Here is a 72,089-nt window from a genome sequence, read left to right as displayed (position 1 = left end):
TTGCTGCTTTTAATATGTTTTCTTTGTATTTAATTTTTGATAGTTTGATCGATATGTGTCTTGGCATGTTTCTCCTTGGATTTTTCCTGTATGGGACTCTCTGTGCTTCCTGGACTTGATTAACTATTTCCTTTCCCATAAAAGGGAAGTTTTCAACTATAATCTCTTCAAATATTTTCTCAGTCCCTTTCTTTTACTCTTCCTTTTCTGGAACCCCTATAATTCGAATTTTGGGGTGTTTAATGTTGTCCCAGAGGTCTGTGACACTGTCCTCATTCTTTTCATTCTTTTTTTTAAGTTTTGCTCTGCAGTAGTTATTTCCACTATTTTATCTTCCAGGTCACTTATCCGTTTTTCTGCCTCAGTTATTCTGCTATTGATCCCTTCTAGAGAATTTTTCATTTCATTTATTGTGTTGTTCATCACTGTTTGTTTGCTCTTTAGTTCTTCTAGGCCCCTGTTAAACGTGTCTTGTATTTTCTCCATTCTATTTCCAAGATTTTGGATCATCTTTACTATCATTATTCTGAATTCTTTTTCAGGGAGACTGCCTATTTCCTCTTCATTTGTTACATCTGGTGGGTTTTTACCTTGCTCCTTCATCTGTGTGTTTCTCTGTCATCTCATTTTGCTTAACTTGCTGTGTTTGGGGTCTCCTTTTCGCAGGCTGCAGGTTTGTAGTTCCTGTTGTTTTTGGTGTCTGTCCCCAGTGGCTAAGGTTTGTTCAGTGGGTTGTGTAGGTTTCCTGGTGGAGGGGACTAGTGCCTGTGTTCTGGTGGATGAGGCTGGATCTTGTCTTTCTCGTGGGGAGGTCCATGTCTGGTGGTGTGTTTTAGGGTGTTTGTGGCCTTATTATGATTTTAGGCAGCCTCTCTGCTAATGGGTGGTGTTGTGTTCCTGTCATGATAGTTGTTTGGCATAGGGTGTCCAGCACTGTAGCTTACTGATTGTTGAGTGGAGCTGTGTCTTGGCGTTGAGATGGAGATCTCAGGGAGATTTTCACCATTTGATATGATGTGGAGCTGGGAGGTCTCTTGTGGACCAGTGTCCTGAACTTGGCTCTCGCACCTCAGAGGCACAGCCCTGATGCCTGGCTGGACCACCAAGAGCCTGTCATCCACACGGCTCAGAATAAAAGGGAGAAAAAAAAGAAAGAAAGAAAGAAGAAGATAAAATAAAGTAAAAATAAAGTTATTAAAATAAAAAATAATTTTTAAAAAGAATTTTTAAGTAATAAGGAAAGTAGAGAGCAACCAAACCAAAAAAACAAAAATCCACCAATGATAACAAGTGCTAAAAACTATACTAAAAAAAAGAAACAAAAAAACGGACAGATAGAACCCTAGGACAAATGGTAAAAGCAAAGCTATACAGACAAAATCACACAAAGAAGCATACACATACACACTCACAAAAAGAGAAAAAGGGAAAAAAAAAAAAATATATATATATATATATATATATATATCGTTGCTCCCAAAGTTCACCTCCTCAATGTGGGATGATTTGTTGTCTATTCAGGTATTCCACAAATGCGGGTACATCAAGTTGATTGTGGAGCTTTAATCCGCTGCTCCTGAGGCTGCTGGGAGAGATTTCCCTTTCTCTTCTTTGTTCGCACAGCTCCCGGGGTTCAGCTTTGGATTTGGCACCGCCTCTGCGTGTAGGTTGCCTGAGGGCGTCTATTCTTCGCTCAAACAGGACAGGGTTAAAGGAGCAGCTGATTCGGGGGCTCTGGCTCTCTCAGGCCGGGGGGAGGGAGGGGTACCGATGCGGGGCGAGCCTGTGGCGGCAGAGGCCAGCAGGACGTTGCAGCAGTCTTAGGCGCGCCTTGCGTTCTCCCGGGGAAGTTGTCCCTGGATCACGGGACCCTGGCCGTGGCGGGCTGCACAGGCTTCCGGGAGGGGAGGTGTGGGTAGTGACATGTGCTCGCACACAGGCTTCTTGGTGGCGGCAGCAGCAGCCTTAGCGTCTCATGCCCGTCTCTGGGGTCCGTGCTTTTAGCCACGGCTCGCGCCAGTCTCTGGAGCTCCTTTAAGCGGCGCTCTTAATCCCCTCTCCTCGCGCACCAGGAAACAAAGGGGCAAGAAAAAGTCTCTTGCCTCTTCGGCAACTCCAATCTTTTTCCCCGGACTCTCTCTCGGCTGGCCGTGGCGCACTAGCCCCCTTCAGGCTGTGTTCACGCCGCCAACCCCAGTCCTCTCCCGGCGCTCTGACCGAAGCCCGAGCCTCAGCTCCCAGCCCCCTCCCGCCCCGGCGGTGAGCAGACAAGCCTCTCGGACTGGTGAGTGCCGGTCGGCCCCAATCCTCTGTGCGGGAATCTCTCCGCTTTGCCCTCGGCACCCCTGTTGCTGCGCTCTCCTCCGCGGCGCCGAAGCTTCCCCCTTCCGCCACCCACAGTCTCCGCCTGCGAAGGGGCTTCTAAGTGTGTGGAAATCTTTCCTCCTTCCCAGCTCCCTCCCACTGGTGCAGGTCCCGTCCCTATTCTTTTGTCTCTATTTATTCTTTTTTCTTTTGCCCTACCCAGGTATGTGGGGAGTTTCTTACCTTTTGGGAGGTCTGAGGTCTTCTGCCAGCGTTCAGTAGGTGTTCTGTAGGAGTTGTTCCACGTGTAGATGTATTTCTGATGTATTTGTGGGGAGGAAGGTGATCTCCACGTCTTACTCGTCTGCCATCTTGAAGCTCCTTCTCTCTTTCCTTTTGGCAGTTCTTTATTTTGATCCTATTACTTGTCCTTTAATGTTTTTAATTTTTTCTTTATTTTGTGAAATGATCGTGAGACCATAAAGCCACTGTTTCTTCCAGTTCCATACTTTGAAAAAATAAGTGTGTGGTTTGCCAAAACTTGTGTTTTTTTTTTAATGCTGATGGTCCCTGCGAGTCACTGGTTTGAGGCAGGAAGAGGCAGGAAGAGAAGACTTCTTAGGGGAAGGAGGAGCTTGCTAATGAAGAGGGGGTGTGATGGGAACAGGTGGATGATACATTGAGACGGTTAGGTAAAGCCAGGTAAGGATCTTGGATTTCACATAGGAAGGAATACGGAGCCATTCATTGTCTTGAACTAGAAAGTGACATAGTGAAAACTGTATTTAGGAAGGTGAGTTTGTCATCGTAAGATGTATTAGAGGAGTGTGAAGTTAGCCATTTATTTTTAAGAAAAATCACTTAGAGCAATTCCACCCAGAGTTACCAAAGAAAGTTTCAAATGCAAGATTCAAGTAAGAGGAGAAAAATCAAGGAGTGCAGTACCTAAGATAAATCCACAGATTTCCAGACTTCTCCTGCTTGTAGAGTCAGGACGTGAGAGTTGGAATCTTTCTTTTCTTAGGCTACTACTGCACCATACTGGGCAGCAGAGCAAAGTGGGCAAAAGGGCAGGCTCTTGTCTGAGTGTTCATCTTGGCCTCATCTCTTAGCAATTGTGCAAACTTGAGAAATTTAAGCTTCATTTTTCTCCTAGGAAATATGTTAAACATGCTGTTACCTACGTCATAAGGCCACTGCGAAGATTAAAAGGGATAATCTAAGTGATGTGCTTCTCAGAGCGTATGGCCCAGAGCAGGCTCTGAATAAGCAAAGTTACTATTTTCATCTGTGTCTTCTTTGGCAAGATACTTTGTCTCTCTGAGACTCAGTCCACTCAGATGTGCAAGGGGGTGAATCAGAACTACCTTGAACAGTTATTGCGAGAATTAGAAGCGATGGATGTGAAAGCACTTTGAAAACTATAATTTGCTCTATGGAAGCTCAATTTTATGATGATGGTTGTTCATAATAGCTGGTATCATGTAAAAGCCATGTGTCTAGAACCTGAGCTGAAATAGCTTTTTGTACCTTTAAATGGTCTATTGGATTTACCAGGGATGGGATCACCTGTGCAATGTTCTCAGGTTGAGGGCCTGGCCCTGGGCAGTAAGTGCTGAGTTGGCCGAGGGGAGGTGACAGGTTGATGTTAGTTGGACCCCCAGACCATGTCATGAAGGCTTTTCAGGTTAGCTGGGTGTCCAGATTCCCAGGCTGCTCTAGTGCAACCTGAAGAGGCCTGTCCTGAGCCCAATGTAGGGGTTCGATAATCCTTGTCTTCTGATGAATAATTCAGGTCATGTTCATTCCGTCAATCTGCAAACAATTCTCAAGCATTTACCACGTGCCATACCCGGTGCGAGGTGCTGTGAGTACGGAGAGGAATCATTCAGAGATGCTACTTGGAGGTGCTTATACTCATGGATTTCACTCAGCCTTCCTCAAACTTCAGGAAGATGTTTATGTGGTTAGCCGCCTCTGGGGCCCAGAGTAGCCAAGGCAAGGCGTAAACCTCCCAAACCAGATGTCTCTCTATCCCTCTGTCTGCAAACATTTTCTAATTCAGAGTTTTACAACAGACAACAAAGGGATTCAATGTGATTAAATCCTCATCCTGGATTGAGAACTATATGGCTAATTCACAGTTGACTTGGGCATACTTATATATAAGATATACCGTAAGTAACATAGTGAGTTCTGGTGTCAACTCCCAATTTTCTTTCTCCGAGTAACAAGTGAAAATATGAAGCCAGTGTAGCTAGCGTAAGTTTACTCGTGTTTGTGTATTCATTCACTCATTCATTTACTTAACATTTTAGCAACCCTTGTGTGCCAGGCATTGTGCTAAAGTCACTAGGGTGGCTTCAAGAAACTCAGGATCTATCGTGGGAAAGGTCAGAGGGGAAAGCACTTATACCTACAATATTCCAGGCATTAGGCCCTGCGGATACAGCAGTGACAAGACAGATAAGGTCCTTGCTCACATAGATCTTAACGAAAATTAAATAGGGAAACATACAAATGTGATTAGAAATATGATCATTTCAGAGAATGGTGTTATATAGACAAAAATGATAGTTGAATAGAGGCTGAATGGAGTAGAGGGTTGAGGTATTTTAGAAAGAGTAGTTAGGACAGGGATACAATGATGAGAAGGAAAATTATGCCAGAAAGAAGGAACACAAATGCGAAGGCAGTTGAGGTAGGAAGGTATGGGAAGAGGGGGAAAGGAACAGAGAGAAGGCTAGTGTGGTTAGAGCTTAGCAAATGTGGAAACTAGTGCAGGGAAATGAGGTCAAGGACAGAGGAAGGGTCCAGACCACTGGGGCTGTACAGGTCATGATTAAGGAGTTTTTATTCTAAGTACAATTAGAAGCTATTGGAGGGTTTTATGCAAGGGTTTTTTTTTTTTTTTTGCGGTACATGGGCCTCTCACTGTTGTGGCCTCTCCCGTTGCGGAGCAGCAGGCTCAGCGGCCATGGCTTATGGGCGCAGCCGCTCCACGGCATGTGGGATCTTCCTGGACCGGGGCACGAACCCGTGTCCCCTGCATCGGCAGGCGGACTCTCAACCACTGCGCCACCAGGGAAGCCCTATGCAAGGGTTTTATACAACCTAATGTATGATTTAATTTAACTTTATGCAAGGCAGAGAATGGACAGCAGGGGCCAAGACGGAAACAAGGAGACAGGTAGGAGGCCATTGCAGATAAGAGAAGATGGCGACCAGGACTGGTATGTAGCAGTGGAGATAATGCGTAGTGGTCAGATTTAAGATAAATTTGGAGAGAAGAGTAAGAGAAGTGGAGTGTCCAATGACAGCCGCTAGGTTTGGGGCTGAGCCATTAACCTAGACAGGCAAGACTGGAGAAGGAGGTTATGAATCAAGAGTGCTTTTAGGAACTTGTTAAGTTTGAGATGGCAATATCCAGGTGTGAAGCTCAGGGGAGAGGTCGACACAGGAGATGTAGATGTAAGAGGCAGTAAATGTACTTGGTATCTAAATGTTGTGAATGATATTGCTCAAAAATAGCTTTAGATATAGAAGAGAAGAGGGCTGAAGATTGAGCTCTGAGGCATTCCAGCATGCATACTGGAGGCCGTAAGGAGCGACTTACAAAAGAAACTGAGCAGCATAAGTCAAGGGAAAAACAAAACACTGATGTTGCAAAAGCCAAGAGAAGAATGTATCTCAAAAAAAGGAAAAATGGGGGCTTTCCTGGTGGCGCAGTGGTTGAGAGTCTGCCTGCCGATGCAGGGGACACGGGTTCGTGCCCTGGTCCGGGAAGATCCCACATGCCGTGGAGCGGCTGGGCCCGTGAGCCATGGCCGCTGAGCCTGCGCATCCGGAGCCTGTGCTCCGCAACGGGAGAGGCCACAACAGTGAGAGGCCCGTGTACCGCAAAAAAAAAAAAAAAAAAAAAAAAAGGAAAAATGGTCATTTTCTTTCAAAGGCTGCAGAGTTTAATGAACATGATAATGAGTAATTGATTGCTGGATTTGGCAAAATAGAGTTGTCTTGACCATGGCCATTTTAGTGGAGGTATGTGTAGGATATATGAAAACACAACAGATAAATCATTTTGGAAATTCATTCTGAGGGAAGTAATATAGAATTTGGAATTAAAAGTTTGAAAGTAAGTTAGGCAAAGACGAGTTCTGGGGAAGAGCATTTCAGCAGAGAGCTCAGTACAATTAAAGAATCAAAGTTAGAAATATAACACTGTGTAGGGGGTGCTATAAGCAATTTGGTGGTGTTGAATCAAAAGTAGTAAGCTGGAAATGGGGGAAAATTCTCTTCGAGGGCTAGATCAGGGAGGATACCTGTAGGAACCACTGAAGGGTTTAATCACGGAAATGGCATTATCCCATCTGCATTCTCAGCAAGGTTACTCTGCAGTATGGACTGTAGCAGGCAAGATTGGAGACAAAGAAACCAAAGATGGGTTGTTGAAGTTGTATAGGTGAAAGACAATGAGGATACAAATTTGAATAGCTATTTGAGGTAGAAAAGAGAGCATATCATGGAAATATTGAGGATGGCAAATTGGCGTCTTGATTGTGGGTTAGTCAAAGCGCCCCCTAGGTTTTAGTCTTCAGTGACTGTGAATGGCAGTGCCGGCATCTGTGATGGACAAAGCTGAAGGAGGATGTGGCTCAAACAGAGAACTGATAAGTTCACTTTTGCACCTGTTGACATTGAGGTGCTTGTGGGACATGCTGAAGGACTTTTCCAGTACTGAATATTAATTTGGAGTTTTGTGAAGAGGTGTGGATAGGAGATACACACACACATATTCTGGAATTATTGAGAAATATACAAGGTATTTAACAATTGAAAGATATTGATAACTAGCTCTTGCTAGTTTTAGTAGCATCGTGGCAGTGTCTTGAAGAGTGAGTGGAAAGTGAGGAAGTAGAAGTTGGGTCTTTTTTTTTTTTTTTTTTTTTGAGGCGTTTCAGCGGTTTGGATTTAGAAGAGGAGGAGCCAGATTGGACAGTCATTAAAAGGATCTGTAAGATTGAAGAGGTAATCTCACTTTTTTTGGATGGGAAAAACTTGAAAATGTTTATTGGCTGGGGAGAAGGAATGAAAGTAATTCAGGAGGGAAGTGGGACTACTGAAAAAGTCAAGTGCAAGTTGAACTAGAGGAGGATGTACTCAGGACTCAGATGAGTGGTTGGCTGTGATCAAGAGGAAGGACAACTCAATCTTTTACATGGCAGGAGAGCAGTTGGTGTGAGTGTAGATAAGGTAGGTAGAGGGATTGAGAAGACTCTGTTTTCTAGAACTCTTGAAAGGCACAAGACCATTGCTAAGAATGAAGAAGGTGGGTGTTGGGTGGGGCACTTGAGATGAGTGGAGGTTTAAAAGAGCATCAGTGAGAAACAGAAAGGCGAGATGACCAAGAGCTGATGAGACTGATGAACCACTCTTGGGTCAATTTGGAGAGCATGAATTTGTAGAGTTCTCAGTCTGCATCGTTGCCTGCTTCTTCTAGAAGCACTAAACAATTAAAGTATAGAAGTGGAGAAAAAAATGAAAAAATACTAAATTTAAAAATACTAAATAGAAAAGAACTGAGAAAGTAGTTGATGGTCCATTATGGGACCTGGGTTGGGTAGAAAAAGATGAGAGATTAGAACACAATTGATAGAATGGGAAGATATGAATGATTTAAGGTACCAAATAGGTTGAAGGACATTTGAGATCAGAATAAGATATTGAGGGAGCTGGAAGATGATTTATGTGAGAAATTGAAGCTTTATATTTCTTTATATTTCACGAGGAGGCGCATTCCACGTGATGGCAAGGTCTGAGGAATGGTCACAAAGGTGAATGACTAGGTTGAAGTGAGATGGAGTGGAGTTGAAGGCCACAGGGCTAATGGTATGAGATGCTTGATGGCTCATCCACATGGAAATTAAAGGCACTCTCATGACATAGAAATTTATGTGGGTCCAGAATCCACAATGAATGAAGGGGAGGGCCCATGAAGCCAAAAGAAGACAGTGATGGGTGAGGACAGAGGTTGTAGGGATAGGAGTTTTTACAATAGGTGAACAAAAATCTGGAAGTAGCATTGAGAAGCAAAGAAGACATCAAACCTACCTCCTGACACCAAACAAGGTGAAATGTGGAAGAATGAGCAGCTCTCATTTCCGAGGGCTAACAAGGAAAACCGTATTTTCAGCGGGGAAGGTGGAAGGATTAATAGATTATAAGCTGAATATGGGAGAATTTGTTTATAATGGAGGATTCCAGAGGTCTTACTGGGAACGTTTGAAAGACAGGAGCAGTAAGACTGAAACCAGGAGAAAATCAGAGCAGGAAGGGGATGCAAATATGAGGAAGCAGAGATAACTATGGGGCTTTATATTTTTGACAGTAAGAACTGAAGGGAAGCTGATAGAATGTGCTGGCTACAAAGATTTACAGAGAACATTGGCATAAGGGAGTAGTCTTTGAGATCCGGCAATGCTGGCATTTTGGCAGTCTGCTCTAGTGACTGATGCAGGAACCACCCTTCAAGGTCAGAGACTGGGCTATGGGCCAGATGAAGCCTCCCACTGACACAGAGACATAGGCTTTATCTGTGGGCACTGAGTTCTCTTCCCCTGGTACGGTCAGCTTTCTTCTCCTTTTCTTCCATGTGTCCCTTCCTGTTCTTCTCCCTTGCCATTCAACCACGAATTCAATCATCTCTTTATCGATCTTTGCTTAAGCCCTTGTTCAGTGCTCACTTTGGTTATAGACTTTATCAGTTGATTTCTATGTATGCATGTTACCTACGATGTATGTATTCAGATGTCTCCTCTTCACTCTTTAGCAGGTTTACCTTGTGTCTCTCTTTGAGGGGTTTTGATGCTTTCAGTAGGAAGAATAATTCCTCATTGGCACTCAGAATGAAAAACTGACACCTTCTTCATTCCCCTCATTGGCAACAACTGAAATCTGGACACTTCCTGTGTAATTCCATTTAATTTCCTCCCATGCTGTCCCACGTCCAAAGTGTTCTTGTTTTACCACTTCACACTCTCATTTGGGCTGTGCAATAATTGTTGATAACACACAAAAGGGTACATGCTCTGCTCTGTGTCTGTCTTCTCAGGTATAATTTCCACAGCCTTGGCATCATCTAGGATGCTCTGTGTAAGTATGAATACTGTAAGAACCACCCAGAAGACCTGATAACTCTATACCTTTCTTAATAAAAGGCAAAGTGCAATTTAGAAATTCTGACTGCAGACACATTCCCCAGAACCTTGTCCTTACCATGCAGATCTGGGAGCATAACAGAGGGCAGAGGGCAAAGAGTGAACAGCCTTTGCTCTAGGATCAGAGGTTACTTTTGTATGACTTGCTCTCAAACATCATTATCTCTGATGCCCTGACCTGTCCAAATGCTGGAATTTCCATGCCCAGACCTACCACTGGGACCTACCTGGCTCAAACCACCTCTGCTTACTATTTAAGCTTAACCGGAACAGCATTCCTCCAGTCTTGCTGGTTGCTCTGGGCTCAACCTATTGCCCTGCATTTCTAAACATGGAGAAATTGGACTTTGGTGAGAGACCAAACTGGTCAAAAGGGCTTGAAACTGAATCTAGAGGGAAAGTGAGAACAAAAACAGCATGACAGATATCCCCACCTTTTGTTCTGTCCCTGCCAAACCATTACCCATTATCACAGATCTGGTCGTATCATCACCCTATTCCAAAGTCTTCTAGGGTTTCCTAATAACCATGGGAACAAAATTCAAAATCCTCAGCAGGACCTTCAGGGTAGTTTATTACCAAGTTTTAATCTATCACTTCAGTCCCATTTCTTGCCACTTTTCATCTTGCTCTATGTTTCAGCCACAGTGTAGTGACTTTTCCCTGAACAAAGAGGTTTTATCCACACTCTTTCTTCTGTCTTGCACACGTACGTACTTAGTTGCAAATTGCCTTTCTACCATCTTCTGCCGAAGAGCATCTCTACAACCTTCAAATCCCTTTAAATCTCAATGTAACCTTTCCTGGACACTTTCCTCAACACCTACAGCCAAAGATAAGGGCTCCCTTCCATATGTTCTTTATACATATGTCTATTTAATGTTAATATATTTCTAGGGTAGGCTGGCTGGCTAGAAAATCTTGAGCAGGGGATGAACCTGCAGTCCACAGGTGGGATTTCTTTTTCTTTAGTGAAACTTCAGTTTTACTCTTAATGCTTTCGGCCAATTAATGAGTCCCACCAAAATTATTGAAGATAATTTACATCAGTTAAATTCACCTAATTGTAGATGTTAGCCATATCTACAAAATATCTTTACAGCATCACCTAGATTAGTGTTTAACTGAATAACTGAGTATTATATCCTAGCCAAGTTGACACACAAAACTAGTGAACACAGAAAAATACATTTATTGGTATCCCATTAGAAGCAAGTTTTCAGATATTTGGCTTTTTTGTTTGTTTACAAACTTCATTGAAGTATAGTTGCTGTACAATATTATATGTCACAGGTATACAATGTAGTGATTCACAGTTTTTAAAGGTTATACTCCATTTATAGTTATTATAAAATATTGGCTCTATATTACACATGTTGTACAATATATCCTTATAGTTTCTTTTATACCTAATAGTTTGTACTTTTTACCCCCCCTACCCCTATATATATCCCTTCCCTCTCCCCACTGGTAACCACTAGTTTGTTCTCTACATCTGTGAGTCTGCTTCTTTTTCATTATATTCACTAGTTTGTTGTATTTTTTTAATTCCACATATAAGTGATATCATACAATCTTTCTCTGTCTTATTGAACTTAGCATAATGCCCACCAAGTCCATCCATGTTGCTGCAAATGGCAAAATTTTCATTATTTTTTGTGGCTGAGTAGTATTCCAGTGTGTGTGTGTGTGTGTGTGTATTTTACATCTTCCTTATACATTCATCTGTTGTTGGACACTTAGGTTGCTTTCATACCTTGGCAATTGTAAATAATGCTGCTATGAACACTGGGATGCATGTATTTTTTCAAATTAGTGTTTTTGTTTTTTTCAGTATATACCCAGGAGTGGAATTGCTGGGTCATATGGTAGTTCTATTTTCAGTGTTTTGAGAAACGTCCATACTCTTTTCCAGAGTGGCTGCACCAGTTTACTTCCCACCAACACTGTATGAGCGTTCCCTTTTCTCCACATTCTCGCCAACATTTGTTATTTGTGTTTTTTTTGATGATACCCATTCTAACAGGTGTGAGTGCTGTCTTGTGGTTTTGATTTGCATTTCCCTGATAATTAGTGATGTTCAGTATCTTTTCATATGCCTGTTGGCTATCTGCATGTTCTCTTTGGAAAAATTTCTATTCAGTTCTTCTTTCCATTTTTTAGTCAAGTTGTTTGTTTTTTTGATGTTGTATGAACTGTTTACATATGTTGGATATTAATCCCTTATTGGTCACGTTGTTTGCAAATGTTTTCTCCCATTCAGTTGGTTTTTTATTTTTTCAGTGGTTTCCTTTGTTGTGCAAAAGCTTTCAAATATAATTAGGTCCCATTTGCTTATTTTTGGTTTTATTTCCTTTACATTAGGAGATGGATAAAAAAAAATATTGCTGTGATTTATGCAAAAGGGTGTTCTGCCTGTGTTTTCCTCTAGGAGTTTTATAGGATCTGGTCTTACAGTTAGGTCTTTAATCCATTTTGAGTTTTTTTGTGGTGTTAGAGAATGGTTTAATTTCATTCTTTTACATATAGCTGTCCACTTTGCCCAGCAGCACTTATTGAAGAGACTGTCTTTTCTCCATTGCATATTTTTGCCTCCTTTGTCATAGGTTGACCATAAGTGTATGGGTTTATCTCTGGGCTTTCTATCCTGGTCCATTGATCTATATTTCTGTTTTTGTGCCAGTACCATACTGTCTTGATTACTGTAGCTTTGTAGTATAGTCTTAAGATGGGTGCATGATTTCTCCAGCTCTGTTCTTTCACAAGATTCTTTTGGCTATTCAGGGTCTTTTGTGTTTCCATACAATTTTTAAAATTATTTGTTCTAGTTCTGTGAAAAATGCCACTGGTATATTGACAGAGATAGATTGCATTGAATCTCTAGATTGCCTTAGGCAGAATGGTGATTTTAACAGTACTAATGCTTCCAATCCAAGAACACAGTCTATCTATCTTTCCATCTGTTCGTGTTGTCTTCAGTTTCTTTCATCAGTGTCTTATGGTTTTCCGAGTACACATCTTTTGCCTCCTTAAGTAGCTTCTATTTGATGCAATGGTAAATGGGATTGTCTCCTTAATTTCTCTTTCTGATAGTTCTGACTGCTCTGGGATGACTATGTGAGCAGTCAGTCTGGTAGGCTTGGTCGGCCCCTGGCCCAGTTGGTTGCAAGGCACTGCCTTGTGGAGATGCTGCTGGCTGGGGTCTAGTCATGAGGTGGCTGGCTGCAGAACTCTAGGGGACCCCAGGGCTATGGTGGCTCACTGGTGGGCAGACTCAGGGTCCAGAAGACCCCAGGGCTGTTGCCCACCCCCTGGCAGGTGAAGGCAGGTCCTGTGGTTAGTGCTGGACTACCAACAGGCAGAGCCAGGTCCTAGAGTCTGGCTGCAGGGCCCAGGGATCCCGGAGCTGGTGTCAGATCACTGGTGGGTTGGCGGGGGGCTGATTGCTGACACAGTTGGGTATGGAGTCCAGGGTGTCCCAAAGCTTGTGTTGGCCTGCTAGTAGGCAGGTCCCAGCTGGTTCCAGGGTAGGGTCTGGCCTACTGTGGGTGGGATGGGTCTACATTCTGAGGGACTGTAGTTTTCTCGTGTCTGGTGTCTGCCTCGTAGTGGGTGAGGCTGATCTAGAAGCTAGTTCAGGCTTCCTGGAGAGCAGGGCTGGTGCCTGCCCACTGGTGAGTAGAGCTCAGTCTTGGTCATCTGGTGGGCAAGGCTGTGTCTAGAGGCAGCCTGTCTGTTGACACATGGGCTCTGTCCCCACCCAGTTAGTTGTTTGGCCTGAGGTGTCCCCAGTACTAGTGTCTACAGGCTTTTGGGTGGGAACAGCTCTTGGTGCTAATGAGCTAGAAGGAGGATCTCACAATGCCAACAACAGTGTCCACAACACAACACTCCCAAATATGACTGCCACACCAGAGTCTATGTCCCCAGGGTGAGCCACAGCTGCTGTGCGCCCCCCCCCCCCCCCTGCCAATCTCTCCCACAGATCAGCAGTTAGGTCTGGCCCAGGTTCCTATCAAATTACGCCTTTTGCCCTGGGTCCCAGTGCATGTGAGATTTTGTGTGCACTTCACCCTAGTGAAGTTTCTATTTCTCCCAGTCCTACAGGGCTGTCAAAAAGTAAGCCCCACTTGTCTTCAAACCGCATGCTCTGGGGGCTCATCTTCCCAGTCCAGGACCCCTGGGCTGAGGAGCTTGATTTGGGGCTCATAACTCTCACTCTTATGGGAGGTACCTCTGCAATATAATTATTCTCCAGTCTGTGGTCGCCAACCCAGGGTTATAGGATTTGATGATAGCGCAAGTCTGCCCCTCCTACACATTTCATTGTGGTTCCTTCTTTATGTCTTTAGTTGTAGAAGATCTTTTCTGGTAGGCTCCAGTCTTTTTCACGGATGGCTCTTCTGCAGATCGTTGTGATTTTGATGTGCTCATGAGAGGAGGTGAGCTCAGGGTCTTTTTACTCTGCCATCTTGGACAATCTTCTCAGACGTTTGGAAGCAGCTGTAGCAGAAGGATCTAACTGTGGGATATGGAGCCAGTCATTAAATTTCTTTCCTTATTATTCACATATATAGTAGCTATTAAATATCTAGAAATAATTTTAGGGATATATTCATTGCTTTTTATACTACAAGCCTTTAGGCATTTGCTTTCAAAACTAAATAGATGAAATTTCTGTTTTGTTGGAGAGTGAACAAAAACAGCTGCAAAAACTTGAAAGTAGGATTTTATGACTAAAATAAATGAGGTAAAGAAAAGTATGCTTGTAACAAATGAAAAGATTGGAAATGTCAGTGGAGAAAGAGAGATACTATTAATTATGAAGAACCGACAGGAAATTCTAATGTAATACTAGACATAAAAGTATATATTTATTCACCAAAGAAATATACAGATGGCAAATAAACATGAAAAGATACTCCACTGTATACATCATCAGGGAAATGCAAATTAAAACAACAGTGAGATAGTACTACACATCTATTAAAATAGCCAAAATCTAGAACACTGACAACACCAGATGCTGGCAAGGATGTGGAGAACAAGAACTCTCACTCATTGTTGTTGATAGGAATGCAAAATAGCATGGAAAATAATATGGAAACTTAGGAGAAAGTTTGGCAATTTCTTACAAACCTAAACATACTCTTAACCTTATGATTCAGCAGTCATGATCCTTAATATTAACCCAGATGAACTGAAGACTTACGTCCACAAAAAACATGAACATGAATATTTATAGCAGTTTTATTCAAATGGCCAAAACTTGGAAGTAACCAAAATGTCCTTCAGTGGGTGACGGGATAAATAATCTATCTAGGCAATGGAATAGTATTCTTTGCTAAAAAGAAATGAATGAGCTCTCAAGCTATGGAAAGACATGGAGGAACCTAAATGCATATTACTAAGCAAAAGAGGCCCATCTGAAAAGGCTACATACTGTATGATTCCAACTATATGATATTTTGAAAAAGGTAAAACTATGGGGAGAGTAAAAAGATCAGTAGTTGCCAGGGTTTGGTGGGAGAGATGGATAAGCAGAGCTCAGATGATTTTTAGGGCACAGTGAAAATATTCTGTATAATACTGGAGGACATTATGCTGAGTAAAGTAAGCCAGACACAGAAAGATACTTGTTGTACTATCTCACTTACATATGGAATCTAAGGGAAAAAAAAAAAGCTGAACTCACAGTAACAGAAGAATGATGGTTACCAAAGGCTTAGGGGTGGGGGAAAAGGAGAGATGATACTTATCAAAGGGCACAAGTTTTCAGTTATTAGATGAATAAGTTCTAGAGATCTAATGCATAACACGATGACTAACGTTAATAATAATGTGTTGTAAACTTGAATTTTATAAAGAGGTAGATCTCAAGTATCCTCACCACACAGAGATATACAAACACGGGAACTATGTGCAACGATGGATATGTTAATTAGCTTGATTGTGGTAATAATTTCACAATGTATATGAATAGCAAACATATACTTTAAACATATATAATTGTCAATCATACTTCAATAAATCTGGAAAAAATAGAATTCTGTATCCAGAAAAAATAATCTTCAAAGTAAAAGTAAATATATTTTTAGAGAAAATGAAATTGAGTTCATCAGCTTCAGACTTGCACTACAAGGAGTGCAAAAGGAAGTTCTTCAGCTGATAGAAAATGATGCAAGATGATACTTGGCTCCCCGAAAAGAAGTGAAAATTATTGAGAATGATAACTATGGGGGTAAATATAAAAGTTCTTTCTCTTTCCTCTTTAAAATATATATGAATAGTTAAAGGAAAACATATTGTTTTGCAGGTTGTATAATGTGTGTAGATGTAATGTTTACGAAAACTATAGGCTTAGGAATCAAAGGGACTAAATGCACTTTTACAGTTGCAAATTTTCTAAAGTAGACTTTGAAAAACAATGAGTATTGACAACCATAAAGCAATGACCAAAAAAATGACTTACAGCTAAGACCCAGCAATCCCAGTCCTAGTTATTTACCCAAAATAAATTAAAAGAAACATAACAGCACAGTCTGGAGAGCCCAGGTGTCAATCCATAGGAGAATGGATAAGCAAATTGATATTCGCACAATAGCATACCACTCAACAATAAAGTGGAAAGACTTACTGCTTGTGCATGCATGACTTGGCTAATCCACAACACTATGCTAAGTGAAAGAGTCTTATACAAAGGATACATACTGCATGATTCTGTTTAGAACAAGCAAATCTAATTTTTGTCAGAAAAAAATATCAGAACAAAGTTTATCTCCAGAGTAGTAGGGATAGTGATTGACTGGAAAGGGGGAAAAAGATAACTATCTGGGGTTATGGTAATATTCTATATCTTGATAGGAGCTTGGGTTACAACAGATGTATGCATTATCAAAACTCAACAAAAGTAAAGATTTGTGTATTTCATTGTATGTAAATTTTACATCCAAAGAAAATAACTATCAAACAACTATTGAACTCTATTAATGATGTGCATGGTGAAGTATTTAGAGGGAAATAATAAGGGTCTGCAATTTGCTTTAAAATGCCTTAAAAATAGATAGGATGATATATGTAGTAGAGAGGGATGGATAGCTAGGTACGTAATGAATGCAAGTCTAGTAAAGGTTAATGATAGAATTTAGGTGATTTGTATACAGATGTTGATTGTATGGTTCTTTCAGTTTGCTGCCTGACTGAAAATTTTTATAATAAATGGGGGGGGAAATAAATGGATGAGCAAGCAATCAAATTTTTAGGGTTTGATTATTTGGCTATAGTTTCAGAAATGTAAGTGCTCTATTATTTATTTTTAAATATGGTACTGGACCAAAGCAATCCTGAGAAAGACAAATGGAGCTGGAGGAATAGACTCCCTGACTTCAGACTATGTTTCAAAGCTACGGTAACGTATGGTACTGGCACAAAAACAGAAATATAGATCAATGGAACAAGATAGAAAGCCCACAAATAACCTATGCACCTCTGATCAATTTAATCTACGACAAAGGAGGCAAGACTACACAATGGAGAAAAGATAGTTTCTTCAATAAGTGGTCCTGGGAAAACTGGACAGCTACATGTAAAAGAATGAAATCAGAACATTCTCTAACGCCATACACAAAAATAAACTCAAAATGGATTAAAGACTTAAATGTAAGGCCAAATACTATAAAACTCTTAGAGGAAAACACAGGCCGAACACTCTCTGACATAAATAGCAGAAAGATCTTTTTGGACCCACCTCCTAGAGTAATAAAAATAAAAACAAAAATAAACAAATGGAATCTAACTAAACTTAAAAGCTTCTGCACAGCAAAGGAAACCATAAATAAAATGAAAAACCCCACAGGATGGGAGAAAATATTTGCAAATGAAGCAACCAACAAGGGATTAATCTCCAAAATATACAAACAGCTCATGCAGCTCTATATCAAAACAAACAACCCAATCAAAAAATGGGCAGAAGACCTAAACAGACATTTCTCCAAGGAAGACATACAGATGGCCAAAAAGCAAATGAAAAGATACTGAACATCACTAATTATTAGAGAAATGCAAATCAAAACTACAATGAGGCATCACCTCACACCAGTTAGCATGGCCATCAGTAGATCAGTAGAGAATTACATTTTTATATTGTCTTCCTTTTAATATGATACATCTCTGTATTTACTTAAATATTCTTTAATGATTGTAATAAGGTTTTTTTCCATAGAAGTTTTATATAGCTTCTGTCAGAGTTACTCCTTAGGACTTTATCTCCACTATTATAATGGTATCTTTAAGAATTATGTTTTCTAACTATTGATATACAGAAATAAAACTGATTTCTATAAAAAAAAAAAGTCAACAAACAATAAATGCTGGAGAAAGGGTGGAGAAAAGGGAACCCTCCTACACTGTTGGTGGGAACGTAAATTGATGCAGCCACTATGGAGAACAGTGTGGAGGTTCCTTAAAAAACTAAAAATATAGCTACCATATGATCCTGTAATCCCACTCCTGGGCATATATCTGGAGAAAACCATAATTCTAAAAGATACACACAGCACTCATGTTCATTGCAGCACTATTTACAATAGCCAAGACATGGAAGCAACCTAAATGTCCATCGACAGAGGAATGGATAAAGAAGATGTGGCACATATTTACAATGGAATATTTTTCAGCCACAAAAAAGAATGAAATAATGCCATTTGCAGCAACATGGATGGGCCTAGAGATTATTATGCTACATGAAGTCAGACAGAAAGACAAATATCATATTATCACTTATATGTGGAATCTAAAAAAAATGATACAAATGAACTTACAAAACAGAAACAGACTCACAGACTTCGAAAACAAATGTATGGTTACCAAGGGGAAACGTGTGGGGAGGGATAAATTAGGAGTTTGTGATTAACATATACACGCTACTATGTATAAAATAGATCATGAACAAGGACTTACTGTATAGCACAGGGAACTCTACTCAATATTCCGTAATAACCTATATGGGAAAAGAATCTGAAAAAGAATGGAGATATATATGTGTATAACCGAATTGCTTTGCTGTACACCTGAAACTAATACAGCATTGTAAATCAACTGTACCCCAAAATAAAAATTAAATATGGTAGTAGGTACCATATTTTTCTACCAATAGTCATCCTACAATGAAGAGATAAAGAAATCCAGAAGTGTTTTCGGACATACCTGAAGAATCAGCTTCTGCTTGGATGAAAGAACTCCTAAAGTCTGGCTTTGAGAACCAAATGTTTCTTTTAGTATGGAAGTAGATTAGGTTAACTTCTCTTTTTTTCAAAACCCCAGGGCTTGGAGCAGGTGGAGTGTGACTTTCAGTCTGAAACGGAGATGTGCCTTCTTTATTCACCAGCCGTATCTGGAAGAATCAGTAACTTGATTGACGGAGCCCTTAATGACCTGGTGCTTTACGTTGCATAATAGTGCTGCAGGTGTCTTTCAAAAGGATGTTTCAGATAGGACAGTGAGCCCCCTTCCTTGGTAAATCATACTTCACCATACACAAATAAGTTCTTTGTTTGGCCTGGGGAGTGTGTTTAAAAATCTACCAACTCCACTTGGACTTACAGCTGTCTCAGACAGTTCTATTTTTCTTTCTGATGACAGACACATTTATACCTGTTCTTCACCCAAAATCTTTCTTTTGCCTGAAATAAGGTAGTAGTTCTGTAGTTCAAGAATTTCACTTTATTCTAAGAGATAAAGCTTATTTTCTAGCTTCTGTCCTGTTGATTTGAAAATTAGGCAATGGTGTTTCACAAGTCCTGGATTTGATTTGGCTTGGAGAAAGGTTGTGGTCTCCTGGAAATAGTGGTGATTGTCTGGGAGGTATCTGAACTGAGCCCCTGTCTCTGTAGAATAAGAACAGAATATTCATGAACAGACTCATATGGTGGACAGGAACCAATAGAAGAACATTGATGGGCCGAGGTGAATATACTGTACTGATGGTAATAATTTTAGACCCTTACTTGGGAACGAAAATTGAAAAAAGTTTGAAATGGATATTATAACTCCTAGGAAGAAGGTAATTTCCTCCTTCACATCTACCTTCTCCTCCCTTTCTTACCTCGTTTCTTCCTTCTTTTCTTCCATCCCTTTCTCCTAGTGCCAATAAACTATAGGATATGGATTGCTATATATAATATGTATTATACATAATATTTATATTACATCTTTTTATAGGTAGGCAGATGTCAATCTTGCTGATTTTCAAATAATGAATCATGAACACAGGAGGCTGGAACCATCACCATGAACACTGCTTGGGTACAGAATTAAAGAGGAATGTTGCAGAAAGATGAATGAGAGTTTTCACCCCAGAGGCAATACAGTTATGGACAAATTCTTTTTTGAAAATAGTATTGGCTTGTTTGTTTAGGTCCTATCTTCTTCCCCCAAATTGGATGTATCTTAAAATATACGTATACCATAATATTCTCAAAATAAGAATAGATAAAAATCATGGAGAGAGAAGTAAATATAAAAATACTAGTAAAATATACTTATTATAATAAAATATTACAGTTAATTGTGCATTTCTATAAGCTAATGTAAAAAAATCATGAGTCATATAGTCCTTTTTAACAGGATAAAGCAAAATAGTTCTTTAGTTAAGAAAACCTTTGCCTGTGCTAAATTTTAAAGAAATTTAATCATTCATACTATGCATGAATATTTATGGTACTCTTTAGTTTAAAAAGCTCTTTTTTTTCCCACTAATACAAGTTTATAAGTATTTTTGTCTCATTTTACAGAAGAATAGATTGAAGCTCAGAGAAATATGGTTTGGTAACCAGTAAATTACAGAGTGGGAGTTCCAGCCTATATCTTTTAACTCCAAATCTTGTGCTCTTTTCACATCACCATGTCAGAGACATTGGCCACAATAATGGATGCTGTTTTCAACAGTACATTTATTGAAGATGCAGGAATGGAGATAGCATATGACCATTTCCTGTATTGACCCTTGGTTAAAAGCTGAGGGCATAGAGGTTAAAGCAAAATTCATTGAGTGACTTGCTGTTTTAGATAATTTACTGAAGTCTAGGTATTCTGCTTTTCAATTCAAATTTATGTGAGTTTAGGACTTCAGAATAACTGAAGGAATTGAGGCAAGATGTGCTCCTCAGACTAACAATCTCATTATGATTTTCTTGATTGGAAATTGTATCAATCAGGATCCCTGCTGGAAAGAGATGGTACCACTCAAACTGGGTAACTGGAGTTGAATAAAAGGACTCTTTACAAAGAAGTGGGCAGAATTTAGGGAAACCAACATGGACCAGTGCAGGACTTCCAGAGAGGAACCAGTCAAGGAATAGCACCCCTACAGGAAGGGAGCTAGAGGAACAAATTCTTTGATCAATTCGCCAATCTCCTGCTGGGACTCCCATTGAACGACCTCAACAGAAAGCTAGAGGACATGGGAGCCCTTTGATACAGTCCATATAGGTCAGTGTTCAGAGGCAAAGAGCAGGGTGGAGAACAGTGGTGGGTGAATCTGGAGGTGCACACAAGCACGAAAATGGGTGGACGTTGGTATAGGAATGAGTTCTCTGGAAGAAGCAAACAGAACAGAAATTTGGTAAATGCTGATCAGAGAAAGACCTATCTGCTCTCAATCACAGCTGGGATGGCTTTCATATAGATTAAGTTAAAGAAGGGAAAAAAGAAAAACTTTTCTTGAACACCAGTATATTCCAGGTACTGTGTACTTTCTATAGGTCTGCTTATTTACTTCTTGCAATAATAACTGGATATAATCATCACCATTACATATGTGGGAAAGTAAGGCTCAGAGAGGCTAAGAAATTTATACTATAAAACAGCCAGTAAATAACAAATCTGAGATTCCAATGCAGCATTTTCTAACATCGAATCTTGGACTTCCTTCAGTTTTGCAATTTTCCTGCCCACTTTATATGTCACCACAGGAAAGCCGTAACACTTCTGCACTGAAGCAGAAGCTTAATGTTTCTGAAGAAGCAGTTTTAGATTACTTATATATACAAACCAGGGTTCAATCAAGACCAAAATTACCACTCAAGACTATGGTAGAGCGTATTTAAATTTGGAAACTTCAAAGACAATAATGAGTCATATGCCTTCCCCATAATGATAGCTGCCATTTACTGAATATTTAAAATATAGACTATTCACTTTCTATGCATTGAATTAATTCATCCTCATATCAATCATATAAAGAGAAAATTTGAAAGTGAAGGATAGAAGGAGAATGAACAAAGTAAAAGGGTTAGGGACAGAAGCTAGACTTCTCTGAATAAACCTTGTCCCTACAATTATAAAGCAAAATAAAATAATGAAAAAAACATTTAAATTCCCCCAAAACAGAAGAAAAAAACTTTTAATTTGATATAAATTTGTGGGCACAGCCCAACAGAGAGGAACATTTTCAAGTGATTTAAAACAGAGTAGTTTATCTGTACATCTTTAGAGAGATGTACCCCAAGGACAAAACCGCGCAAAACTGTAAAAAGAAATTCTGAAACTGGTGTAATAAAATTATGAGTAATAATATTGATATTGTTATTCTGAAACTATTATACAATGTATTTTGTATACATAATTAATATGATATAATATAGTAAAGTAATATCACTTTAACATAATCACTGTCATTAGGACCTAAGATTTTTAGTATAGTAGAAAAAGAAATATACAGGGGGACCTTGAAGATGGCAGAAGAATAAGATGCAGAGATCGCCTTCCTCCCCACAGATACACCAGAAATACATCTGCACATGGAACAACTCCTACAGAACACCTACTGAACGCTGGCAGAAGACCTCAGACCTCCCAAAAGGCAAGAAACTCCCCACGTACCTGGGTAGGGCAAAAGAAAAAACAGAGACAAAAGAATAGGGACGGCACCTGCACGAGTGGGAGGGAGCTGGGAAGGAGGAAAAGTTTCCACACACTAGGAAGCCCCTTCATGGGCGGAGACTGTGGGAGGCGGAGCAGGGAGCTTCGAAGCCGCGGAGGAGTGCACAGCAACCGGGGTGCGGAGGGCAAAGCGGGGAGATTCCCGCACAGAGGATCGGTGCTGACTGGCACTCATCAGCCTGAGAGGCTTGTCTGCTCACCCACCGGGGCGGGCGGGGCTGCGACCTGAGGCTCGGGTTTCAGTCGGAGCGCAGGGAGAGGACTGGGGTGGGCGGCTTGAACATACCCTGAAGGGGTTAGTGCACCACAGCTAGCCGGGAGGGTGTCCGGGGAAAAGTCTGCACCTGCCGAAGAGGCAAGAGACGACTTCTTCCCTCTTTGTTTCGTGGTGCGCGAGGAGAGGGGTTTAAGAGCGCTGCTTAAAGGAACTCCAGAGACGGACGCGAGCCGTGGCTAAAAGCACGAACCCCAGAGACAGGCACGAGCTGCAGCTAAAAGCGCGGACCCCAGAGACGGGCGCGAGCCACGGCTAAAAGCACGGACCCCAGGGACGGGCATGAGACGCTAAGGCTGCTGCTGCCGCCACCAAGGGGCCTGTGTGCGAGCACAGGTCACTATCCACACCCCTCTTCCGGGGAGCCTGTGCAGCCCGCCACTGCCAGGTTCCCGGGATCCAGGGACAAATTACCCAGGAGAACGCACGGCAGGCCTAAGGCTGGTGCAACGTCACGCCAGCCTCTGCCGCTGCAGGCCCGCCCCGCACGCAGTGCGCCTCCCTCCCCCCGGCCTGAGTGCGCCAGAGCCCCTGAATCAGCGGCTCCTTTAACCCCGTCCTGTCTGAGCAAAAAACAGATGCCCTCCAGCGACCTACACGCAGAGGCAGGGCCAAATCCAAAGCTGAGCCCCTGGGAGCTGTGAGAACAGAGAAAGGGAAATCTCTCCCAGCAGCCTCAGGAGCAGCAGATTAAAGCTCCACAATCAACTTGATGTACCTGCATCTGTGGAATACATGAATAGACAACGAATCATCCCAAATTGAGGAGGTGGGCATCGAGAGCAGGATGTATGATTTTTTCCCCTTTTCCTCTTTTTGTGAGTGTGTATGTGTATGCTCCTGTGTGAGATCTTCTCTGTATAGCTTTGCTTCCACCATTTGTACTAGGGTTCTATCCGTCGATGGTTTTTAAAAAATTTTTTTTCTTAATAATTAATTTTAATAACTTTATTATACTTTACCTTCTTTCTTTCTTTCCTTCCTTCCTTCCTTCCTTCCCTCCTTTAGACAACGAATCATCCCAAATTGAGGAGGTGGTCTCTGAGAGCAAGATTTAGATTTTTTCCCCTTTACCTCATTTTGTGAGGGTGTATGTGTATGCTTCTGTGTAAGATTTTGTCTGTATAGCTTTGCTTCCAACATTTGTCCTAAGGTTCTATCCGTCCCTTTTTTTTCTAAATAATTATTTTTTAATTCAATAGCTTTATTATACTTTATTTTATTTTACTGTATCTTCTTTCTTTCTTTCTTCCTTCCTTCCCTCCTTTCTTTCTTTCTTTCTTCATACTTCCACTAATTCTACTTTTTCTCCCTTTATTCTGAGCCGTGTGGATGAAAGGCTCTTGGTGCTCCAGCCAGAAGTCAGGGCTCTGCCTCTGAGGTAGGAGAGCCAACTTCAGGACACTGGACCACAAGAGACCTCCCAGCTCCACATATCATCAAACGGTGAAAATCTCCCAGAGACCTCCATCTCAACACCAGCACCCAGCTTCACTCAACGACCAGCAAGCTACAGTGCTGGACACCCTATGCCAAACAACTAGCAAAACAGGAACACAACCCCACCCATTAGCAGAGAGTTTGCCTAAAATATAATAACTCCACAGACACCCCAAAACACACCACCCGACGTGAACCTGCCCACTAGAGAGACAAGATCCAGCCTCATCCACCACAACACAGGCACTAGTCCCCTCCACCAGGAAGCCTAAACAACACGCTGAACCAACCTTAGCCACTGGAGACATCAAAAACAGCAGGAACTACGAACCTACAGCCTGCAAAAAGGTGACACCTAACACAGTAAGATAAGCAAAATGAGAAGACAGGAAAACACACAGCAGATAAAGGAGCAAGATAAAAACGCACCAGACCTAACAAATGAAGAGGACATAGGCAGTCTACCTGAAAAAGAATTCAGAATAATGATAGTAAGGATGATCCAAAATCTTAAAAATAGAATGGACAAAATGCAAGAAACAGTTAACAAGGACCTAGAAGAAATAAAGATGAAACAAGCAACGATGAATAACACAATAAATGAAATTAAAAGTACTCTAGATGGGATCAATAGCAGAATAACTGAGGCAGAAGAACGGATAAGTGACCTGGAAGATAAAACAGTGGAAATAACTACTGCACAGCAGAATAAAAAAAAAAGAAACCAAAGAACTGAGGACAGTCTCAGAGACCTCTGGGACAACATTAAACGCACCAACATTCGAATTATAGGGGTTCCAGAAGAAGAAGAGAAAAAGAAAGGCACTGAGAAAATATTTGAAGAGACTATAGTTGAAAACTTCCCTAATATGGGAAAGGAAATAGTTAATCAAGTCCAGGAAGCACAGAGAGTCCCATACAGGATAAATCCAAGGAGAAACATGCCAAGACACATATTAATCAAACTGTCAAAAATTAAATACAAAGAAAGCATATTAAAAGCAGCAAGGGAAAAACAACACATAACACACAAGGGAATCCCCATAAGGTTAACAGCTGATCTCTCAGCAGAAACCCTGCAAGCCAGAAGGGAGTGGCAGGACATACTGAAAGTTTTGAAGGAGAAAAACCTGCAACCATGACTACTCTACCCAGCAAGGATCTCATTCAGATTTGATGGAGAAATTAAAACCTTTACAGACAAGCAAAAGCTGAGGAAGTTCAGCACCACCAAACCAGCTTTACAACAAATGCTAAAGGAACTTCTCTAGGCAAGAAACACAAGGCAAGGAAAAAACCTATAATAACGAACCCAAAACAATTTAGAAAATGGGAATAGGAACATACATATCGATAATTACCTTAAATGTAAATGGATTAAATGCTCCCACCAAAAGACACAGATTGGCTGAATGGATACAAAAACAAGACCCATATACATGCTGTCTACAAGAGACCCACTTCAGACCTAGAGACACATACAGACTGAAAGTAAGGGGATGGAAAAAGATATTCCATGCAAATGGAAACCAAAAGAAAGCTGGAGTAGCAATTCTCATATCAGACAAAATAGACTTTAAATTAAAGACTATTAGAAGAGACAAAGAAGGACACTATATAATGAGCAAGGGATCGATCCAAGAAGAAAATATAACAATTTTAAATTTATGCACCCAACATTGGAGCACCTCAATACATAAGGCAAATACTAACAGCCATAAAAGGGGAGATCGACAGTAACACATTCATAGTAGGGGACTTTTACACCCCACTTTCACCCATGGACAGATCATCCAAAATGAAAATAAATAAGGAAACACAAGCTTTAAATGACATATTAAACAAGATGGACTTAATTGATATTTATAGGACACTCCATCCAAAACAACAGAATACACATTTTTCTCAAGTGCTCATGGAACACTCTCCAGGATAGATCATATCTTGGGTCACAAATCAAGCCTTGGTAAATTTAAGAAAATTGAAATTGTATCAAGTATCTTTTCCGACCACAATGCCATGAGACTAGATATCAATTACAGGAAAAGATCTGTAAAAAATACAAACACATAGAGGCTAAACAATACACTACTTAATAATGAAGTGATCACTGAAGAAATCAAAGAGGAAATCAAGAAATACCTAGAAACAAATGACAATGGAGACACGATGACTCAAAATCTATGGGATGCAGCAAAAGCAGTTCTAAGGGAGAAGTTTATAGCAATACAAGCCCACCTTAAGAAGCAGGAAACATCTCGAATAAACAACCTAACCTTGCACCTCAAGCAATTAGAGAAAGAAGAACAAAAAACCCCCAAAGTTAGCAGAAGGAAAGAAATCATAAAAATCAGATCAGAAATAAATGAAAAAGAAATGAAGGAAACAATAGCAAAGAACAATAAAACTAAAAGCTGGTTCTTTGAGAAGATAAACAAAATAGATAAACCACTAGCCAGACTCATCAAGAAAAAACGGGAGAAGACTCAAATCAATAGAATTAGAAATGAAAAAGGAGAAGTAACAACTGACACTGCAGAAATACAAAAGATCATGAGAGAAGACTACAAGTAACTCTATGCCAATAAAATGGACAATCTGGAAGAAATGGACAAATTCTTAGAAATGCACAACCTGCCAAGACTGAATCAGGAAGAAATAGAAAATATGAACAGACCAATCACAAGCACTGAAATTGAAACTGTGATTAAAATTCTTCCAACAAACAAAAGCCCAGGACAAGATGGCTTCACAGGTGAACTCTATCAAACATTTAGAGAAGAGCTGACACCTATCCTTCTCAAACTCTTCCAAAATATAGCAGAGTGAGGAACACTCCCCAATTCCTTCTACAAGGCCACCATCACCTTGATACCAAACCAGACAAGGATGTCACAAAGAAAGAAAACTACAAGCCAATATCACTGATGAACATAGATGCAAAAATCCTCAAAAAAATACTAGCAAACAGAATCCAACAGCACATTAAAAGGATCATACACCATGATCAAGTGGGGTTTATTCCAGGAATGCAAGGATTCTTCAATATACGCAAATCTATCAATGTGATAAACCATATTAACAAATTGAAGGACAAAAACCATATGATCATCTCAATAGATGCAGAGAAAGCTTTCGACAAAATTCAACGCCCATTTCTGATAAAAACTCTCTGGAAAGTAGGCATAGAGGGAACTTACCTCCACATAATAAAGGCCATGTATGACAAACCCACAGCCAACATCGTTCTCAATGGTGAGAGAGTGAAAGCATTTCCTCTAAGATCAGGAACTAGATAGGGTTGCCCATTCTCACCACTCTTATTCAACATAGTTTTGGAAGTTTTAGCCACAGCAATCAGAGAAGAAAAGGAAATAAAAGGAATCCAAATCGGACAAGAAAAAGTAAAGCTGTCACTGTTTGCAGATGACATGATACTATACATAGAGAATCCTAAAGATTCTACCAGAAAACTACTAGAGCTAATCAATGAATTTGGTAAAGTACCAGGATACAAAATTAATGCACAGAAATCTCTGGCATTCCTATATACTAATGATGAAAAATCTGAAAGTGAAATCAAGAAAACACTCCCATTTACCACTGCAACAAAAAGAATAAAATATCTAGGCATAAACCTACCTAAGGAGACAAAAGACCTGTATGCAGAAAATTATAAGACACTGATGAAACAAATTAAAGATGATACAAATAGATGTAGAGATATACCATATTCTTGGATTGGAAAAATCAACATTGTGAAAATGACTCTACTACCCAAAGCAATCTACAGATTCAATGCAATCCCTATCAAACTACCACTGGCATTTTTCACAGAACTAGAACAAAAAATTTCGCAATTTGTATGGAAACACAAAGGACCCCGAATAGCCAAAGCAATCTTGAGAACGAAAAACGGAGCTGGAGGAATCAGGCTCCCTGACTTCAGACTATACTACAAAGCTACAGTAATCAAGACAGTATGGTACTGGCACAAAACCAGAAAGATCAATGGAACAGGATAGAAAGCCCAGAGATAAACCCACGCACATATGGTCACCTTGTGTTTGATAAAGGAGTCAGGAATGTACAGTGGAGAAAGGACAGCCTCTTCAATAAGTGGTGCTGGGAAAACTGGGCAGATACATGTAAAAGTATGAGATTAGATCACTCCCTAACACCATACACAAAAATAAGCTCAAAATGGATTAAAGACCTAAATGTAAGGCCAGAAACAATCAAACTCTTAGAGGAAATCATAGGCAGAACACTCTGTGACATAAATCACAGCAAGATCCTTTCTGACCCACCTCCTAGAGAAATGGAAATAAAAACAAAAATAAACAAATGGGACCTAGTGAAACTTCAAAGCTTTTGCACAGCCAAGGAAACCATAAACAAGACCAAAAGACAGCCCTCAGAATGGGAGAAAATATTTTCAAATGAAGCAACTGACAAAGGATTAATCTCCAAAATTTACAAGCAGCTCATGCAGCTCAATAACAAAAAAACAAACAACCGAATCAAAAAATGGGCAGAAGACCTAAACAGACATTTCTCCAAAGAAGATATACAGACTGCCAACAAACACATGAAAGAATGCTCAACATCGTTAATCATTAGAGAAATGCAAATCAAAACTACAATGAGATATCATCTCACACCAGTCAGAATGGCCATCATCAAAAAATCTAGAAACAATAAATGCTGGAGAGGGTGTGGAGAAAAGGGAACACTCTTGCCCTGCTGGTGGGAATGTGAATTGGTACAGCCACTATGGAGAACAGTATGGAGGTTCCTTAAAAACTACAAATAGAATTACCATATGACCCAGCAATCCTACTACTGGGCATATACCCTGAGAAAACCATAATTCAAAGAGTCATGTACCAAAATGTTCATTGCAGCTCTATTTACAATAGCTAGGAGATGGAAACTACATAAGTGTCCATCATCGGATGAATGCATAAAGAAGATGTGGCACATATATACAATGGAATATTACTCTGCCATAGAAAGAAACAAAATTGAGCTATTTGTAATGAGCTGGATAGACCTAGAGTCTGTCATACAGAATGAAGTAAGTCAGAAAGAAAAAGACAAATACCGTATGCTAACACATATATATGGAATTTAAGAAAAAAAAAATGTCATGAAGAACCTAGGGGTAAGACAGGAATAATGACACAGACGTACTGGAGATTGGACCTGAGGATATGGGGAGGGAGAAGGGTGAACTGTGACAGGGCGAGAGAGAGTCATGGACATACATACACTAACAAACGTAAGGTAGATAGCTAGTGGGAAGCAGCCGCATGGCACAGGGATATTGGCTCGATGGTTTCTTACCGCGTGGAGGGGTCAGATCGGGAGGGTGGGAGGGAGGGAGACGCAAGAGGGAAGAGATACGGGAACGTACGTATATGTATAACTGATTCACTTTGTTATAAAGCAGAAACTAACACACCATTGTAAACAATTACACCCCAATAAAGATGTTAAAAAATATATACATATAAAATCAAAGAATTTAAATAAAACCTCTATATTATCACTGGAAATGGAAATATCAGTACATATTTATAACATATAGCATTGTACACTTAAAAGACTTAAAAATAATATAACAGACTTGGTACCAAGAAACACCACCAGCATACAAAATTGTTATCTGAATATCTTTTCCTACTAGAGGAGACAGATTGGAGAAATGACAGATTCTATCTATGACAGAAAATGTACAAGATGAGCTTAAAACACTTTATTATACCAGAAAATAAAGAAGCTATCAGAAACTTTGGAGCCATGCCAAAAGGATTCAGGAGGCAATGTAAAGAGACTCCCACTGGACCAAGATGAAGCATTTTATGCATCTAAAAGCATAATGAAATTTATGGGTTAAAACATCAAAAATGTGAAAAATCAATGATAACATGTGCCATTTAAAAAGAAAAAAAACACAAATGGGACCTAATTAAATTTAAAAGCAAAGGAAATGATGGACAAAGCAAAAAAGACAATCTACAGAATGAAAGAAAATATCTGCAAATGATATGACGATAAGAGGTTAATAGCCAAAATATGTAAATAGCTCCTACAACTCACTATCCAAAAAAAGAAAAAAAAAACCCAATTAAAAAATGGGCAGAAGACCTGAATAGACAGTTTTCCAAAGAAGACGTACAATGACCAACAGGCACACGAAAAGATGCTCAACACTGCTAATCATCAGAGAAAGGCAAATCAAAACCACAATGAGATATCACCTCACACCTGTCAAGAGTGGCAATCATCAAAAAGACCACAATTAACAAATGTTGATGAGAATGTAGAGAAAAGGTAACCCTCATATTATGTTGGTGGGTATGTAAACTGGTGGAATCACTATGGAAAACAGTATGAAGTTTCCCCAAAAGCCTAAAAATAAAACTACCATATGATTCAGCAATTCCACTCCTGGGTATATATCAGAAGAAAATGAAAACACTAATTCGAAAAGTTACATGCATCCCAATGTTCATAGCGGCATTATTTATAACAGCCAAGATAGGGAAGCAACCTAAGTGTCCATCAACAGATAAATGGGTAAAGAAGATGTGAGATATATATATTTACACACACACACACACACACACACACACACACACACACACACACACCCTGGAATATTACTCAGCCATAAAAAAGAATGAAGCACTGCCATTTGCAACAACATGGTTGGACCTAGAGAGCATTACGCTTAGTGAAATAAGTCAGACAGAGAAAGACAAATACTTTGTTATCACTTATACATGGAATCTAAAAAAATAAATACAAATGTATATAACAAAATAGAAACAGACTCACAAATACAGGAACAAACTAGTGGTTGCCAGTAGGAAGAAGGAAGGGGGAGTATGGGATTAAGAGGTACAAACTACTGTGTATAAAATAAACAACAATGATATATTGTACAGCACAGGGAAATACAGCGATTATTTTGTAATAACTTTAAATGGAGTATAATGTATAAAAGCATTGAACCGGTATGTTGTACACCTAAAACTAATATAATATTTAAAACCAACTATACTTCAATTTAAAAAAGAGGGGGAAAAGTCAGTGACAAACTTGAAGTATGCTAAAGAACGAATTCTCAATTTTTTTCTGAAAGCTGATAATTAGAGAAAGAATCAAGTGTCATACCTGCTTTTCCTATACAACCTCAGGATAACCAAATACCTGAGGTTTATTTTTATAAAAGTATCCCAGCTAACAAATAACAGAGAAAGAATTAGAAGATTACCATTTTGCAAACCTCGAATAAAATAGTGGATCTAGGTAACTATAATCAATGGCTACTAACATCACACAAAGAGAGAAAAGCGGACACCATGTGCCTCCTTTTGGAATTATGAAATATATTCTAGGAAGTATTTTTTTGCCAAACCATTGACATAAGTCATATCAAGCTCTGGATATAACTATCAGTTTATGGGAAATACAGTGGTAGAAGAACATGTTAAATATTACCATAGAGTTGGTAATCAACAAAATCCAGAATATGAGAAATACTACAAAACATCACTAATAACTAGATTTCTTCACAAATAAATTGTAAGGAAAGCAAAAGAGGGAGGAGAAGCTATAGTTTAAAAAAGATCTGAGAAATCCATAAAAATGTAATGTGTGAAGATTGTTTGGATCTTGATTCAAAAAATAAGCAACCTTTAAAAACAAATTTATGAGATAATTAGGAATATTTGACACTGGATTTTTGATACTAAGAAATTACTACAAATATTTATGTAGATTAATGATATAGTTATGTTCTTCAAAAGAATTCCTACTTTTAGGGATACTTACTTAACTAAAGAAATGAGATGTCTGTGATTTGGTTCAAAATACTAAAGGGGTTTGGGGATTGGAGTTATGTGGGAGGGTTGACAGAACAGAAGTTACTCTTTTTTTTTTTTTTTACATCTTTATTGGGGTTTAATTGCTTTACAATGGTGTGTTAGTTTCTGCTTTATAACTAAGTGAATCAGTTATACATATACATATGTTCCCATATCTCTTCTCTCTTGCGTCTCCCTCCCTCCCGCCCTCCCTATCCCACCCATCCAGGTGGTCACAAAGCACTGAGCTGATCTCCATGTACTATGCAGCTGCTTCCCACTAGTTATCTATTTTACGCTTGGTAGTGTATATATGTCCATGCCACTCTCTCACTTTCTCACAGCTAACCCTTCCCCCTCCCCATATCCTCAAGTCCATTCTCTAGTAGGTCTGTGTCTTTATTCCCGTCTTACCCCTAGGTTCTTCATGATATATATTTTTTTATATTCCATATATGTATGTTAACATACAGTATTTGTCTTTCTCTTTCTGACTTACTTCACTCTGTATGACAGACTCTAGGTCCATCCACGTCACTACAAATAACTCAATTTCGTTTCTTTTTATGGCTGAGTAATATTCCATTGTATATATGTGCCACATCTTCTTTATCCATTCATCCGATGATGGACACTTAGGTTGTTTCCATGTCTTGGCTATTGTAAATAGAGCTGCAATGAACATTTTGGTACATGACTCTTTTTGAATTATGGTTTTCTCAGGGTATATACCCAATAGTGGGATTGCTGGGTCAATGGTAGTTCTATTTGTAATTTTTAAAGGAACCTCCATACTGTTCTCCATAGTGGCTGTACCAATTCACATTCCCACCAGCAGTGCAAGAGTGTTCCTTTTTCTCCACACCCTCTCCAGCATTTATTGTTTCTAGATTTTTTGATGATGGCCATTCTGACCAGTGTGAGATAATGTCTCATTGTATTTTTGATTTGCATTTCTTTAATGATTAATGATGTTGAGAATTCTTTCATGTGTTTGTTGGCAATCTGTATATCTTCTTTAGAGAAATGTCTGTTTAGGTCTTCTGCCCATTTTTTGATTCGGTTGTTTGTTCTTTTGTTATTGAGCTGCATAAGCTGCTCATAAATTTTGGAGATTAATCCTTTGTCAGTTGGTTCATTTGAAAATATTTTCTCCCATTCTGAGGGCTGTCTTTTGGTCTTGTTTATGGTTTCCTTGGCTGTGCAAAAGCTTTTACGTTTCATTAGGTCCTATTTATTTTTATTTCAATTTCTCTAGGAGGTCGGTCAAAAAGGATCTTGCTGTGATTTATGTCACAGAGTGTTCTGCCTATGTTTTCCTCTAATAGTCTGATAGTTTCTGGCCTTACATTTAGGTCTTTAATCCATTTTGAGTTTATTTTTGGGTATGGTGTTAGGGAGTGATCTAATCTCATGCTTTTACATGTACCTGTCCAGTTTTCCCAGCACCACTTACTGAAGAGGGTGTCCTTTCTCCACTATACATTCCTGACTCCTTTATCAAATATAAGGTGACCATATGTGCGTGGGTTTATCTCTGGGCTTTCTATCCTGTTCCATTGATCTATCTTTCTGTTTTTCTGCCCGTACCATACTGTCTTGATTACTGTAGCTTTGTAGTATAGTCTGAAGTCAGGGAGCCTGATTCCTCCAGCTCCGTTTTTCGTTCTGAAGATTGCTTTGGCTATTCGGGGTCTTTTGTGTTTCCATACAAATTGTGAAATTTTTTGTTCTAGTTCTGTGAAAAATGCCAGTGATAGTTTGATAGGGATTGCATTGAATCTGTAGATTGCTTTGGGTAGTAGAGTCATTTTCACAATGTTGACTCTTCAAATCCAAGAACATGGTATATCTCTCCATCTATTTGTATCATCTTTAATTTCATTCATCAGTGTCATAATTTTCTGCATAAAGGTCTTTTACCTCCTTAGGTAGGTTTATTCCTAGGTATTTTATTCTTTTTGTTGCAATAGTAAATGGGAGTGTTTCTTGATTTCACTTTCAGATTTTTCATCATTAGTATATAGGAATGCCAGAGATTTCTGTGCATTAATTTTGTATCCTGGTACTTTACCAAATTCATTGATTAGTTCTAGTAGTTTTCTGGTAGCATCTTTAGCATTTCCTATGTATAGTATCATGTCATCTGCAAACAGTGACAGCTTTACTTTTTCTTGTCCGATTTGGATTCCTTTTATTTCCTTTTATTCTCTGATTGCTATGGCTAAAACTTCCAAAACTATGTTGAATAAGACTGGTGAGAGTGGACAACCTTGTCTTGTTCCTGATCTTAGTGGAAATGGTTTCAGTTTTTCACCACTGAGGATGATATTGGCTGTGGGTTTGTCATATATGGCCTTTATTATGTTGAGGAAAGTTCCCTCTATGCCTCCTTTCTGCAGGGTTTTTATCATAAATGGGTGTTGAATTTTGTCAAAAGCTTTCTCTGCATCTATTGAGATGATCATGTGGTTTTTCTCCTTCAATTTGTTAATATGGTGTATCACGTTGATTAATTTGCATATATTGAAAAATCCTTGCATTCCTGGAGTAAACCCCACTTGATCATGGTGTATGATATGTTTGCTGTTGGATTCTGTTTGCCGGTATTTAATGTGCTGTTGGATTCTGTTTCCTAGTATTTTGTTGAGGATCTGTGTTCATCAGTGATATTGGCCTTTAGTTTTCTTTCTTTGTGACACCCTTGTCTGGTTTTGGTATCAGGGTGATGGTGGCCTCGTAGAATGAATTTGGGAGTGTTCCTCCCTCAGCTATATTTTGGAAGAGTTTGAGAAGGATACGTGTTAGCTCTTCTCTAAATGTTTGATAGAATTCGCCTGTGAAGCCATCTGGTCCTGGGCTTTTGTTTGTTGGAAGATTTTTAATTACAGTTCCAATTTCAGTGCTTGTGATTGGTCTGTTCATATTTCTTCCTGATTCAGTCTTGGCAGGTTGTGCATTTCTCTGAATTTGTCCATTTCTTCCAGGTTGTCCATTTTATTGGCATAGAGTTACTTGTAGTCATCTCTCATGATCTTTTGTATTTCTGCAGTGTCAGTTGTTACTTCTCCTTTCTCATTTCTAATTCTATTGATTTGAGTCTTCTCCCTTTTTTTCTTGAAGAGTCAGGCTAATGGTTTATCAATTATGTTTATCTTCTCAAAGAACCAGCTTTTAGTTTTATTGATCTATGCTATCGTTTCCTTCATTTCTTTTTCATTTATTTCTGTTCTGATTTTTATGATTTCTATCCTTCTGCTAACTTTGGGGGTTTTTTGTTCTTCTTTCTCTAATTTCTTAGGTGCAAGGTTAGGTTGTTTATTCGAAATGTTTCCTGTTTCTTAAGGTAGGATTTTATTGCTGTAAACTTCCCTCTTAGAACTGCTTTTGCTGCGTCCCATAGGTTTTGAGTCATCGTGTCTCCATTGTCATTTGTTTCTAGGTATTTTTTGATTTCCTCTTTGATTTCTTCAGTGATCACTTCATTATTAAGTAGTGTATTGTTTAGCCTCCATGTGTTTGTATTTTTTACACATGTGTTCCTGTAATTGATATCTAGTCTCATAGCATTGTGGTCGGAAAAGATACTTGATACAATTTCAATTTTCTTAAATTTACCAAGGCTTGATTTGTGACCCAAGATATGATCTATCCTGGAGAATGTTCCATGAGCACTTGAGAAAAATGTGTATTCTGTTGTTTTTAGATGGAATATCCTATAAATATCAATTAAGTCCATCTTGTTTAATGTATCATTTAAAGCTTGTGTTTCCTTATTTATTTTCATTTTGGATGATCTGTCCATGGGTGAAAGTGGGGTGTAAAAGTCCCCTACTATGAATGTGTTTCTGTCGATTTCCCCTTTTATGGCTGTTAGTATTTGCCTTATGTATTGAGGTGCTCCTATGTTGGGTACATAAATATTTACAATTGTTATATCCTCTTCTTGGATCAATCCTTTGATCATTATGTAGTGTCCTTCTTTGTCTCTTCTAATAGTCCTTATTTTAAAGTCTATTTTGTCTGATATGAGAATTGCTACTCCAGCTTTCTTTTGGTTTCCATTTGCATGGAATATCTTTTTCCATCCCCTCACTTTCAGTCTCTATGTGTCTCTAGGTCTGAAGTGGGTCTCTTGTAGACAGCATATATATGGGTCTTGTTTTTGTATCCATTCAGCCAATCTGTTTCTTTTGGTGGGAGCATTTAATCCATTTACATTTAAGGTAATTATCAATATGTATGTTCCAATTCCCATTTTCTTAATTGTTTTGGGTTTGTTATTGTAGGTTTTTTCCTTGCCTTGTGTTTCTTGCCTAGAGAAGATCCTTTAGCATTCGCTGTAAAGCTGTTTTGGTGGTGCTGAACTCTCTCAGCTTTTGCTTGTGTGTAAAGGTTTTAATTTCTCCATCAAATCTGAATGAGATCCTTGCTGGGTAGGGTAATCTTGGTTATAGGTTTTTTTCCTTCATCACTTTAAATATGTCCTGCCAGTCCCTTCTAGCTTGCAGAGTTTCTGCTGAAAGATCAGCTGTAAGCCTTATGGGGATTCCCTTATGTGTTACTTGTTGTTTTTCCCTTGCTGCTTTTAATATTTGTTCTTTGTATTGAATTTTCGATAGTTTGATTGATAGGTTTCTTGGCGTGTTTTTCCTTGGATTTATCCTGTATGGGACTCTGTGCTTCCTGGACTTGATTAACTATTTCCTTTCCCATATTAGGGAAGTTTTGAACTATTGTCTCTTCAAATATTTTCTCAGTCCCTTTCTTTTTCTCTTCTTCTTCTGGACCCCTATAATTTGAATGTTGGTGTGTTTAATTGTTTTCCCAGAGGTCTCTGATACTGTCCTCAGTTCTTTTCATTCTTTTTTCTTTATTCTGCTGTGCAGTAGTTATTTCCACTATTTTATCTTCCAGGTCACTTATCCGTTCTTCTGCCTCAGTTATTCTGCTATGGATCCCACCTAGAGTACTTTTAATTTCATTTATTGTGTTATTCATCGTTGCTTGTTTCATCTTTAGTTCTTCTAGGTCCTTGTTAAATGTTTCTTGCATTTTCTCTATTCTATTTCCAAGATTTTGGATCATCTTTACTATCATTATTCTGAATTCTTTTTCAGGTAGACTGCCTATTTCCTCTTCATTTGTTAGGTCTGGTGGGTTTTTATCTTGCCTCTTCATCTGCTGTGTGTTTTTCTGTCTTCTCATTTTGCTTATCTTACTGTGTTTGGGCTCTCCTTTTTGCAGGCTGCATGTTCGTAGTTCCCGTTGTTTTTGGTGTCTGTCCCCAGTGGCTAAACTTGCTTCAGCGTGTTGTTTAGGCTTCCTGGTGGAGGGGACTAGTGCCTGTGTTGTGGTGGATGAGGCTGGATATTGTCTTTCTGGTGGGCACTTCCACGTCTGGTGGTGTATTTTGGGGTGTCTGTGTACTTACTATGATTTTAGGCAACCTCTCTGCTAATGGGTGGGGTTGTGTTCCTGTCTTACTATTTGTTTGACATAGGGTGTCCAGCACTGTAGCTTGCTGGTCGTTGAGTGAAGCTGGGTGCTGGTGTTGAGATGGAGATCTCTGGGAGATTTTCACCCTTTGATATTATGTGGAGCTGGGAGTTCTCCTGTGGACCAGTGTTCTGAAGTTGGCTCTCCCAGAAGTTACTCTTAATTGTTATTTGTTGAAGATTGGAAATGGGTATGTGGGGGGTAGATTTCATTATATTTCTGTTTACATATATATTTGGACTGTTACCCAATAAGGTTTTAAAAATGTGTTTCAATAGATGGGATTGCCAAATTCCACATGTGAAGGGTTCAGAGATTTATATATTTAAGAAAATTGTTTTAAATTAAAAACAAACAACTCATCCAGTCATCAGTTTAAAACTGTTCTTCCACAAATCCTTTTACATGTAATGGGTATGAATCTTGGTCTAGAAACTCCAGTATGTAAGCGAAAGAACTTCTTCAAAAATTTTCCTGAAACTCAATGTAGGTTCTATTTAAGGATCCAAAGAGTGGAAATATATGGAAATTTAATTTCAGTCAATTGAGGATTACCCCCTATTTTTCCCCGGGGTGCATCCAAATTCAGGGGACTTACCATATTCCTATGGTCTGGGATTAAGGGGCATCTGGTCCTCAGTGTCATTTGTCCATGCTGACGTCTGTGGAAACATCTATCATGCCATCTGATCCTTGATCTTCAGTACATGCAGATCACCAGGAATCATCCCTTTTCCAATCCTCAAAGCTCCTTCAGGCCTGGCTTTTTCTAGTTGATAATTTGGTCTCCCTCTCAGATGAAAAGGAATCATTGTGACTACACCAAGATGTGTATAGAGAATTTTTGTGAGGTTCTCCCAGCCCTGTCTGCCTGGATACACAGCACAGCTACTCCTTCTTTGGGGTCTTGCCTCTCCCAAGGACTCTACCCTGAAAGGAAGCACGCGTCTCCTGTGCTCTTGAATTCCACGGATTTTCTGGAGTTTCGTATCATTCCTTCCACCATTGGCCCTCAGTCCCACACATGGTCAGTGAAGTCAGTGGGCAGGATGTCTTCCAGGCACCTACTAATGTCGACTGCACCTACCTTTCCCTTCACTTTCTTCTCTTTCCCATCTCAAGAACACGATTCTAGTCTCAGAAGCAAGAAGCCTTGTTTGTATTTTTTAATCTGCTCTGTCATTTCTATTTCCCTGAGAGCTAGGCATTTGAAATTCAAAGGCCAAAATGAGACTCTTATTTCCTTTCTGAAACAACCCCTTCCCAATGGGAATGAATGGGCTGCCTAAGTGTAGAGCTAGGCAAGGGAAAGGAAGGTAATGATAATAATACTAACATATTTTTGAAAATACTAACAGCAACAAACATTAAGTGGCAAGCACTATTCTCGTATTCTAGTAATTCTAAGTATTAACTCATTGGATCCTCATAACAACCCTGTGAATTACTATTACCTCCATAACGTAGATCATGAAACCGAGGAACAGAGAGGTTAAATTACCTGCCCAAGGTTGCAGAGGTAGTAAGTGATAGCATTGGAATTCCAATCCAGGCAGTCTGGCTCCAGATCTGTGCTCTCTAAACCATTAAGAAAGATAGGCTGGAAAAAAAAAAAAAGCCCAATACATTTGAAAATGCTAGTTGAGGTCTTTTTTGCATGTATATTCCATTTTTGTAAATCATCCAAAATATAAAACCAGCTGCCTCTTTATCATTTTCTTTTCTTCATCCACATACAGTGTAGATAATGTGGAAAAAGAAGGAAACTTCATATTTACTGGAGTCTCACAGATACATCTCACTAGAGCCCTGGAATTTACATGCTTAAGTTTCCATTTTAGTTTAGACGAGGACGCTAACCTTTAGTTTAACTAATGTTCTGATGGACCCACAGTGAGGACGTGGGAGTGCTGTGATGCAAACCCAAGCCCACCCAATTGACCAAGGTCATGCTTATTCTCTGACCACACCAAAGAGCTGAGCTGCGTCTTGACCTGAAATTGAAGTTGGACAGTTGCAAGGCCCCTACGAGCATCTGACCCTGCCAGGGGAGAGGAGATTCAGGCCGCGGGCCTGTCAAACAGATACCTTTTCACCAGCTGGGACTCTGCTTGCCTTTACACAGCATTAATGAAAAGGCTAGGGGAGTAACAGATGGAACACACTTGAACCTCCCAATCAGGGTTCTTCGATCCCCTTCGGCTCCTCTCCGCAACCGTACATCATCTGCATTAAAAAGCCCTGTGGATCCTTCTCAGCTGCTTCCCGTCAGCCCACATAACGTCCTTTCCGGCACTCCTCTGGGAGAGTCCTGTGGCCTCCTGTAATAGCAGACTGAGGAGGGTGCAAGTAATTAGAACTTAAATTGTCAAGTCAGACTCTCGAGTCAGTCACACAGAAAATGCACCAGCTTGACATACGATGCAGTCTCATTTTATGGAAATAAATGATCTAAACTGCTTAGTTTTGGGCAAAAGTTGATAGCGTATTTTATGTGTCCCAATCACTCATTTTTATGGGAACAGAAGCGATCTCATCGATTAAGATGAATTCTTCAGAGCCAACATCAGCGAACTCGACTTGCGTTGTTCGTGGAGTCCCATTCATTTAACTTTGGCTTTTCTTCTCTTCCCTTCACACACCATCAGAAATGATACATTTAATTCAAAAAGGTGTTTGTAGATGTAAATGTATTTAGGAATAAAGTTGCTCAGGTATATAAACGCTGTGGTCTCTGTGAAAAAATAATTGTTATTGAGACACGACTGTATATGGCAAACTTGTTATCGGAATACTAAATTGATGCACAGAAAACACACACACACAGACACACACACCTTGACTAAGGTTAAACTGTTCTCCTCCCCTTCTTGTCATAATAACATAATGATAGTGCTGTCATTATAAATATTTGGAGGTTTTCTGCATCTTGATAATTGATGGATTCTGAATGTTGGAGAATAATTTTTAAATCAGCACAAGTGTCGTGTTCAAAGTGTTTCCTTGGATTTTGAGAAAACCGGAACCATCTTGTATGTCTTAGGAAATGAGCGGGAAGCAGGAGAGAGGCAAATACACCCAGCGCTCTGTCATTTCCTAGGTCTTCCTCCGGTAAATTGAAAACGGTACCTCCCCTCTGTGAATCTACCACCCTCCACACGCTTGGCCCGAATGCCATACACCTGCTCAGCATCAGCCGGAACCCCACGGAGCACATGGCAGCTCACATATTGCCTCGTCCCAGGATGGACTGGGAACGCTGGTCACCTAGGCTCTGTTTTCAAGTGGTGTGAAAGCAGCTGTGGGAAGCCCAGAGAATGACAGGCTCTCACGGCTCTTCTTACCAGCGGGAAAGAGGAGCGAGGGGAACAGAAGGGAAATGTTTTCAGATACCCAGCAGCTCGGACTTGACTGTTCTGTAAAAGAACACACCGCACACTGGCTTTCCCCTCTGTGAGCAGATGCATTAGCAGGGAAACCTTGATTTTTTTTTTTTTAAAAAAACTGCTAGTCGATGGTAGTAGGCAGAATTATGGCCCTGAAAGAGATCCAACTTCGAATCCCCTGACCCTGTGACTATGTTATCTTACGTGGCAAAGCAGAATTAGATAGCAGATGGACTTAAGGTTGCTAATCATCTGCCTTGCAAATAGAGAGATTATTCTGGATAAACTGGGTGGGCCCAGTGTCATCACAGGGGTCCTTCAATGAGGAAAAGGAGGCAGGAAATGTCAGAGTAATAGTATGTGAGGACTTGACCAGCTGTTGCTGGTTTTGAAGATGGAGGAACAGGTCCTCTAGACAAGGAATGTGGGCAGCCTCTAGAAGCTGCAAAGGGCAAGAAACAGATCCCCCCTAGAAGCTCCAGAGAGGAACAAAGCCCAGCCCACACCCTGGTTTTAGCCCAGTGCGACCCAGGTTGGAGCTCTGAACTACAGATGCTAATAGAACAACGTGTCTCGTTTGGAGCCACAGGCTGTGCTCATTTGTCACAGCAGCGGTAAGAAACTGGTAAGTGGCGTTCTGGCTTGAGCTGTGGTTCTTAGCTTTAGAGCGCATTAAAATCAGCTGGGGAGCTTTTAGAAGTCCTCATGCTGGGGCCATGCCCCAGACCAGTCATGTCACAATCTCTGGGAGTGGGACCCCAAAATCAGAATTTTATAAACTCCCTGGTGATTTCAATGCACAAGCAAAGTTGAGGAGCAATGATTTAGTGGATAGAACCCCCAACAGTGTTTGGAGTCAAGAAAGCTGGGTTCAAATTCCACTTCTATCATTTCAAGATTGAGCTCCGTTTATTTCACCCACATATTAACTGCACATGTACACATATATTTGTGTCTATAAAATATAAACATATACACGTATGTACATGTATGCACACACAAACAGCCCTTCTGTGAAATGGGAAGTTATTTGTGAAGTTTTACATATAAAAGCATCTAGCAGAGAATAAATGCATGGAATGGAAGTTATTTTAGTGTAGGTAGTTGAGAGCTACTGAAGATATTTTTTACAATCCTTCTCTGGCAACATCAAAAAATGTGTTTACAATGAAATACTACTCAGCCATAAAAAAGAATGAATGAATTCCACTTGCAGCAATATGAATGGACCTAGAGATGATCATATGAAATGAAGTAAGTCAGACGGAGAAAGACAAATGTCATATATTATGGCTTATATGTGGAACCTAAGAAAAATGATACAAATGAACTTATTTACAAAACAGAACTAGACTCACAGATAGAAAACAAACTTAAGGTTACCAAAGGGGAAAGGGGAAGAAGGATAAATTAGGAGTTTGGGATTAAAATATACACACTACTATCTACAAAATAGACAACCAACAAGGACCTACTCTATAGCACAGGGAACTCTACTCAATATCTTATAATAACCTATAGCAGAAAAGAATCTAACATATATATATATGTATAGATATATAATTGAATCACTTGGCTGTCTATCTGAAACTAACACAACATTGTAAATCAACTATATTTCGATTTAAAAAAATTTAAATGTGTTTATTTTCCTATTTTGTATTTTTCTGGGCCTGTGTGCCTCAAAGTACGCCTTCTAACATGGGAGCCGTACTTAAATGTATGTCAGATCACTGACATCTTGGGAAAAGCAAGATTGTTTTGTAAAAGTCTTTCTCATGACATTAAAACACTTAATCGGTCCTCACCAATTAAGCTCTCAGGCTCAGGGTGCCTGCTGTGACCTCAGGCCATTTCCTTAACCTTGTTCCAGCCTCCGTTGCCATGTTAATAAAATAGGGACCCCAAGTCTCCTCCTTCCCATAGTTGCTGTGGGGATTAGAGGCAGCAAATAGAAAGTATCTCGCACAATGCCTGGCCTGCAATCATGACTTTATAAATGAAAAGTTTATGGTACTACAGGTCAAGTCCAAATCTAAAGAATGGAATGGAAGAACGAAGTGGAAGTGCAGTGGGGGTGGGAACAGAGGACAGTGAGTGGCTAGGCAGGGGGTCAGCGAAGACACTCAGGGCTGTGGCTGGGCCAGAGGTCCATCGTTTCACACCTGCCCGGCAGGTGTGGCAGAGGTGGGTACAGCTGTGTGCAGGGGCTCTGGCCTGCTGAACACTGCGCTCTGAGCCAAGCCTCAGGAGATGTGGAGACTTAGGAAACCTGGTCGGCTTCACAGACACTTAAGAGTGCAATGGGCCAGCCCGTGCCCAGATAACGCAGGTGTTTTCAGCCACACCTCCCAGCTCCAACGTTCATCCCCTTGTTCATCCCTTGAGGGCAGGGGCTGTACGGCTCATGGTTCTCTGTCATCTGACTCCCCAGCTCAGTTCTGGGCACACAGCAAACACACAGTAAAGCCTTGCTGTTTCATTTGCCCGTAAGAGTCACATAAAAAAAAATGAAAAGAAATGTCACACATTCTGTCCTCCTTTTGATTGCAGTAAGTGGAAAACAATGTGGCTGCTGAAACCAGGGCCCTGAGGCCGGAGTTGGGACCACAGAACTAGTGCCTGGTGAGCTCGGACTCACGGTTCACTCTTGGCTAGTTTGCCGGTCTTTCTTAATGTCAGTTCATCTGTTTAGGGGCGATGGAGTGAGAGAAGTATCTGCTGTGTCCATCTCCCAGGATGTGTCCATCTCCCAGGATGTGTCCATCTCCCAGCTGTGTCCATCTCCCAGGATGAGTGCCCCAGTCAAGTACAATGAGTATGAAAGTTTTCCAAGAATTTGAAATCAAGTAATAATTTGGGATTCAAGGGAGGGAAAAGCTCAGGTCTGGCTGGGGAGAAAAAACTTTTTGAAGAAGCTATCTAAGGGTAGTAGCTAAAGAAATTTTCTTTAAGTTGTTCAGGATCCAGACTCTTGCAACTGGTAGAAATGCGTCAATGGTGAACGTGGATTGGATAGGGCACGGGCTGTGAAGTTACTGACACCTAGACTCAAATCCCAAATGTATTCACTCACTATATGTGGAACCTCAGCCCAGGCACAACTTCTCTGACACTAGGTGTCCTTTTCTACAAACAGGAGTGATGATCTGGATAATGCAGGTCTGACAGTTAATGAACTTTCACTGTTTGCTTCTAACAGTGCCTGCAAAGTGGAATGTGAAAACTTGGCATCCTCCCCTGTTTCATGGGGCTCTCTCAAGAAGCCCAGTTGTCTAGAGGACAGATTACACTTGGAAGTCTCCTCCTCCTAAAAGGCAATAATTATTTATTTTGGTTATAATTTTTAAAGACTTATTATAATTACATATAATTTTATATATGTTATATGTATATGTGTTTGTACATATGCATATATACATATATATAGACACTCTTACATTCTTACATAAAACAAAACCAATAAAGCAAAGCTCTATTAATCCCCTTTTGAGAGAATAGGTTTCCTTTTTAAAAAATCCGTTTTCACCAGTGAAACATGAAGCCAAACTATTGTCCTATCTGACTTCAAGGATCAGACAGCTGGAATTTGTTCCCTTGAGGCACAGTCAAATCGAAAGCCATCCTCAACAGGCTCTAGAGAAATGCACTTAGCAGCTCTAGTGATTTGTGGGTTGGCAGCCTCTTCCTGGGTCCTACTACCTGGGGCCAGATCAGCTGCCTCCAGCCACTCCTAATATTCCCTCTTTATGCCGCTCTACTGTGGTGTAGAGTCTAAGAAAGAACATGGGGCCAGGAATCAAAGGATGGCAATGCAAGGCTTCCCTGGTGGCGCAGTGGTTGAGAGTCCGCCTGCCGATGCAGGGGACACGGGTTCGTGCCCCGGTCCGGGAAGATCCCACATGCCGCGGAGCGGCTGGGCCCGTGAGCCATGGCCGCTGGGCCTGCGTGTCCGGAGCCTGTGCTCCGCAACGGGAGAGGCCACAGCAGTGAGAGGCCCGCGTACCGCAAAAAAAAAAGATGGCAATGCTCACAGCCTAGTGCCTCCTGCTCCTAGCCGGTAGTACAAGGCAGGTTATGGAAACTCTGCTTCTCAACTCCCTCATCTGTGAAATGGGAATGGTATTAGTTATAATTATGTGACAGGATTGCTATGAATACTGAATGACATCATGCTTTAAAATCTTGAAGTATTTCTAAAATATGAAACATTATTAAGACATACACATAATGAGAAATGGAAGAGCATTTAGAAGATACAAGAATGGAAAATAAAAGATTTAATTGCTTATTACTTCCTTCTAACCACATTCCTAAAACTAATTTCATAAAATCCCCTCAGTTTCATCCTTTGCTGTTGTACAATATCTACTCAGACTGCAATTTATAGCTCTGAACGGTCTGTAATGAAGGCCTTTCATTCAACAAATATTTATCAAGCACCTACTAAGTGCCGGCCCTGATCACACCAGTGAACAAAACAGGCAGAAAGATGGTGCTTCTCTGACTTTTAGAAATCCCAGGGATGGCGACTTGTGAGAGTCCTCTGACACAGTGAGGTCCCAGGCTCTTGTTTTCCTCATCTTCTGCCCAATATAATCGTGGGGCCCAGATCTCTCCAAAATCCACTACTTGGCTATAGTCCAGGGACAGGCATTTGGTATTTAAGCCCGGCCAATGTTTGGTGCTCAGAAGCTGGACAGGAACTGTGTGCTGAGTGCCAGCAATGCTGTTTGAGCACCGGTATCTGGGTTTAATTTCCACTGTCTGTCAGAGGGAAGCTTTGATCAGACCCTGCATTTTTTCACTTCTCCTAAGTGACTAGAGGCTACTACCAGCCCATTACCACTGCCTCCGTGTGAGCTCTGGGTTGGCCGTGACATCAGAGATTTATTTATATGAATTTCCCCGGAATCGCCCTGCACATGCTTCTCTCTCCCCGCTCCAGTCATGGTACAGTGAGTGCTGAGGACTCAACACGGGAGTGAACGTGTGTCCAGGAAGGTAAGGGATGAGAAATGGGGCAGGGGACCCACACTACTGCAGAAGGAAGTGCAGCACAAGTAAGTGACTGCAGCTGGCTCTTAATGGCTTTTCTTCTCTGCCGTCATTTTCCTGTAAGCCCAAAAGAAACTCTTTGTAATACGTGTTAAAATTATGGTTCAGATTTCTGATGATCAAGTTACATAGATTAAAGTAATGGATACCAGACTCCGCATCGATTCAGGTATAAATATGGATGAAATGAATGTACATTATCCTCTGTTATAAATCTGTGTGTTCAAGGAAAGACATAAATCTCCCAAACCTTTCCTACCTCAGGGTATGAAGGGGTTTTTTTTTTTGTTTTTCCCAGTGTTTTCAATGAAATTATGATTTGGAGTAATTTGCTGGTTTTGTAGAAACCTCTGCATTTTTTTTTTTTTTTTTACAAGAAAGGGTAGAGTGTATTATTTATAATGGCAAGTCATTAAAATTCTCCAGGAAGTCATCATTGCGGAGGGGGCTGGGGAGGGAGGTATATGGCCTTCCAGATGCGCGTGTGTGGGGAAGGGCCGTGCATTTAGAGAAATTTATAGCACCTGGCTCCATTGTAAAGGGTTCTTGGCCTGGGGGAGTTTTTCTTTGTGCCCCTACCCACCTTGGCCCTATCAACACTTGTACAGGGAGGGGCTCAAAGGCATCAGTGCGTGATGGACACATGGCCACAGGATGTTGTGGTCTGGACGGGAAGACGGAGTTCTCACTCCTGCTAAGCCACAGGGCTGATGAAAGTGTCTGAGCTCCTGGTAGCCTGGGGCCCTCACAGGAGCAAGGAGAAGCCTCATGGTGAGCGGGAAAGAACAGAGGCAAACGCTGCAGACATGCCTACCCCAGCGTGTGGCTCAAGAGCTGGACGTTTGGTCACCCCCGTTTTCCCCTCTGAGTTTTACAGTCTATAAAACGAAGGTAATAATATGTATTCCATAAGGCTGGGGTGAGGGCTGAATGAGACTGTGTGTGTGAAGACACCTAGCTCTTCCCGCTGAAACTCCTAACCTGCAGCTTCATGGATTCACGAGCACCATTGTCCCAAATGGAACTGCATCGTGGACCCCTGTCCTCCTCTAGCTCTCCTCCGCTAAGGCCCCTGCTGACCCCACATGGAGGTTCAGCTGTTGCTAAAGTCCTGGGTCGTGAATGTATAACTTAACAAGGAGGCCAGGTTCTCTCTGTGGTATTGCTCCACGCTCCCTGCTGTGCGGCATCCAAATTAGCCAACAACCACTCTGTCCTCATTCCAGCCAGCAGAAGGGAAAATGGGAAAAATAGGGCATGCCCCTTGCCTTTAAGGACCAACCTGGAAATGCCCTGCATCCTTTCCTTCATATTCTGGTCAGAACTTCGTCAGGTAGCCCTACCTACTCATGAAAGGGACTGGGAAAAGTGTCCTTTAGCTGGGTAGCCATGGACCTAGTTAAATTCCCTTACCATGGAGGAAGGGGACGTAGATATTGGGGAATAATTAGCTGTCCGTTCTAAAGGAGGCGGGGGGATCATAGGGAATTGTGCCAGAAACTCAAATAGAGCCACATGCTGAAGAGAGATTTAGGTTCTGTGGGGGGTGGAGAAAGGAAGATGGTTACCCCATGGATCATGAAATGTGCTTATGTCCAATAATCAGATTAATTAGGATGTAGCTCTCTGGCTCAGTTTGTTAATGTAAAGATTCCAGGGGCCAAGGTACCTGGACCTGTTCTATTACAGGTCAAGTGAGGTTGACTTTCCTCTGCAGCCACAGGCAGTCACCCTATGTCTACCATGCCCAGCATGGTTTTTACTTTGATACTTCCATCCCATTTCCCACGGCCTGCCACGTAGCTATTCATTCACAATTGTTGAATGAATGGACGAGTGAATGAATAAACGAGTTAAAGAGTGAAGTAAAGGATGTAGAAACTGGGCAATGGGATGGAAGTGGGCACTTTCAAAAACAAAGCCAAATCAGAAGATCTAAATAGACATTTCTGCAAAGAAGGCATACAAATGGCCAACAGGCACATGAAAAAATTCTCAACAGCGCTAATTATTAGAGAAATGCACATCACAACTACAATGAGCTATCACTCACACCGGTCCAAATGGCCATCATCAAAAAGTCTACAGATAATAAAGGCTGGAGAGGGTGTGGAGAAAAAGGACCCCTCCTACACTGTTGGTGGGAATGTAAATTGGTGCAGCCATTATGGAAAACAGTATGGAGTTTTCTTAAAAAAACTAAAAATAGAACTACATATGATCCAACAGTCCCATTCCTGGGCATATATATTCAGAGAGAACTCTAATTCTAAAAGATACGTGCACCCCAATGTTCATCGCAGCACTATTTACGATAGCCAAGACATGGAAGCAACCTAAATGTCTATCAACAGAGGAATGAATAAAGAAGGTGTGGTACATATATATGATGAAATATTACTCAGCCATAAAAAAGAATGAAATAATGCCATTTGCAGCAACATGGGTGGAGCTAGAGATTATCATACTAAGTGAAGTCAGAGAAAGAAAATATCATGTGATATTGCTTATATGAGGAATAGAAAAAAATAAACTTATTTACAAAACAGAAACAGACCCACAGACATAGAAAACTTACGGTTACCAAAGGGGAAAGGGGAAGAAGGATACATTAGGAGTTTGGGATTAACAGATATACACTACTATATATAAAATGGATAACCAACAAGGTCCTATTGTATAGCACAGGAAACTCTACTCAATATTTTATAATAATCTATAAGGGAAAAGAATCTGTAAAAGAATATATATATATGTGTGTGTTTGTAACTGAATCACTGTGCTGTACACCTGAAAGTAACACAGCATTGTAAATCAACTATACTTCAATAGAAAATAAATAAAACATATTGAAGCTGAAATAATAAACAACCAAAAAACAAAACCAAATCATCTCTGCTCGCCTGAGCCATCACCTCCGTTACTCTTAAGGGATGTCCTTGCTTCTCATTTATACAGAAAGAAAAAAGCAGAAACTCCCTAGTGCCCACAGCAGCCCAGCAGACTTAACCAGCCTACGTGTCTACCGTTTGTTCCTTCCTTTCTGTTAAATTGAGATATTCCACCGGGACCTACAGTTCCTCCCTTCTGCCCTTCAGGGCCTTGTTCCACCATTACGCCCTCTCGCAGGCGTCTTCACATCCCTCCTTCTCTTCCAGCTCCTTCAGACCTTAAATAAGTTCATATATCCCCCATCTTTACAAAATTAAATATTCATTCAACCCCCATCCAGAGTTGTACTGTCTCCTCCTCTCCTTTCACAGCCACACTTCTTGGCTGAATTCACTGTTCCTCCTTTTTTCTTTTTTTTTTGCGGTATGCGGGCCTCTCACTATTGTGGCCTCTCCCGTTGCGGAGCACAGGCTCCAGACGCGCAGGCTCAGCGGCCATGGCTCACGGGCCCAGCCGCTCCGCGGCATGTGGGATCTTCCCGGACCGGGGCACGAATTCGCGTCCCCTGCATCGGCAGGCGGACTCCCAACCACTGCGCCACCAGGGAAGCCCTGTTCCTCCTTCTTGAACCCACTCCCTTTCCATCCATCCCACTGATGTTTGGTTTCCCCACCCCTCCCACTACCCTGACACTGCTGGTCAAAGTCACTGATGATCTTCCTGCTGCAGCTGTCAAGGGCATCCTGCAGTTCTTACCTCGCTCGGCCTCTTGAAAGCATTTGACCCTGTTGATCACTCCCTTTTTGAGAAGCTCCCTCCCATGGTTTCTGTAAGCCATCACTCATCCTGGTACCTCTTGGATGCTTCTTCTATGTCTCCTACGGACTCTGTTCCCCCACTCATCGTTAAATGTTAGTGTTTCTCAGGCATCTCTTCCGGGCTATCGTCTCTTCTCACTCTGCACACAGATCCCTGGATATCTCATCCACTGCCACTGTTTCCATGTATGTATAATCTATATGCACGTGATGTCCAAATATGAAATACTTCCTCTCTCTAGACTGCAGAAACAACTGTCTCCTGGACTTCTCCATTTAATTATTCTAGAGGCAACTGGAATACTTCACGTCTAAATTAGATTCAGGCTCTGTCATTTCCTATCCTTGTACCTTGCTTGTGTCTCATTTGTAAATTGAGGGTCATAATAATTCAGGATTATAATCTATATGCACGTGATGTCCAAATATGAAATACTTCCTCTCTCTAGACTGTTTTTCTACCTCTAGTTTCTAATAAAAATTTCTTCATGCATATGCTGCACATTAATTACTTTAATAATAATAGTCCTAGCGTTTTGCTTTTATAGTTGTTTACCACTTACAAAGGGATTTCACATACATGATCCCATTTGAGTCTCACAATAACTCTGTGTGGCTCAGAGTGGGTAAGTGAATTATTTAGTTACACTGCAGTGTTGGGACAAAAATCAGGGTCCCCTGAGTTAGTCCAGTTCCAAGGCAGGTTCAAAGTACAAAAGTTCAATCAGTGCATCCTCCGACCTAGGCCTGAAACAGATGTGTGTGCAGACACCTCTTGGAATATTGCAAAGACTCTTACGTCATTCTTGTTTGTTTTTGTATTCAAATGCCCAAATTCAGCTCAGTTCTCCGGTATTTTCTGATTTCTTATTATGTGTTAGCTTTGAGCGAGGCCCTGATTTTTTGTGAATGGACTTGCTGAGTCTGAAACATCTGGATTAGAGCAGGTAGACAGTCAAGCCTGACCTGTTAAAACATCAAGTGTAACTTTCAAGAGGTCTTCTTTACAGTGATAGGGGTTGTGTTACCCAGGGACAGTAGTCAGTTGTTTTGTGGAACCTTTCCGTCTATTCAGCTCCGACATCTGGCTCCCAGGACACCTGATATAGAGGATGCTGAAAGCAAAGTAGCATGGTAACTCAAGGCTTCTGCTACTCAGAGCAAGAGCTCTCATGTAATCTCATAAAACTTGCAAAAGCTGCTAGCTCATTCCCGAGACAGCCATCCTCTCTCCCATCTACTTGGAGAGGGGGAGGAAATCCAGTGTTGGTCACCCCTTCCAAAGAGGGAGCCAAGGAGATGCTCCCAAATATCCCCCAGTCTCAGGAGAGCAGAGACCTTCCTGGGAGGGAGAACAGGGGAGCTCTTCACAGTGTACTCTGAGGGCAGGCTTGGGCTAATGGGATGCCCACCAGCAGGTCCCCACTCTCCAAGCACTCTCCTCTCACAGCAGTTCCCCCCGCCCCTCTTCCCTTGCAAATGCAGAGATTGAGGGCAGGTTACGTGAAAGAAAAGGGGTTCGGGGTGATGGTTAGACTAGAAAGTGAGCCTAGTGGACAGAAGGACACTATCCTATCAATCACACCCCTACCAGCATTTCTGCCTTCGCCCACGTTCCCACAGGTAGAAAGAGAAGCCTATAGACAGCAAGTCCCTGATGAAATCAGCATAAAACATGGCCGCAAACACGTAGGCTTTAATCTAATCCCCTGACTGATCATTGGCTGCCTTTTCAAGAAATAAGTTAGACTTGGGTACAATAGTTGAGACCTCTCGACTTTAAAGAAGTGGAAAGAGGAACTATCAGGCATGGAATGGCCCTTCAAGCCTCCTTTGTGTGTGGGAAGCTCAGAGCAGACCTCCAGATCCTGGAGGCGCCAACATGTGGGCCCATCTCCTCTCAGGGGAAGCTCCGAGCTCCCTCTTCCCAGGCCCATCAGCTGAGGATGAGCTGCTCAGAAATACCCGCTCATGTGAGCCCTAGGGCTCGAGAGGGGCAGCGCCTTAGGGGGCAGGGTGCTCGCTACGTGCCGCATATTTAGATAGAGCAGAGGTCACTCTTGCCCAGCAGTGCCTCAAATCCAACCCCTTCTGAGTCAAGCTTCTCGGGAGGGGCCTTACACAGCTGCAGGCTGCTTATAATCCCAGGTGGGCTACAATCTAACTCACTTGGCTCTCAGAGGCCCCTTCCTTTCTACTTGGAGGTCCAAAATACCGATAGCACCTCTTTAGCCCAAAGGAACCAGAAGCTTACAACCCCTCCATTAGTTAAGTACAATCAGACCTCAGGGAACATGGCACTGTCCCAAGGAGGTGCAATGTGTCACCTAACCCCAGGAAAGACAACTAGGGTCCTAGAAAGAGGCAAGTGTGAACCATCCTGTGAGAGACACTGGATGGATATGGGTGAGTTTCGTGTGGCCAAGGCCTATAAGGAAGAGGAAGAGAAAATGAATCTTCCAAAGGACCTATCGTTTGCCCCATCGTCTACCCCCAAAATGGTAACCCTGAAAACCCATCTTTCATCCAGTGTTATCTAAAAGGAATCCCATTTTCTTCTGTGGCTTCCTTTGCTGGTTCTAAGATGCATTAACTCAACTATCATTTCATGAGTTTGTAGGATATTCAGGTGTCTGGACTACATACACCCTGGAGAGGTGAGGGTTCCATCTTGCATGGCCCTTACTCTGCTAGGGAGACAAATGAATCAACTGACAATTACAATTCAGAGTGATGGGGAAAACACAGGGGATACTGGCCCAGTTGGTCTGGTAGGCAGGGTGTGAGAAGGCTTTCTCTGGGCTCTAGCACAGCACGAGTATCCCAGAAGGGTCACAGCCGAGGACAATGGTGTGGAGGAGAAATGTCATTTAGATCACTAAGGGAATTAATAGCTGACCCTCACAGAGTGTTTTTAAGGAGGCACTGTTCTGAGAACTTAGTATGTACTCATTTTATCCTCACAGTAACCCCATGAGGTATTATATAATTATCCTTCTCGCTTTATAGCTAAAGAAACCAAGACTCAGAGATGTTAAGGAGTTTGCCTAAGGCCATGAGAATGGCATGCCTCAGATTTTCACCCAGACGGTTTGGTTCTGCAGACCATGTTCTTAGCCTGTTCCCTCCATGGCCTCTACTACAATGGTAAAAATCTCAAATCTGGAGCCAGAAAGCAGAGAATGAACAATGAATTATGAAAGGAGGAGCAGGGACTTTGTATACTAGACTGAGTCCTTATTTCTCAAATAGGGGTGAAGATATTGCCAAGGGTATGCGATGACGGGTCAGGGGCCATGACAAGGCATCATCCATTATTTTGTAAGTGTAAATGTATAGAAAAATATCTTAAGTTTGTACTCTAAAATTATTTTGTTGACACACCACACAAAAGCAACAACAGTCAGCTACTTGATTCTACAAGCTGCATGCGATCCAATGTTTTATTACACAGGGTTTACAAAACAAAATATGCTTAATTCTATTCCTTACTAATGAATTCCCTGATAATGCAAAAGTACAGAAAATTGTTCTCTGTGTGTATGTGTGTGTGATTTGGGGCTTATTATTTTCATTTATTTTAAAGTGAATGATCTTGAATTTGAGAATATTTATCAGCGATTAAAAACTGGACGTTTTAAGCATTAACTTGAAAGTGGTTAAAACTCTGCAAAATGAGCAAAATCTAGAAATAACCTGAAATCACTGACCAAGAAAGCCATGGCCTTGCCTCACTACATACTTTATAGGAGGAAAATGGTAGCACTAACCAATGACACTTAGTGAACAGATAGTTTATTTCAGAAGACAGCTTTAAAAGTCTGTGCTTAAATGCTTCTTAAAACATGTACCTTGCTGTTGCGTGATTTTCTCGCTTCAAGGGGCTTAAACTTTGATGTATCTTGTGTTAAGAAGACTTTGAGCCATAAAAGCATAACTACATATGTATTCGGCATTAACGTTTTTTTATTCCTGCAAATTTTGTAGATAACTATCTGAACTTTTTGAACCCCAAAGCATATTTTAGATGGGACCGATATGATGAAAAAAATCAAGCAAACAAAATATGCTTAACATTTCTTTTGAGTTCAATATCAAAAATCATCTTGGGGGACTTCTCTGGTGGCACAGTGGTTAAGAATCCGCCTGCCAATGCAGGCGACACAGGTTCGATCCCTGGTCCGGGAAGATCCCACATGCTGCAGAGCAACTAAGCCTGTGCACCACAACTACTGAGCCTGAGAGCCACAACTACTGAGCCCGCGTGCCTAGCGCCTGTGCTGCACAACAAGAGAAGCCACCGCAATGAGAAGCCTGCGCACCACAATGAAAAGTAGCCCCCACTCACTGCAACTAGAGAACGCCCACGCAGCAACGAAGACCAACGCAGCCAAAAATAAATAAATGAATGAAGTAATTAATTAATTAACTTTTTAAAAAAGAAAATCAACTGACCAAAAAAAAAAAAAAGAAATCATCTTGAAAGGTGAGACACAAGTAACAGGGGAAAAGATAAGGCCAAATGAAGTTAAGGTCAAAAAGAGGCAACCATGCTGAAAAAGTGTCACTATTGAATGATACTATCACACACTGTTTTTTAATGTGCTCAGAAATATATTCTTGAACAAGTGGTTGAAAAACTGAAATTAATTTGATTCTTTAATGTCTAACTATATAAGACACTGAAGCTGGTTTTGTGGTCATTTTATTTGCTTTTCCTATATTATTTTTAGATTGAAAATATTTGGATTAAAATATTTGTTTGCAAAGAGTGACATGATATAAACATTTTCAAAACAATATATAAATTTAAAAATAAGTTTGTATACATATAAAATATATATATACACACATACACATATGAGTTGTGAGCTCGGATCAAAACCACCATGCACCCTCGAATACCTTAGTCACCTTTGTATTATTCTCTGAGAATGCATCACCCAAAAAATACATCTCTTGAATTTCTCAGTATGTTCAATGGAGTAGAAAACTGATAAATCTTATTTAATAAAGAAAGTGGTGTGAATATTCATCTCAAGATAAAGCCAAAATGAAATGAGATGTAGCTTTGAAAACCTACTCTACTCTGCAAAATGTATATTTGTTTAACCCGAGAAATAATTCAGGCGTGATTTTCTAATGAAGGACTAAATGGATCTTTTTGTCATAGAAGGGGAGAAACAAAACAGAGAGTGGGAACCTGTATAAGGTGAAGGATTTCATTGTTTTCCTCCATGATTAGATAGTGGTCCACAAATTTTGGTTCTCTGGATGTACAAACATGTTCAAACATTCTATGAACAAATGAAAAACAAAATTGAATATTTATTGACGTTTGGCAATTGAACAATGAGGATTAATTTGGGAATTTTGTTTTTGAGAATCTTATTCCACTTACATGTGATGAAAGTTACAAAAGTAATAGGAAAATGAAGAACACTCCCAGTCATGCTTCTCTGGAGAGACCATATACTTTATCATCCAAATCAGTAATGGAAATGGGTCCTATTACTTGAGAATGAAAGGTGGCCCTATTGGGCTTCCCTGGTGGCGCAGTGGTTGAGAGTCCGCCTGCCGATGCAGGGGACACGGGTTCGTGCCCCGGTCTGCGAAAATCCCACATGCTGCGGAGCGGCTGGGCCTGTGAGCCATGGCCGCTGAGCCTGCGTGTCCAGAGCCTGTGCTCTGCAATGGGAGAGGCCACAACAGTGAGAGGCCCGTGTACAACAACAACAACAACAACAACAACAACAACAACAAAAAGTTGGCCCTATTTAGTAACATGCCAGGACAATGTCATAAACCATGACTTTTGAAGTACTCCAATAAATTCTGCCACTATATATTTTGCCCTATACTCCCAGACATCTCACCCCAAAAAACAACAAAAAAGAAAAAGGAAAAAAAAAGAAAATATAATACAGCACCATTTCCCTGTGTGATGGTTAATTTTATGCATCAACTTGACCAGGACATGGGTGCCCAGATATTTGGCTAAACATTATTTATGGGTGTGTCTGTGAGGGTGTTTCTGGATGAGATTAGCATCTGAATCGGCAGACGGAGTAAAGCAAGTTGCCCTCCCCAATGTGAGTGAACCTCATCCAAGTTGTGGAGGGTCTGAATAGCACAGAAGGGTGGAGGAAGGAAGAACTGGCTCTCTGCCTGTTTGAGCTGGGACATCAGTCTTTTCCTGCACTTGGACTAGGAATTATACCCTTTGGCTCCCCTGGTTCTCAGGCCTAGGGGCTCGGACTGGAACTGTATCACTGGCTTTCCTGGGCTTCCAGGTTACAGACTGCAGACTGTGGGGCTTCTCAGCCTCAGTAATCTCATTAGGCATTTTCTTATAATCAGTCAATATCTTTCTCTCTCTCTCTCCCCACCCCTATATATATATATATATATATATATATACACGCACACACATATATAGAGAGAATATATATATTCTACATAGAATATATATATTCTCTCTCTATATATACATATACACACACATATGTATAGAGAATATATATATTCTATTTCTCTGGAGAATCTTAATACACCCTGAGATAGTGAAAGATATTGACAAGTGGACAGTTCAGATGGGTCCCTTCCCTTCCATCCCTTCCATCTCTGATCTTGTACCACATGGTTGTATTTTTTTTTTTTTTTTTTTTTTCGGTACGCGGGCCTCTCACTGCTGTGGCCTCTCCCGTTGCGGAGCACAGGCTGCAGATGCGCAGGCTCAGCGGCCATGGCTCACGGGCCCAGTCGCTCCACGGCATGTGGGATCTTCCCGGACCGGGGCACGAACCCGTGTGCCCTGCATCAGCAGGCGGACCCTCAACCACTGCGCCACCAGGGAAGCCCCACATGGTTGTATTTACCTGCTTCAATCCTTGTGAGTATTTCTCTGGAAGAGTTTGAAAAGAATGCCGTAGGCAAATGGGAATCACTGAAGGAGTACAGACCAGAGAGAGGCCTCAGAAGGTTTGATTCTAGAACAGTCACTCATTCTTGCTGCAGGGAAGCTGATGGAGAGAGGCGGGGTAAAAACTGAGACATGGATTCAACTGATGTGGTCAGTTGTCCAGGTGAGAAATGAGAGCCAGAGCTCAGAACCTGAATATGAATGGAAACTATATTAAAGGTATGAAGACACTTTAACATTTCAGGTTATAAGTGGCTTTGGTCAACCATGGAAACGCTTTCTAACCTGGTTCTATATAACTTGATGTCTAAGCTACTCCTAGTCAATTGACTCAGTGTTTCAAGGCTCCAGTTCCAAATTTCTATTGGCAAGGAACTGAAATGGCAAAGAATACCTGCTTTATTTATTTGAGGCCAGAAGATGGGCTCACCAGATATGAATGTGGCAATCCAGACCTATTTCCAGGTAATGGGGTATTCAGAAAATGGAAGTATGGCATGTTTTCTTTAGTAAACATCTGCATATGAAATAGGAATTGGGTTCTAAGCATAGCATAGGAGGAAGAAGAAAAGTGAAATAGAAGGAAATTAACATTTGTTAAAAGGTGGCAACGTGGTGGTCACTGTGCAAGGCACTTTGCGCATCTGTTGCTTGTGTTCTTTCCCCTGAGGTAGAACAATTCTTCCTGCTTTATAGATGGAGTGAGGTAAATTTCCCACAGTTATGTGGCTGTTAACATAGGATTCAAGATTCCAAACAGGTATATCTGTCTTGAAAATACAAGCTTGTCCCGGCCTCTGCGAGACGCTGTTCGACCTAGCATGCACAGATGACTAGCTTTGGGACCACCCTTCTTGGAATAACATTTTGCTTCCTAGCAAGAAAACAGGAAGCCCCCAATATAGTCTCTTAACTAGCCTCTTTCTGGAACAAGTAGGTCTTCCTCAAGTTCTTTTCATGATTAAATTGTATCCCTAAAGGCCCCAAATTAGGTCACTTGTATCTGTGAGTTCCAGTTCCACTTCACCTATTTAATTAACAAACTTTAATCCAGTGCCTTCCATATGCCAAGCTCTAGGCCATGCTACAGGCTATATCAAGGCTGACCCTGCCCTCAAGGAGCTCTCAGCATGGAAGAGAGGAGACATGGGTATAAATAATCACAATGCAAGGCAAACATAGTATCATGTTAAAGATACATTTGGAGTGATATGGAAATTTTAGAAGAGATCATCCAAGCAAAACTCCGTAGGTAAAAAGACATTTGGGCTGGGATGGAAGGATACGCTGAAATTCAATGTATGGCATTGGGGTAAGCTGTCCCAGGTGGGGAAAAGTATAGATGGAGGCCCAGAGGCTGGTAATCAGGAGGATGGGTGGGCGGGGAACGGCAAGTAGCAGTGTAGGGATGATGAGGCCCCATCCAAAGGCGGTGAGGAACAGCTGCTGGAGTTTCTCCCCATTCTGGCACTGACATTCGAGAGTGTGATTGGGTTCCCGGCTACTCTCAGGAATGGCTGTGGCAGTCTTCAAGGCTGGCGCAAGGCTCAGTCTTTCTATCTCTGTGCAGACTTCTTCCTTTTGATGAGCCCCTGGCCATGTGAAATCCACCTCATCTCCTGGTACTGTTATCAAACCTCATACTTGCATTTAAAATGGGGTCAAGAAAGAAGAGAAGAAAAGGGCAATTGATTTGTATGTTTCCGTCATTTCCTCAGGAACACGCTGAGCTTTCACTCTGGGGTGACTGCGAAAGAGACCCTGCCTGTGATTAGATCTGTCAGGCAGTGGCTGTGTTACGCCGGGTACCTGGGGAAATGAAACCACGGGCAATTGCCAATGTCTGCGTGCCGGGGAGCTGTCTGCTTGCAGCACAATAATGGGCCAGTTTGTTTGCGTGTGTACGGGAGCCACGGGGCAGGGGGATTTTTGATTTGAATCAGGGTTGGACAGATGCTAAGGCCCCTTCTTAAATCTCAGATTATATGACTCTGTATATATGGACAGATGCACACCTGAAATGATGCTTAAGTGTATGTGGAGTCAAGAGGAAGGTCCTCATTTTACCCCTTGTCTTGATCATACGCATTCCAAATACCACGCAGCTACCAGAGTGGCATTTCCAAAACACAAATCTGACCACATCACCCTCCCTTTCTTGCTTAGAAACCTTCAATGCCCCCCCAGTTATCTAGAGGATGAAGCCCAAGCCACCCAAGACTTGCCATGACCTGGCCTCAGATCACTTCTCCAGCTTTAGTCTCCACATTCCCCATGTCACACTTTATGGTCCAGCCACAGTGGGCTGTTTGCAGCTCCTGCACACATCCTCCCGTTCACATTGCTTCGCTGAACCCTGCCCCCTTTCCCGCACCCCTCCCTCCGCCTCTCTCTCTCTTTCTCTCTCTCACAGGTCTGTAATGTCTTTCTCAATCTTCTTGCCCATGTAACAGCCCCCCTCCCATTTTTTTTTTTTTTTAAGACTCAGCTAAGTTCTTATTTCCTTCAGAAACCTTCCCTGACTGCACTAGTCTCAGAGTGGTGCCCATATGTCTATCTCGTCCTTAGACCATTGTATTCTAAACTACCTGCTTATACGAATCTGTCTGTGTAAACAGTAACCTCCTCAAGGTCAGCTACTTGACTGTTTGTATCTGTGACTCTCTAATGTCGAGCACAATGCCTGGCACAGTTCTGCACACAGTGACTGTTAGTTGCAAAAGTATCAGGTAAGATGGATGGATGGATGGACAGAAGATGGAAATGTGTCTACAAAGTAGATATGTTCCAGGATTCTCTTTCCAACCTTGATGGGATGATTAATTTTGTGTGTCAATTTGACTGGACCAACAGCTGCTGAGACAGCTGGCTAAAAATGATTTCCAAGTGTGTCTGTGAGAGCGTTTCTGGAAGAGATGAGCATTTGAATTGGTGGCCTGAGTCAAGTAGATGACCCCTCCAATGGAGGTGGGCATCATCCAATCCACTGAGGGGCTCAATAGAACAAAGAGGTGGAGGAAGGTTGAATTCTTTCTCTGCGGGGCTGCATGAGCTGAGTCAAAGGTCTACTCCTGCCTTCACACTTCTGCCTCTCAGGCCTTCAGATTCAGACTGGAACCTCACCATTGTCTCTCCAGCTCTCAGCTTCTGAACTGCGTCACCACCTCTCCTGGGTCTCTAGCTTGCAGACAACAGATTGTGAGAGTCTTTGCCTCCATAATCACAAGGAATCAATACCTTATAATAACTCTAGTATAAATAAGTAGGATGTGTGTATCCGATTAGTTCTGTTTTTCTGGAGAACCCTGACTAATACGCTTGGCAAGTTGATATTTTCTTTAATTTTACAGAAGGAGCTACACAGAAAGGCAAGTATCACACAGCTAATGCTAACCTTTAAAACTGCATTTGGAATCCCCTTTTCCTACCCTAGTGCTCATTCCTGTCCTTTGGCACCTCTCAGTGATGAAGTACCCATTGCTTCTCGAATCCTGAATTGCCTAGATTTAGAATTCTACAGCTCAAGCAAACCTAAAAGAATATTCATCCTACCCGATCCTCCTATTTTCTCTTCTTAGTAGATAATTAAGAGCTAGAAGTGGTCAAGTTGACTTGACACCTCATTCATCCTTCAACATCCTGCTCAGTCATAACCACGATTATCATCCTAAGTAAATGTAGAATTACAGCCGTGATCTATGCTGCTGAGAAGAAGGTAGACACAACAAGAGCCTACGATGCAATAAAGGAAACTAACCAAATCAGCACTCTGATGAGGAGCTAATTAATCATTACATAAATATTCATTGACTAAATACTATGTGCCAGCGACTCTCCTAAGTGCTGAGTACATAACAGTAAGTAAACAGTCTAAGTCCCTGCTGTGGGGACCTTACATGTTAATGGGAGGGAAGAGACGATAAATACATGACGAACTAGATGCTATCTTGGAGAGGGATAATAGACATTAACTGGCAAAGAGAAGGGAGTAGTCCAAGAAGTACGAAGAGCATAGACAAGAACAAAGGAGGAGCATAGAAGGTTTGAGGACCTAAAAGATTTCTATGATTGGAACATGGAGATGAGAGTGTCCCCAGAAGAGACCAGAGCTGGTTAGTCAGGTCTCAGATGATGCTGAGCCTGGGTCATGTTGAATTTGTATTACGTCCTCAGGGCAAGAAAAATCACTGATGTGTTTTAAATAGGAAGTGGCATGATTAGAAGGATGTGTGTGTGTTTTAAATATCTGGTTGCTGTGTAGAAGATTTTTGGGAAGGGAACAGTAGTAACTCTGAAGAGATAAATTAGGAAACTATCCCAGTAGTTCAGGTGAGAGACAATGGTGGCCTAGACTTGGGTGGGGCAAGGAAAAATGAAGAGATGTCAGGGTTGACACCTACATTTCTGTCTTGCATTTGGGTGGTTGATTATGCCATTCAATGAGAGCAATGGCACCAGGAGACGAACATATTTGGAATCAGAAGAGTCAGCAGTTCAAGAATAAAGTTTTGGACATGTCATGATTGAGATGCTCATGAGGCATCAGAGTGGAGGTATCAGGTAATCAGTTCGGTTTCATGAATCTACAGTTTACAACAGATTGGAGTTGGAAATGTAAGTCTAGGAATCTTGAAATATAGAGAGAGTACATGAAGCTATGGGAATGGATGAGTTCACCTAGGGAAAGACAGGAGAAGATGAGAAAAGTCCCAAAGAACTCCAACATGAAGAGGAGTCAGCAAAGGAGACAGAAGCAGAAGCAAAGGGGTAAAAGAGGAGATTGTAATGTTCCAGAGGCTAAGGAAGGAGAAAGTTTCAGGGAGGAAGGAGTGTTGAGTGCTTCTGAGATTTCAAATACGGCGCTGGCTGAAGACTGTCCATTGGATTTGCAACAAGGTGGTTATTGATCACCTTATCAAAGGCAATTCTAAAGGAGCAAGCTGGATAGAATGGGTTGAAGAGTGGATGGTAGGTGAGCATGTCTAGATACCACGTTACCATTTTTTTGAAGAGCTGTCTAAGAAAGTAGACATTTTAGATAGTAAAGTAGATAGACATTTCTATCATAAATGTGCTTAAGTGGTGAATTTTGGTGTTTTATTCAATATCTATCCACATTGCTGGGCTGTAAACTTCCTAAGATCAGGCAATAACATCTTTCTCGTTTATTTCTGCATATTCAAGAACTTTCACACTTCTCAATTCATGGTTAATCTTAGTAATATTTGATAAGTAAATGAATAAAAATGAGTAAATAAGGATTTAGGGAATATCTTGAACAATTATTTTTGGGAAAATGATAAAGTTGCATTTAGAATATATTCATGTCATTGGAAGTTAATTTGTTGGAAGCAACTATATTGCCATGCTCTGTCACTATCAGGGAGAGACTTTGGGCTGAAAAAACCGTAGTCCCTGGTCTGCCATTTTGGGGAAGAGAATTCCCCTCTGACTGTTGTTTCCTTGAAACTTGCCCTTTTTGTCTCTCAAGCTGCTGCCTTAATTCCAGCCTTTATTATTCCTCACCTATTCTAATGCAATTTTTAAGGGCTCTATGCACCATGATCCCTTTGCTGCTATCTGTAAATCAAAAACAAAACACCACCAAACAGTAAAACCAAAGCTTATGCATATGCTGATATTAAAAGAACTTTTCTCTGTATCTCGCTGCTTGCAAAATTCTGGATAAATCATGTAGCAGACACAGGATCATTCACCCATGCATTAGTGGCACCCTAAGCATGAGCTTCACCCACCTACTGAGGAATTTATTATTCCTCCAGGCTTGCCTCTCTCCAGTTCACCCTCTTCCAGAGTGATACTAACATACAGATGCGATCTTTTCATGTGAAATCCTTCATTGGCTCTTCAAGACCTATAGGACAAAGTTCATTCTCCTTAGCCTGGCTTACAAGGTTTTCCATTTTATGATCCCTGGAAACTTCCTGGTCTCATCCTTTGCCACAATACAGATGTACTCCAGCCATTCTGTATTGTTCATAGTTCCCTGAATACCTCTTGGGATCTCACAGATTCCTACATTTGCATGACCTGATCTCTCTGCCTGGAATCTCTCTCCAACTTCACGCACATTCCTCCATCTCTCCAGACTCAGATAAAAATCACCTGCTCTCTTAGGCCTTCACAGAGTCTTTGTTAGGTGCCCCTCTGTGCCATTGCAGCACATTCCGGTTTTGCCTAATCTACCTACTATATTGAAACTGACCTCCTCTCTTTCCCACATGACTCCTCCTAATAGTAACAGCCAGCATTCATTGATCCTTTAATGAGCTTTACATGTGTCATCTCATATAATTCTCACAACAACCCTACGAAGAAGTTACTATCAATATTGTATTTCACATGTGACAAAGTTAAGGCCTAGTGACTTGTCCAAGGTCACACAAATAGCAAGAGATAGACCAGGAATTTGAACCGAACTATCTGACACTGAAATCCCTACTCTTAAACATTGCACCAGACTGTGAGCTTCTTGAGGGCAAGGAGTGAACCTCATTCATCTATATGTTCCCAGATCTTTGCACTAGATTTGGAACAACGAGAAGTTGGTGGATGTTTGTTGTATGAAAAGAATGAATGAATAAATTTACTTCATTATGGTTTATTTCTCTTATCTCCTAGACATTGTTAGGAAAATCAGATTTGTGCATTTTTTTCTAATGAGAGAGTTCAAAATAGAAAGGAGTCTAGCATAAATCAGAAGGGTGAAAGCACTGGAAGCCTTTCCACATGGATGAGGAATTAGATTTGTTTGGTCTTGTGTCAAGAACTTGAATTAGGGCCAAGGGAAGAAAGTATCAGGGAAATAGTTTTTACTCACTGGGAATTAAAACATTTCACTTCCAGAGCTGTATAAAGATGGCATGGGCTGCCCAGTAAGGGGATGAGGTCCCCATTCCTGGGGGTGTGCAAGCAGAGGCTGAAGGGCCACTGGATGAGATGTTGAAGGGCCACTGGATGAGAGAAATTTTAATGAGGCATTTTATTGGATGACCTTGGAGCTCTTTTCCATCCAGAAATCATATGAGTCTATGAAGTAGAAAAAGGAAGGGGAAAGGGAAAGAACTAAAATTGGAACAGATGAAGCAATATTTTTTAATTTTCCTGTTGGTGTAACTGAAAGTCTAAGTTTATGGAAGAGCAACGTTTGTGAGGATTTATCTATTAAATCAAAGAGAATAGGCAGATGGAAATAAGCTAATTGAAAGAACTTACTATGAGGACCTTTCTCTTTAAGGGACTGATTCTGCCCCAGTTTTCTTCCACCCTTGAGGCTCCTCATTTCCACCACCTACACTGGAGGTGACTTTCCTGGGAGTGGTAGGCTTCTGTGAAATGTGAACAGGGAGAAATAGAAATGGGTACCCCTACAGTGGGCCTGTTTTGAGGGGAGACAGGCAGAGGGGAAAACCTCCAGCAGAGGAGAGATGGAAGAAATGAAGGGGAATCCCACGCTGGCTGGTGGGATTAAACTTTGTGAGGAAATTGTGCACTTCTGTAGAGGTATCAGAATTAAGGATGATGGCTCTAACCCCAGAGGCAGGGGAGAGCACCTCCACCTATTTCTAGGATCTCAGGCTTTCCCGGGCTTGTGTGAGAAAAAGAAAAGAACAAAGAGAGACTGAAGAGTGAGAAACAGCATCTGGTGGGGCAATGGCAGTCTTGACTTGTTAGAGAGGCAAAGCCCTGGAGTGTGGGCTAGGTGGTGGCGATGGGAGGGGAAGGCAGTATCAGAGGATGCAGGGGTGCCCTGCAGGGGTGCACAGGCCTCAATGCCAGGAAGGGTGAGTCTGGCCTGAATGTGGTCATCGAGGCTGTGTCTGGGAGGCCTTCTAATACCAGAGAGCATCAGGCATTAGGGGATGGAAGCTGGCATTCTAGTAACTTGACTGGTATGGCCAGAAAGGTCCCCTTTGTTACTATCTGTTTCCTGAAACCATAACTTCTTAGTAACACCTTTAGATTTTACTTAAGCAACTTGAGGAGAAAAATCCTACCTTGTTTATGTTTGTTTCCCCAGAGTGTAGCACAGTGCCTGGGACACCATGCACTAACTGTTTCTTAAATAACTGAATGAATGAATAAATGAATGAGGAGTAATCACTACTTTTGTATTAGACACTGGATGGAGTAGGAGATGGAATCTACAAATGAGGAAGACAGCACCCATGTTCCTAAAAAGACTGATGTCAAGTGGGGAAGCTGAATATGCAGCTTCGGTTAATACAATGGAACAAAGGCTGATGAAGGAGGAGACAGTGCTGAGTTCAGGCTGCATCTAGAAGTTACTGGGCTCAAATTCCGTATGAGCACATTGGGACTTTGGCACCAAAGAGTCTTGCCTTTTCTCTCTCTCTTTTTTTTTTTTTTTTAATTTATGATTGTTGATGTAGTAGACTGGCATTCTGAATAATTTAGAAAATGTTAAAAGGCAGGACAAATATAAATCATAAGCTCACCACTCAGCAGCAACCTATTATTACAATTTAGGCACATTGCTTTCCAGGACTTTTTCTTTGCCCTTTTTCCTTCATAATGGAGATCATATTGCACCTAGGATGTGATGTTACTTTTTCCCTTCCCCCATTTCGTGTTGTTAAAATGTTCTTCCTAAGCATGACATATGACTATCATAGTCTATCATACGTCTGTACCACAACTCATTAACAATTTGCTTTCTACCAGACACTTGAGTTCTTCAAATATTTAATATTATAAAAATTAAATTAGACTCCTAGAAAACTAATTCCCAATAAAGGCAGAAATCATTTTTATAGTTCTTGATGCACCTTTCCAAACTGACCTCATCTTAGTCCATTTGGACTGCTATAACAAGTTACCACAGCTTATAAACAACAGAAATTTATTTCTCGCAGTTGTGGAGCCTGGGGAGTTCAACATCAAGGCACCGGCAGGTTCGGTGTCTGCTGAGTGCCCACTTCCTGGCTCATAGATGGCTATCTTTCTTCACTTGGCAGAAAGGGGTAAAGGAACTCTTTGGGGCCTTTTTTATAAGGATACACATGCCTTTCATGAGGGCTCCACCCTCATGCCCTAATTGCCTCAAAGTCTCCACCTCCAAATACCATCACACTGGGGATTAGGTTTTAACATATGAACGTTCAACATATAGGGGAGTGTTTAATTGAATTATGGCATATATGCTCAATGAACTGATGATGCATGCATTTTAGAATATAATGAAATTTTTGTGGAAATATGAGAAAACAATAAGATGCTATCTATGTTTAATTATAATCATATAAATATGGTATCAATATATATGCAGGATGGAAAAGGTCAAAAGGAGAAAAGTTGCTTTTGTTGTATCTAGAGGTAGACACTGCATTTATAATATAATTTTTCTTTTCTTTTTTTAGTTGCAGGTAACATTTATTGAACATATCATATTTCAGATATTATCTCTGCCACACACAAAGCACTTTTCATGTACTATTTAGAATATTTTTCATGGCAACTCTATCATATTGTTGCTATTATTGTATTTATTTAAAAGAGGATGTAATTGAGGCTCAGAAAGGCAAAGTAACTTGTCTAAGGTCACTTGGCTAGTAAAAGGCAAAACATATACTCAAATTCAATTCTCTGTAATAGTACAACCTGGTGCTCTTAACCACCATACTACGTTGCTTGAATTCCTTTTATATTTTAAGCTGATAATTATTTATTTATTTTGTATTGTGGTAAGACATTTAACTTGAGACCTACCTTCTTAATAAAGTCTAAATATACAATACAGTGGTGTGAATATAATTTTTCTTAAGTTTATCTTGATTTGTTTCCTCTTAATTTTCAGCCCTATGAGACAGCTATCTCCCCCTTCATCCCCAAGCAGAATGGTATATAAATGGTTCCCTAACTAAAAGGCATAGAGTAGATGTTTTCAGGGTAAGGTCAAGGTCACAAGTAATATGAGATCTTCACATATGACCTCAACCTGGGAGAGCCAAGGAAATCAGACAGCAGTTTGTTTTTCAAGTTTCAGGGAAAAAAAAAAAACACCTTTCTAGTCAGTTGAAGGAGGAATCCTACAGGCCTGGAGGAGCTTCACAAAGATTGGAAAGAATGTATTTGGTCAGAGAGTCTCTGGCCTGAGTAGCTGATTTTTAGGGAGAGGAAAGGAAATCCCAGATAAAACTGCAAAAGCAGATGTCACAGAGGACAATAGATATGAGAAAAAGAAGCAACGTAGTATGAAGTATCACAGGAACACTCAGATAAAAATATGTTCAGAAATACGTCTTATAGCTACCTTGTGGACATGCCAACATATTCAGGACAAAGATCTATCAAGAGAAGGAATAAAGCACAAAACTGTCAAATAAAATTTCAGAGGTATCAGTGCAGCTTGATGGAGTAGGTATCAAGGACGAAAAATGACAGTTGAAAGTTAAGTGTATTTAAAAGAAATAGAAATATAGAAAACATAGAAGAGGAAATGAAGTAGGAGAGTATGTCTGGACAGCAATGAGTAGTAAGTTAATTGAGAACCTCAAGTGGGATAACATGAAAGAGCAAAGGAGAGAGGAACTGATGTGATACTGCCATCGAACTAGCACCTACCACCTGGTGAGAGGGAGGAAGTTTATCATGCTCTCCTGCAAAGCTGGCCCAGGACTTGGAAGCCTGGGGGATTCCAGTATTTCTCATCTCTTCTGGGAATCTCCATGTTTGAAAAGCAGGCCATCATACTTAACTTTCTTGGACATCATCTCCCGAAAGGCCAAGGAAGTAACGAAGGAAATAATGACATCAGACTCAACTGGGAGCAAGAAGGGAAACATTAATATCAAAGTGGATAACAAATTGGGAAAAGTGAGTTTTTAGGGACACTTGATATAGTCATATCCTCTAGGCTCGAAATTGGCTTTTCGAAAAAGTTTAAAAAGTAGAACTTGTCATCTGAAAAATGAAAGAGGCAAAAATGAAATTCTGTTCTACAAATTAATATGGAAACTGGCGGTAAGTCTTGTCCCAGCCTGTCCCAAATTTCTACCAAAATCTCCATGAAAGTACTCACAACATGAAAACTCACAACAAAACAAAAATGGCAAGAAAATATATTTCTACAACCTGGTAGAAATTTCACTTGTACAACAGCTTTTGGATCTGGATTAGGAGAGGAAAAGTCATGGGCTGCCTATGTGTGATCTCACAAAAAGGCAGAACAAAGGTAGGAAGACACATGTGTCTACTGCACAGCTGCCTCCTGGCCCAGAGATGTGGGCATCAGATAGAAGTTAAAAGCTTGTACTGAGGGACAAATGGCTGTGAATTGAACTCCACACTGTCAACTTAGTATTTGGCCAAGTCATTAACTTTCCTGAGCCTTGGTTTCATCATCTGCAAAATGGTATCCATATAGTACTTTCCTTAAAGAGTAGCCACGATGATTAAATTAGAAGAACGAATTCATGCAAAACACTAAGCTCAGTGTTTGGAACACAGTAAACATTCAACAAATACTTATTATTTTTACTCCATCCTTTTGGAAGCTTGACCTCCCAGAGAACAGGAAGTTTCCCAAAGTGATGAAAAGGAAGTGGAAGGAGGAAGGGCAATCACACATAAGACCCTAGGATATGGAGTCCCCTCCAACACTGTAGAGAGGGGAGGAAAGAGGAACAGCAGGTCTTCCGGAGTAGTGCAGCATTTGCAGAGAACCAGTGGGCAGAATAGGAAAAGAACTTCCCTCGGTAGATCTTCATCAGATAAAAACCTGCCACACAGAGGAAACTGATCTGGGTTTGAATGCTTGTCAGCCAAGTCAAGGGTTGTCAGATAAAACAGGGAGCCAAATTACATTTGAATATTGGATGATTTTTAAGTTATTTTATAAGTATATCCCATACAATATTTTGGAATGTATTGATAGTAAAAAATTTTCATCATTTACCTAAAGTTCAGATTTAACTGGGCATCCTGTATTTTTATTTGTTAAATCTAAAGACTCAAATTTACCCTCTGGCTGCAGTTATTAGGAAGAGGCTTGACTTGCAACTAAATGGAGAGTGAAGGAAGCCACAGGAAATGCACACACTCTGACACTTGGTGGATGCTAATTGAGTATGGGTCTCTCCTCCTCTTAAAATGAATAAATAGAAAATACAAAACAGCAACAATAGAGGACCAATGAATGGAGGAGAAGGGAAGAAAGTAATTCTGAAGATTCGTGCAATAGAACTTTGAAAATATTAACTACAAAAGGCAGTAGAAAAGTTTAGAAATTGTTCAGTATCTCCCAGAAGGCTTGCTTTTTTTTTTTTTTTTTTTTTTTTTTGTGCGGGCCTCTCACTGTTGTGGCCTCTCCCGTTGCAGAGCACAGGCTCCGGATGCGCAGGCTCAGCGGCCATGGCTCACGGGCCCAGCCGCTCCGCGGCATGTGGGATCTTCCCAGACCGGGGCACGAACCCGTGTCCCCTGCATCGGCAGGTGGACTCTCAACCACTGCGCCACCAGCTGGGGAAGCCCTCAGAAGGCTTGCATTTTTGATGAGGAACAGAAAATTTTAAAGGAGAGAAGTTTACAGATAATATTAACAAAGTGAAATGCAATAGATAATAGAAAAGATAGCAAGGCAGAATTCCAAAGAAGGTAAAATGTGAAGAACGAAATTTAAACAATCAGTTTTGGGGGCAGTAAGGAGCAGAATTGATGTTGCAGTAAAACAAATCAGGAAATGGGGTTGCGACTAGAGAAGCATCTCCATCCTTAGAGGACGAGCATGGAGGTGAAATTAGGAAAAGAATAAGATAGGTAGGAGACACAGAGAATGGAGATCAAATCTCAAACCATATGAAATCAGAATAATTACAGTACAAGCAAAAGAAAACACTCGATGAAAACATTCTCAACTCCAGACCAAGAAGGTGACATTGGAGCCTCCTGAATGTCCCTCCTCCGATGGATGAACCAACTATTCAGCCACATATGTAATGATTCCCTTTGAGAGATATCCAGAAACTAGAGGAATGACTGCACGCATAAGACAACTGAGAAAATATGGTAATAAAAGCAGGAAAGGCTGAGACACACTCTCACCATAACCACCACCCTTCCACCGGCACAGAGCCATACAATTGGGAGGGAAGCCCCAATGCCCAGCTTCTCCTTGAGAAGTGTTGGGCTTGAGCCATACATTTAGTGCACCAAATTTTAAGACTACCACACAAGAGATAGGCCCCCAAATCAACTGGCTCTGAAAGCAACTGGGACTTGCATTCACAATCCCACAGAACTATAGCAAACAAAGAATCAGTTGTTACTGGGCACACAAGAATTCACTGAGGCTATTCCCCCAGAGGTCAGTGCAAAGGAAGTAGGCAAAATTGCCCATCTTCCAGTCTTTCCTGGAAAGGGTTTGACTGCATACTTTACAAGCTGCTTCTTGAGGGTCTGGCTCCTAATTAGCAGGCATCTAGGTGCTTCCTGTGATCCTCCTTGGAGCCCAAAAGAGCTGGTGGGCACATCCCCTTCCCTCTCCTCCAGCTCATCCCAACAATTAAAGCAAGTTATTGGTATCTCCTTGGAAGAAGCTGTCCAAATAGCTAGTACCTAAAATTTTATGGCTGCCACCTAAGGGACAGGCCCCAAATCAAATGATGGCCAATGAGGATTGCATTCCAGAATCCCACAGGACTATAGCAAATAGGTGCAGGAATACTCCCCCCCTCCGTGGATATACATGAAGACTTGACAGAGGGAGCAAGCAAAAATGCCCATCTACCAGTTTCTTCCTCGAAGAGTTTTAACTGCATACTTTCCTAGCTGCTGCCTGAGGGTCTGGCTTCTAATCATCCTGCAACTAGGTGTTGACTGCAATCCTCCTATTTGGGACACTGATGGGTTTTGACACGTCTTCAACTACTGGGAGCCACTAAGAACAAATACAGCAGTTTGGACAATCACAAAGGTTTGAGAGAATATCAAGAACTGGTCCAGGCTGATTAATAAGGTTGACCTCCTACATGAGACCAATGTGTCAAAACTGGGAGAGGTGGCTGTTTTATCTAGTGCATGGAAACCAACACAGAGAGTTAAGGAAAGTGAGGGAATGGGGTACTATTTTCAAAACAAAAGAACAAAATAAATCTCCAGACACTGATCTTAATGAAATGGAGATAAGTGATTTACCCAATGGAGAGTTTGAAATAACAGTCATAAAGATGCTCACCTAGGTCAGAAAAGCAATGCATGAACAAAGAGAGAATTTTAACAGAAATATAGAAAATATGAAATAGCACCATACATAAATCATAGAACCAAAGAATACAGTAACTGAAAATTTTAATAGAGGAGTACGACAGCACACTAGATCAAGTGGAAGAGAGAATTAGCAACTTGAAGACAGGGCAGTGGAATTCATCCAATTAGAGGAGTAAACAGAATGAAAATGAATGAAGATAGGTTAAGGGACTTATGGAACATCGTCAAATGTATAAATATGTGCATTATAAGGGTCCCAGGAGGAAGAGAGTGTGAGAAAGGGCCAGAAAGCTTATTCAAAGAAATAATGGCTAAAAACTTCCCTAACCTGGGGAAAGAAACAGATATCCATATTCAGGAAGCCCCAAAAGTACTAAATAATATGATGCCAAGAGTCCCACACTGAGACACATTAATGGATACACAATATACAAAGACATAAATTTTGACACAAAAAACATAAATGTTGAGGGGGATATAAAAATATACAGCTTTTGTATACATTCAAAGTTATCAGCTTAAAACAGACTGTTATAATGTATTTTATGTAAGCCTCGTGGTAGCCAGAAAGCAAATCCTATAGTAGATACACAAAAGATAAAAAGAAAGAAATCAAAGCATACTGCTACAGAGAATCACAAAGGAAGAGGGAAAGAGAGGAAGAAAGGAACAAAAGAACTGCAAAACAGAACACAATTAAGGAAATGGCAATAGTAAGTCCATATCCATCAATAATTACTTTAAAAATAAATGGATTACCTTCTCCAATCAAAAGACAGAGTGGCTGAATGGATTTTTTTTTTTTTTTTTTTTTTTTACACGGGCCTCTCACTGTTGTGGCCCCTTCCGGACACGCAGCCTCAGCGGCCACGGCTCATGGGCCCAGCCGCTCCGTGGCATGTGGGATCTTCCCGGACTGGGGCACGAACCCATGTCCCCTGCATCGGCAGGTGGACTCTCAACCACTGCGCCACCAGGGAAGCCCTGAATGGATGTTTTAAAAGAGACCCAAATATATGCTGCCTACAGGAGGCCCACTCCATCTCTAAGGACACATACAGATTGAAAGTGAAGGGATGGAGAAAGATATTTCATGCAAATGCAGAGAAAAAGAAAGCAGAAGTAACTATGTTTATAGCAGACAAAATAGCCTTAAAGCCAAAACTGTAATAAGAAACACAGAAGGTTATTATATCGTGATAAAGGGGTCAATTCA

At 40.9% G+C, this 72,089-nt stretch overlaps 1 long non-coding RNA gene across 1 annotated transcript; it reads right to left on the bottom strand.

Annotated features, from left to right (window-relative positions):
- Positions 1–13,549: 13,549 nt before the first annotated feature.
- On the bottom strand, positions 13,550–40,459 carry LOC132427184 (uncharacterized). Its single transcript, XR_009519835.1, has 6 exons — positions 39,639–40,459; positions 39,052–39,150; positions 38,149–38,340; positions 18,726–19,405; positions 18,480–18,536; positions 13,550–14,043 (listed from the first exon to the last, which is right to left on the bottom strand). It is a non-coding gene; the product is annotated as an uncharacterized lncRNA (long non-coding RNA).
- Positions 40,460–72,089: the final 31,630 nt, after the last annotated feature.

This window comes from Delphinus delphis, chromosome 6 (genome assembly GCF_949987515.2).
Source record: "Delphinus delphis chromosome 6, mDelDel1.2, whole genome shotgun sequence".
In the NCBI taxonomy this organism is placed as follows: Eukaryota; Metazoa; Chordata; class Mammalia; order Artiodactyla; family Delphinidae; genus Delphinus; species Delphinus delphis.
Note: the sequence above shows the minus strand (reverse complement) of the source record. Positions and strands in the feature narration are given on the sequence as shown.